The sequence below is a fragment of the Ochotona curzoniae genome, unplaced genomic scaffold (assembly GCF_017591425.1).
Source record: "Ochotona curzoniae isolate NIBS_2020 unplaced genomic scaffold, NIBS_Ocur_1.0 contig_3350, whole genome shotgun sequence".
NCBI lineage: Eukaryota > Metazoa > Chordata > Mammalia > Lagomorpha > Ochotonidae > Ochotona > Ochotona curzoniae.
Genome location: NW_024465827.1, coordinates 201000 through 261947, shown reverse-complemented (window position 1 = coordinate 261947; position 60948 = coordinate 201000). Strand labels below are relative to the sequence as shown.

Sequence of the window (60948 nt, the reverse complement as noted above, 5' to 3'; positions counted from 1 at the left end):
GGATCACTATTTCAGATGTTTCCTATTTTGGTATTATTCTTCACACTTTAGCTAAAAATATCCTTTAAAAGAGTCTAAAGTGTTTCTCTCTTTGTATAATCATTTCTCTTCTAAGCAGGCATATGATTAACCTGGAGAGATGAATATTTTCTTTTTTAAAAATGATTTATTTATTTTTATTGTAAAGTCAGATATACAGAGAGGAGGAGAGACAGAGGGAAAGATCTTTCTTCCGATGGTTCACTCCCCAAGTGGCCACAACAGCTAGACCTGAGCCGATTCAAAGCCAGGAGCCAGGAGCTTCTTCCAGGTCTCCCAGGCAGGTTCCCAAGGTTTTGGGCCTTTTTCGACTGCTTTCCCAGGCCATAAGCAGGGAGCTGAATGGGAAGTGGGGCCACTGGCATTAGAACCAGTGCCCATATGGGATCCTGGTGTGTGCAAGGCGAGGACTTTAGCTGCTAGGCTACTGCGCCGGGCCCAAAATTTTTCTTTTCAAGTGGTATTTTGGGAAGCCCCACATTTGTCCACTAAAATCCCAGTGTGTCATCTCACCTATTGGACCCTTTAAAAGCTTATTTCTCATACTCTGTGCTATGTTTCTGCCTCTGTTATATCTCTTCTGTCCTGGAAGTTGGGGAACATTTGGCAGTGCTGCTATCCATGCTGTGAGGAGTACTTTACTGGCAAGAAGAAATAGGACACCCTTAGACCAATTTCTCCAGATTGGAAATTTGTTCTGGTATTTTCTCATAAAAAAAAACCTGAGTAATTAAAAAAAAACCCTTTAATACTAGAGGGGATTTAAAAAAGATTATTGCAAGTGGAATTCAAGGATAAGCTTGTTTGGCACAAAACTTTTTAAGATTTCTGCATGTGTTTTCTCCATTGTGAATTTTACATGAAAATTTGAAAACTGGATCTGGCAGAATGGCTCATTGGCTAATCCTACCCTTGCAAGTGCTGGGATCCTATATAGGTGCCAATTTGTGTCTTGGTTGCTTCAGTTCCCATCCAGCTCCCTGCTTGTGGCCTGGGAAAGCAGTGGAGGATGGCCCAAAGTCTTGGAACCCTGCACCCGCGCGGGAGACCCAGAGGAAGCTCCTGGCTCCTGGTTTTGGATCAGCTCAGCTCTGGCTGTTGCAGTCATTTGGAAAGTGAAGCAAAGGATGGAAGATCTTTCTGTTTCTCCTCTTTGTAAATCATCCAAAAAAATCTTTAAAGATTTTGAAAATCCTTCATATTTTCTTACTTTATTGTGGAGTAATTGCTTAAGATATTTCAATAATTATCAAATTAAAAAGCCAACTAAAATATATTTAGTTTTTCATTTAAAAACAGCAGTGTAACATGTACAAAAATAAATTTTCATATTTCTTGAATATGGAATTTAATGTAGTATGTTTCTTTATGACTCTCTTAATTTTTTAAAAGGAATTTATTTTTATTGCAAAGGCAGAATTTCAGAGGAGAGACAGAGAGAAGATCTGCCAGCTGCTGCCTCATTCCTGAAATGGCTGCACCTGCTGGAGCTGAGCTGATCTGAAACCAGGAGTCAGGAATTTCTTCTGGTCTTTCAGGTGGGTCCAGGGGCCCAAGCACTTTAGCCATTCTTCACTGCTTTCCAGGTGATTAGCAGGGCACTGCATCAAAGATGGAGCAACAGCGACATAAAGTGACACCAATATGGGGTGCTGGTGCCTCGGGTGGGGCTAAGCTACTATACCGTGATGTCAAAATTATTACCCCTAATTTTTTTAAACGACTTATTTATTTTTATTCGAAAGGCAGACTTTATGGAGAGGGAAGGTGAGACAGCAGAATTGATGATAGTTTTTAAATAAGGGCTCTATGGTTTCTGAGTCTTGGTTGGTTTCTACTTGAGCTGTCACTTGGGAAAGAGACTGACTGGATGGATGATCACCAGACCAGACAGGCGATCTGAACGCTTTCCATTTCTTTACCAGTTACCATGGTGGAAGTCATCTTCCTGCATTTAAAAAAAATTTTAAACTTCAACTTCCGTTCAACTCTTTGGCAGTGTCCCGCTGCACATTCAGCCATTTCTGTGAGCTCTCCCTGTCTCTGGGTGACTTGCGGCCTCCCATCACGCTGCTGCTGCTGAGTTTGTTTCACTTCTCTGTGATCCTCATTTCCCTCGCCTTTGCTTCATTTCCTCCACCTCTGTTTCCTTACCAGAACAATAGGGCTGGGGACATGGTGTTCTGCCAATCCAAAAATCCAAAGAGAAGGATGATGCTTCTTCTTCTTTTTTAATCTGAAGAGCTTTCATGTGCAGAAATGTTTAAGCATTTCAATAAACACTCTTATTATGGAAGAAGAATACACCTGAATGTTTGCATACTTTGCAGAAGTATGAAAGCACACACACACACACACACACACACACACACATACACACACACACAGACACATACACACACACATACACACACACACACAGAGTTAAACTAGAAGTTGAATTTGCAGAGAGATAGTGAAAGATTTTATTTCCCCCATGAAGTCAACTAGATCATGTACAGGTGGATTACATACTTTGTTTTCACTTGGAAATATCTGAAAATCCCAACATGCTCATAATACTTTTATTTCATACTTGGGTTTCATTCCTGTTAAAGCTATTAGCTCCAGCCACATCCCTGGGCAAATCAGCATTGTTTAGCATTTGCTCAATGACATGACCAAGATATACAGCTCTGTGGGACAGTGTAATTTTTTTGCTCCCTTCTCATATAGGAAGGTGGGGGCAATTTTCAATTTCCAATTTTGAATTCCTATAGATTGCTTCTCAGAACGCATGCCACTTGCATTAAGAAGTCGATTAGAGCGCCTCTTCTGTGATTCTCCCAAATTCTTTTTGTCTGTATTCAGCATTACTGAACCAAACCCTCCAAGGTGGTTGCAATGAGAGGAATAAGAAAATGTTTCCTCTGAACAGTCATGAAATGGACTGAAATTGGCACATTTTGTTTACTTGTGAACTGGAGAATGAATGAGTGAAGGCTGTAGCAAGGCATATCTTGGTTCACTGTAGGCACAACTCACTGAGAGTCAGTATGACTCACTGACCCTGTTGGTTTCCTGAGGGATCTGTGGGTAACGCATTATATAATACTTGAAGTGAAGTGTTCCAGCCTGATTTGCATGGAATGTTGAAGAGAGGATCTCAGCTTTGGATTTGGCTTGCACCTGACACAGATAAACTAAGTTGCTTTAAGGGAGGTCCATGGAGACAGTCCCAAATCCATGTCACAAGGAGATATATATGGGGAGCAGAGTGGAGGGGTTCAAGAGTAGTAACAGGATTTGTGGAGTTTTATGGTCTATGCAGTACATAACTTCTCATAATTCACATGGGTTTTAGTTAGGGATAAGTAATTTTCAACATTAAGTATTTATTGAGGCATCAAATTTTTATAGATATAATAGAAGATAGGAAAATTTGGCTTCCATGCTAAATTAAGTTGTAGTCTTCTGGGAAAGAGAACCATCTACAATAAAATGATGAACCAAGGCAGCATGACATAAAGCCTTCCACCATTTGCTCTGACAGTCAATTGCACAATTTATGTTCCAGTCTATTTGCACTAATGACAACTTACATTTTATGTTTAATGAATGTGATATATGCTTATTAACTCCATAGCCTAGAAGCAATGCCGTTAAAATAAAAAATGTAGCTCTATAATTATAAGGATGCTTTCAAAGAGTTTATGAAAATGGAATTAATTTTCTTGTGGTTCAAAAAACTTTGAAATCGACACATAGTTTTTTTTTTTAATGGTGTGTTTCTCCATAAACTTCTTGAAGATTCCATGTAAGCACAGATTTCAATTATGCTTGTGTCAAAGTAAGGTTTTTTTGAGATTTATTTATTTTTATTGGAAAGTCATACATACAGGGGAGGGGAGAGACAGAGAGGAAGCTCTTCCTTCCATTGATTCACTCCTCAAGTAGCCACAATGGCTGAAGCTGAGCAGATCCGAAGCCAGGAGCCAGGAACTTTTTCCAGTTCTTCCACATGGGTGCAGGGTCCTAAGACTTTGGGCCGTCCTCGCCTGCTTTCTCAGGGCACAAGCAGGGAGCTGAGTGGGAGAAGCAGGGCCACTGGGACATGGACTGACGCCCATAAGGGATTCTGGCATGTGCAAGGTGAGGACTTTAGCCATTAGGCTACCGTGCCGGGCCCAGCTTATCTTTTTAAACTCTCTACTTAGCATTCTCCTTAATTCTCCCTGTCATTGTATGTACTCTGATTATTTTGAGGAAAAAAAAAAAAAGACCAGACTCTGGAAAGCAAATTAAGTCCTTCCTCCAGCATCCAGGCCCATTTTCATAAGGGTCGTGTTCAGCTACGACTTTGTTTTCACAGAGATCATTTTTTACCGTGAATAATCTGCCTGTTTCATCATTTACATTAGCAACTCTTCCAAACTTAGCCCTTGTGCCATCACCTTCAGAAAGCCTTTCCTGACCTTGATTCTCACCCACTGTGCCCCGTGATCCTAGTCCCTTCTGCTACAACGCTGCTATCATAATTTGTTACGTTTTATTTATAAGCCCATGAGTAGCTTGGTAAAATTAATATCTGAAGAAGACTTCTGTTAAAGTAAAAAAAAAACAACTTGGGAGTAAGAATAATGCACATGGAAGCATTGTGTTTATTCAGGCATGAGATAAGCAAGGACATCTCGAAGACTTTGCCGTCGCAGCTAAGGAGATTTCACTGACTGGGACACCAAAGAAGTGGCTGAGATGGAGATGACTATGAAATAGTGATCTTGAGAAGCAAATAAGGTGTTCGATCAACTCACAGAGAAGTGGATTGTGATTGGGAGAGACAGAAGGTTTTGTGGTTGAACATGATGACATAGAGCTGAAGAGGGGAGATGCCGCAGTATTTGGAGGCTGACATTGGTACACATGAAGGAGGTTATGACTCTTTTATACAGATGAGGGTGCTAGGATTCATTATGACAGCAGTAGCAGATCGAATGATAGGTTAGATGGCTTGGGAAGACTGAAATGACAAATTTGGATGAGGTCTCATAAGTCTTATAGAATTCCCCACCATTAAAAATGTAGGGAAGAACAGGATTTGAGGAAGTGGTAGCAACTTTTTTTTTTTTTTTTAACGTGTTGTTTGTTTTACTCGAAAGTTTGACTTACATGGAGATCTTCTATCTGCTGCTCTACTTCCCAAATGTTCGCAACAGCCAGAGCTGGCCTGGGCTGAAGCTGGGGACGAGGAGCTTCGCCCATGTCTATCATGTGAGTGCAGGGGCCCAAGATCTTGAATCCTCCATTGCTGCTTTTCGAGGCCATTAGGAGAAAGATGGATGGGAAGTAAAGTAGTCCATATGGGTAATTGGAGCTTCAGGCAGAGGATTAGCTTGCTATGCCACTACACCACTGGCAAGAGTGAAAAAAGGGAGACAGAGCAGGATCTGTGTAAGTGGGTCTTGACTTGGAAACTCATTTTTATCTTTGTTTCAGCCCTATGAATTTTATCCTTGGTATGGATGATACAGCATCTAAAGTTTCTCTCTGAATTACTGCCACGTTGAAACTTACATAATCCACATGGAAGTTCTTTCAAATCAAACTATTACTGAATTTGTTCTGCTTGGCTTCTATGACATCCCCGAGCTGCACCCCCTTTTTTTCACTGTATTCACTGCCCTCTATGCCTCTATCCTCATGGGGAACATGCTGATTCTTGTGGCCGTTGTGTGCTCGCACAGGCTCCACACACCCATGTATTTCTTTCTGGCTAATCTGTCCTTCTTGGAAATCCTCTACACCTCCACAGTGGTGCCAAAAATGCTGCAGGGGTTCCTGCAGGAGGCAGCCATCTCTGTGGCTGGTTGTTTGCTTCAGTTCTTCACCTTTGGCTCGCTAGCCACAGTCGAATGCTTCTTGCTGGCTGTCATGGCGTATGATCGCTATCTGGCAATCTGCTACCCACTCCGCTACCCACTCCTGATGGGACCCAGGTGGTGTTTGGGGCTGGTGCTCACAGCCTGGCTGTCTGGCTTCATGGTGGATGGGTTGGTTGTGGCTCTGATGGCCCAGCTGAGATTCTGCGGCTCCAAATACATTGACCACTTCTACTGTGACTTCACGCCTCTGGTGGGCCTAGCTTGCTCAGATCCCACGGTGGCCCAGATGACAACGTTTGTTCTCTCCGTGGTCTGCCTCACTGTGCCCTTTGGACTGATTCTGACATCATATGTTCAGATTGTCGTGGCTGTTCTGAGGGTTCCTACTGAGACTGGCAGGAGAAAGGCTTTTTCCACCTGCTCCTCCCACCTCGCTGTAGTGTCCACCTTTTACGGAACCTTGATTGTCTTGTATGCTGCACCCTCTGCCATCCACTCCCAGCTCCTTGCCAAGATCTTTGCCCTGCTCTACACTGTTGTCACTCCAATCTTCAATCCTGTGGTCTACACCCTGAGGAACAAAGAGGTCCATCAGGTGCTATGGAGGCTTCTCCACCTCAGGCAAACAGCAACTCTGGATTCCAGAAGGAGGGGAATGAAGATTTTATTTGGATTTTCTCTACCTCCATTGGGAAGTCTTCCAGAATTAGCTGAAGATTAACTTTACCCTGTTTCAACACTTCCTATCACACGTTTGCAATTATGCTAAAAATTAGGATGATAGCAAAGCAATTTTCAGTGTAGTATTAAAATTGGTTTAAATTTACATGTTTTAAAAATGAAATATGCCATAAATGTTTAGTATAGAAAAATAAAAACTGCTAAAATAAGCCCATTGTTTATGAATATCATTGCTGTATGACATTTCAAATTTTTTTCCTATTGGATTGGGTCATATATTTTGTTATCTGATTTTCTGTTAGGCAATATGTCATGAATAACTTACCTGTATTGACAAATATTTGCTTCTTTAGTCTTCTGGGCTTCATAATGTGGCTAACCATGATTTATTTAGTCTATTGTTCAGAAATTTTTAATTGCATTCAAGCTCTTTACTAAACATGCATTTCTTATATTTAGATTACATTCAGATTATTATGGTTTATAGTGATTTAGTTCTTTGGATACATTTTGCTTAGATGCTTAGAATGTATCTGGAAGCAGATGCTATAAAATCTTTGCTTGTAGATTCCTATAGCTGGTCACGTAAGATTTATAATCAAATTATAAGGCTCAACCTTCAAGATCTAATGACACATATCTTTAAAAAGTAAATCTGAATTCATTGCATTTATTAGTTCAACTTTTTTTTGTAGAAAATCTCATAGTTTATCCTCATCTCTCATTAGCTAGGCTCAGCATCAATATGTTGCTAATCTTGTCTTAATTACCTTTAGCTCTTCTCCTTTTTTAAAAAAATACTTATTTACTTTTATTGGAAAGGAAGTTTTGCAGAGAAAAGGAGAGACGAAGATCCTCTGTCTGATAGTTCACTCCCCAAGTGGCCACAGGCTGAAGCTGTGCTGATCCAAAATCAGGAGCCAGGAACAAGGAGCTTCTTCCAAGTCTCTCACAGGGGTGCAGGTCCCAAGGCCTTGGACCATTCTCAATTGCTTTCCCAGGCCACAGGCAGGGAGCTGAATGGGAGATGGAACAGCAGGGACTGACACTCATATGGGATCCCAGTGCTTGCAAGGCGAGAACTTTAGCCACTAAGCTACCACATTAGGCTCAGCTGTTTTTCTTAATGTATTTGCTTTGTTGGGAAGTTTCGTGGCAAATTCTCAATGCTGTAGAATTGTGCTGTGTAAATTTTGTCTGTATGTATTCTACAAGTCAGTGCTTAATAGCTTTCTCACTGGCACACATTTTACATGCCTACTGTATACCATTATGGCGCTTAACATAATTGTAAACAAATATCATCTAGCACATAGTATGTTTCAATTTCTTTATTGATTTCCAAGAGATTTCTTTAAATGGAGATCTGAGGTTTGCATAAAACATTTGGTTGTTTCGCTGATAGTTCCCTTACACCATTGTAGATCTTTCTTCCCCTTTGGTTCATGCCACAGAGAAACTGGCTTATCAGTCTGGTAAGATGTCCCATGTTCTAGATTGGGTTTATCATCAGTGGTTGTTACTTCTCCTGTTAACGTCCACATTACCCAGAGTTTGGATTCTCTTTGTGTACACATGCACACACACACACACACACACACACACACACACACACACATTTTTTCCAGTGGCATCCGATGTCTGATTAAATAACGAATATTCAGATAGAGAGAAAAATGTTTATATTCATTCACCAGATCCTGGAGAACAGGAAAGACTTTGTAAGGCCAGATGAATTGCGAACTTAAGTTATCCATTTAGTAATCATTCATTTGAAAATGATAAGTTATTATAGTAGTATTTGAAAGGAGGCGTTTAATTGTAGGTATAGGTGATACAGGAAGAAAGTCTTGGCTAGATGTGGATCAGATACAGGCACTGTAAAGAAAATTCAGTTGGATAATCTCTGGGATCTGCCTCCTAAGACAGAGCTGTGTGTAGTTCATACACTGAATTGTTCTGAATAAAATTGAATATCACCTGTATTTTCTTAAAAAAATTAGTTATTTTTATTGGAAAGTCAGATACACAAAGAGGAAGATCTTCTCTCCACTGATCACTCCCCAAGTGGCTGCAACAGCCAGAGCTGAGCTGATCCGAAGCCAAGAGCCTCTTCCCGGTCTCAACGTGGGTGCAGGATCCCAAAGTCTTGGACCATCTTTGACTGCTTTTCCAGGACACAAGAAGGGAGTTTGATGGGAAGTGGAGCCGTTGAGACATGAACTACTGCCCATATGGCATCCCAATGTGTGCAAGGCGAGTAATTTGGCCACTAGATCCACGCTGGGCCACAGTTTGTGTGTGTGTGTGTGTGTGTGAGAGAGAGAGAGAGAGAGAGAGAGAAAGTTTAATTCAAGTCATGTTTATTTATTTATTTTTGGATGATTTTTACATAGGTAATTAGGTTGCAAAGGTTCAAGGACTATAGGAAGGTGGGTGAGACTATTATTTCTACAATCTCTTTTTTTTTTCCTTTTCAGTTGAGTTTAAATCGTATAATTCTTAATGCACAATAACATTAACTGCATGGTGTAGTGCAAATAAAAACAATGTGTACATAGCGTCTGCTGTAATACATGGTACATATAGATAAAGGAGCTGAATGTATCACAGTGACTGAAGCAGTGCACATTCTATTTATAATATAATATATCCAAAATTTTCTTTGAATTATCTTTTCCCTATCTGTATCTGAAAGAACAGTTTCTTCTAGTGATGCACTTTATTTTTTTAGAACAAAATCATATGCAGGATATTTTTTTATTCTACTACAAAACAAGGAGTGTAAAAGCAATGCACCTAATGAAGCCTTCAATTTCCATTTACAGTCAGAAACTCTCAGAATGACACATGCGCAGGATAAGCACAGAATTACCCAAAGTACCCTGAAAAGTGAGGAATTAAACAGGGAGAATCTCAAAAACCCTATTCTTATTAACAAGGATGGTCTTGATGGCATTGGCGGAGATAGAACTGAAGAGGGTAATTTTCAGTGATGTTGATGACAGCACAGATGTCATGGACTGCAGTCAAGGTGCTGGCTGGGGATCTTCATTAAACCACTGACGAAAACGCCGAGAGTTACCAAATGATTGTAGTGATGGAGCTAATCAAGCTTTTGTGATATTAATGTTGGAAGGCAATTCAAACAATCCAGTGTTGTTTCCAGCAGATGACACAGCACCCTATGATAGCCGTGGGGTTATGTGACTACTAGCTTTGCTAGAGTGGTGTGAACTGAGTGATGTTTCCTCAAGTGCTTGGTTAATCCCAATCCTGAAAGTCCTCCCAGCCCAGAATCCTTTTCAGTGAACTTTTCACATCTTTATTTCTCAGGCTGTAAATGAAAGGGTTCAGAGTGGGAGTTACCAAGGTGTACATGACAGCAGCAACCAGCTCCCCAGAGGCGTGGGAAGGTGATGGGGGCTTCAGGTATGTGGCGAAGACTGTGCTGTAGAAGAGGATGACCATGGAGATGTGGGAACCACACGTGGCCAGGGCCTTCTGCTTCCCCTGTGTGGATGGAACCCTAACCACAGCATAGAAAATACGAGCATAAGAACCTACGATGCAGAGCAGGGGCACGATTCCCAACAATCCAGCCAGTGCCATCATCAGATCCTCATTGAGGTGGGCATCAGAACAGGACAGCCACAAGAGCGGGCCAAAATCACAGAAAAAATGAGGAATGTCTTGATTGGTATAGAAAGACAACTGGGATAGCAACAGAGTATGGATGAGAGATACCGAGTGGGCCACTCCCCACGACCCACCCACCAGCACCCCACATCTACAAGGAGTCATGAGGACTGGATAGCGCAGAGGATGGCAAATAGCAGCATAGCGGTCAATGGCCATGATCATCAGAAGCAGGTTGTCCATGTCAGCAAAAACAGCAAAGAAGTACAACTGGGTCAGACATTCAGAGAAAGAGATGAAGCCATTACTGGTCCACAAGTTCCCCAGCATTTTGGGGGTTGTGGTAGTAGTGAAGCAGAGATCCACAAAGGAAAGCTGGCTGAGGAAGAAGTACATGGGTGTATGGAGGTGGGTGTCAGTGGTAATAACCAGCAGAAGCAGCAAATTCCCCAGGAGGCCCAGCAAGTAGAGAGTCAGAAAGAGAAGAAAGAGGAACTGCCGTTTCTCTGGGCCACTAGACATCCCTGAGAGGACCAGGTCGGGAGTCTGGCTGCAATTCATTCCGGTGTTGTTGCGCTGCTAGGAAGTCTCTAGTGTGTGGGTCCTATCTCCTGAATGTGGTCTCCTTCCATTACCAATCTGGGAAATGGAGAAGAGAAATGAAAATAACAGTAGCAGAGACAAGGGTTAAATTCATACGGGATATTCAAAGGAGGAGGCACAAATATGAAAGCAGGGGAGGGGAGACTTTCTCTGTGAAGAACTAGGTCAATCCAACTTTGTTTTGCGTGATGCTGTTATGACTTGGTGTGAGCTGCATCTGACAACAGTTCCTCTGAAGGCAGAGGCTGCAACTTACTCCTTAGCTTAGTGGTTGGCATGTCGTAGGAGCTCAGAAGCTGTTTTATCCATCTGTTTAGTAACTGCTCTCGTTTAAGCTGCTGCTGATTGAGTAGAGCACTGCTGTCCTCCTCTTGATGAAAACAGGTGCAAAAATTCTCAATAAAATACTAGCAAATTGAGTGCTGCAACTAGTTAAAAAAAAGGAAGTAAGGGGTCCGGCAGCGTGACCTAGTGGTTAAAGTCCTGGCCTTGAACCTGCCAGGATCCCATATGGGCGCCGGTTCTAATCCTGGCAGCCCCACTTCCCATCCAGCTCCCTGCTTGTGGCCCAGGAAAGCAGTCGAGGACGGCCCAAAGCCTTGAGACCCTGCACCTGTGTGGGAGACCTGGAAGAGGTTCCTGGATCCTGGCTTTGGATTGGCATAGTACCAGCCGTTGCGCTCACTTGGGGAGGGAATCATCGGAGGGAAGATCTTCCTCTCTGTCTCTCCTCCTCTCTGTATATCTGACTTTCCAATAAATAAATAAATCTTGAAAAAAAAAAAGGAAGAAAGAAACCCACATAGATTAAGTTGACTTTTTCCAAAAAATCCAGGTACATTTCCATACATATAATCAACAAATGCGATTCATCATGTCAATGGAATGAAAGATTAAATTATAGAATTATCTCAGCAGATGTGGAGAAAATACAACATTCTTTATTTCAGCAAGTCTTAAATTGTATATTATAGAAGCAACATACTTCAATGTAATAGAAGCCATATATGACAATCATACAGCTGACGGAATATGGAATGGGGAAAAGCTCAAGTCATTTCCATTAAAAATCTGGACCAGAGGATGATGATGTCTTATTAAATGCAATTCTAGCAATGCTGCAGCTATCAGCCAAGAGAAAAATAGAAGGCATTCAAAGCAAAAAGGGGGATATCAAATTATTGCTTACAGATGGCATGGGGAACAAAAACTTTATATATACAGGGGAACAAAAACTTTACCAAGAGACTATTAAACTGAGGAAAATTCGGCCAAGTTGCAGAATAAGAAATCAATACACAAACCTTAGGAGAACTTTTACACACCAACAATAGTTTTGCTGAGAAAGAATGTATAGGAGCATTTCCATGCATAATAGCTACAAAATATTCAAATTCGGTGTGGCAAACTGAAACAGTTCTATAGTGAAAATTATGAAGAGTTTGTTTTCCTCACTCATAGGTTTCCTTAATTTTTACCTCTTGAGTGATGACCTTGGTAATATCCATTCTATCTAATGTTCTTGGACATACCAGAGTTGACTTCTTTCGCTTGCATCACTGAGCCCACGTCCGAAGGCAGAGCTGAGTTAACTCTAAGCTAAGCATTTTCAGCATTTCCCTCTCTTGAGAGTTGAGGAAATTTGTCTGGAGAAGGAATATTTCTTGGCCTTTTGAGGCCTGGTTCCCAGAGTTACTCATTAGTGGCATTATGAAGGAGTTTCTCAGTGAGAAAGTTGTCTATAGATGGCGTTGAGGAAAAAAAAAACACCAATTAAGCAGAAGTATGCTATTAAAAATGATTTGGAAATAAAATCAGAAAGGTCACAGCTTCTCTGTAGTCGTTACCATTCTTCCTTAAGCTAGAACAGCTTTAAGGAAGGACATACAGCGATACTATTTCATAGCCTTTAAGAGAATAATAGTTATGAATGTTTGAGTTACCCCAAATGCACACACACACACACACACACACGTTGTCCTTTCCTAAACAATTGCATATTGAAATATTTAGGCTACTTATGTGCCACATATCCTTATATATCTCTAATAGGCCTATCAAACTTACTTCCATCCAAATGTAAAATTTTGTTATAACCCCTTTCCTTCTCCTTGTGTCTCACTCTACACTCACCTATTAATGAATGGCTTTATGGAACATCCTTTGTTGAAGTAAGCTAAGAATCACATCAGGTGTTTGAGACTATCAAGAGGCAAAGTTTTAAATAATGTAAAAGCTTATTTTGTTTTTCTCTCATAAAAAGAGGATTAGATGTTGGTAGCATTGGGAGAGTATGGTTGATTTCTGGGGTCGTAAGAAACTCGAGTTCCTTCTGTTTTCCTAAAATATCAGTTCTATGTATTGGAGACTTCTAAATTCCAGGTTAGTGCTACAATTGTATTAGTTTTGGTAGTTATGCTGCTTCTCAGGCATACAATGTATTGTGTATGTGTGTATGCGTAAGACTCTCCCAACTCTCTGACCCATTTCAGATGTTTTTTTAAGAAATGTCACAACTTTTTCCATAGCTGATAGACTGGAACTTAGTTATGTAAACACAATCAATTTATAGGAAAGGATGTGAGTGAAATGCTTTAGTTGAATGCTTGAGTGCTTCAAATAAAATTATAAGCAATGAAAAAGGGAATAATAAGCATCAACTTGTCAATCTATTTTCAATCCTGAATTTTCGGTATGCTGTAATGGTGATGAAGCATTCCACTTGTTCTTTTCAGGGTCATTGTTTCTTCAGAAGAATTCTTACGAGATTCTTTTTTACTATGGAGTTGGTCCCTATGAGTTCATTGTGTCTATTTAAAATTTTTCATGCGTAACTTTGGTAAGCATAATATGTACAGAGATATTGTTGACTAAATAATAAAAAAAACCAACTGGTTATGTTTTCATGTAAATAGCAGTTGGTATACTAAGTGGAAAATGGTATGTATCTTAAGCTCAAATACGGAATATTTCAGTTTGCATGCATGCCTCTTAGAATAGCCTAAATCTTATCTTCTCCTTCCAATTTCACTCTTTTTGGGGCTTCCAATAATCTCAATTTTTTCTTAGATTTACTTATTTTTTATTGGAAATTCAGTTTACAAAGAGAAGGTGAGACAGCGAGAAAGATCTTCCGTCCCTTGGTTCATTTACTAAGTGACTGAAATGGCTTGAGCTGAGCTGATCCAAAGCCAGGAGCCAGGAACTTCTTTCTGGTTTCCCATGTGAGTTCAGGGTCCCAAGCCCCTGTGCTATCCTCTACTGTTTTTGCAGGCCACAAACAGGGAGCTGGATATGAATTGGAGCAGCCAGGACACGGACCAGTGCCCACATGGGATCCTGGATGGATGCAAGGCGAGGATTTAGCCACTAGGCCATTGTGTTGGGCTCCTGAAAAAAATTACAGAATGGCAAAAAGATATATATTTCCATAGTATAGAAGTGACTTTAGATGTTATTTGTTAAGTCACGAAGTGATTTAAATTAAGTCACAAAGTGAGTAAAATATTTTCAGGGAATATCTAGAAAGAAAAAAATTGCTGATATTCAGCACAGTATAAACTCTGCTTTTTTACATGGCCTCTATGTTGAAAAATTTAATATTATCTGTTATGTTATAATACTTGTGTCCTTTGGTCTAATTTTCATGTGTAAGAGTTTATAAACAAACTTGTATAAGTGATACATGGGTGATTATGCATTGCAGCAAAAATTTGAAGATAGATACATTTGTAAAAATAAGTATCTTTTCCACTGGTGCATAAAGGATTCAAGGACAGACAGCAAACAGTGATATCATTTGCCCATGAATGGTGAAAGGTGGCTGGAGGCAGGGATGTGGCGAAACAGTTGTCATAATTCTAAATATATAATTTGACATTTAGCATGTAGATTAAAACAAGATAAGGAAGGTTTATATTTTATTCCTACACCTTGGTTTGTTCAATTTGCAATGTATTTTTGTTTCTCTGAGTTTGGCTTATTTCACTAAACATATGTCCTCTAGTTTTGCCAATTCTGTTGAAATTATCAGGATTTTATTTTTCTGATAGCTGAACACACACACATATATAAAGTTTTCTTTGTGCATTCATTCATTAACAAACATTTAGGTTAATTACATATTTTGGGTATTGCGAATAGCACTACAATTTTGTACTCCATTCTTTTAAAAAATAAACATGTATATTCCTAAAGAATCTTTGCAAACAAATGCTGATGGTAGTTGCCCATGAAGGGTAAAAGAGTGACAGAGACAGAGATGTGGGGGAAAAGCTTGTCAATATTCAATAAGTTTTGGATTTTGAATCACTATGTATTAAAATAATAAAACAGGATCCAGTGCAGTGGCCTAGTGGCTAAATCTTCGCTTTGAACAACCCAGGATCCCATATGGGTGCCGGTTCTAATCTCGGCAGTCCCGCTTCACGTCTAGCTCCCTGCCTGTGGCCCGGGAAAGCAGTTGAGGATGGCCCAAAGCCTTGGGACCCTGCACCTGCGTGGGAGACCCAGAAGAGGCTCCTGGCTACTGGCTTCAGATCGGCTCAGCACCTGCCATTGTGGTCACTTGGGGAGTGAATCATTGGATGGAAGATCTTCCTCTGTCTCTCCTCCTCTCTCTGTATATCTGACTTTCCAATAAAAATAAACAAATCTTTTAAAAAAATAATAAAACAACCAGAGAAAGAGGAATTATGTGCTTTATAAAATTACATTAATTTGTATGCAAGTTATCATTTACTTTTCCAATTTGAATAAACATAGTATTTAAATTACAATTCTCAAAATATAAAAGCATAATATTTTCACTGATCACACTAACATGTAATAACCTAGAGGGGTCCTAGAGAGCTACAACTCATAGGCTATCCATTTATGTAACACTCAGGTAATTTAGCCATATTTCTAGATCCAACTGTAAAGAAGAACGCATTAGAATATTCAGTAAATGAATTTTATCAATTGATATTGCACAAAGAAATCAGTATTGCAAGTGTCCCAACTGCTGGAATTTCTTTATATTACTTGGGAATGTTTTAATAAAACTGGATTAAACAGGCTCATATACAGTTCATCCAGGTCTCTGTTTTAGCATGCTAACAGCTGGAGAAGCAGTTATAGTGTCACAGTCAGCTTCCTAATCGCCTGCTAACTTGTGCTTTAGAGAGTTTTTTTCTATGTTGCTTCAAATCAGTCTCTTTCTGATCGCCCTGCTCAAGGCACTCTTCACTTCCTTGTTTCTCAAAGTATAGATGAGTGGATTGAGTACAGGGGTGACCACGCTGTACATGATGGCAATGATCCGGTCCTGGTCCAGGGAGTTCCCCGAGGCAGGTCTAGTGTAGGTGAAGAGAACGGGCACAAAGAAAAGAATAACTACCATGAAGTGGGAAGCACATGTGGACAGAGTTTTATGAAGCATTCTCCAAGAATGAGTCTTGAAGAAGAGATAGACAATAATGTAGAAATAAGAGAGAAGGGTCAGAAAGAAGGGGCTCATGGCAATGGTTCCTGTGACAACATTGAGCAGCCACTGGTTGAGTTCAGTGTTCCCACAGGCCAGGTCCAGCAGTGGCTTAATATCACAGAAGAAGTGATGGATTTGGTTAGATCTGCAGAAGTCCAAACGAGAAGTCATAACGGAGTGCAGTAGCGCATGGAAAAAACCAATACTCCAGACTGTGGCAGCCATCTGGGCACAGAACTGCTGATTCATGATGACAGTGTAATGGAGGGGTTTGCAGATAGCCACGAAGCGGTCAAAGGCCATCACAGCCAACAACAGGGACTCAGTGCTGCCCAGGAAGTGGAAGAAATGAAGCTGGATTATGCATCCCCAGAAAGAAATGGTTCTGTAGGTAGAGAGGAAATTCTCCAGCATCTTAGGCAGTGTCACCGTAGAGTAACAGATATCCAGGCATGACAGGTTTCCCAGGAAGAAGTACATGGGTGAGTGCAGCCGTGGGTCAGAGATGACGACTGTGAGGATGGCTCCATTCCCAGCAACGTTGGCAAAGTAGATGATGAGGAAAACCACAAAGAGAAAAGGTTCTGGTTCCTGGATGTCTGTTATCCCCAGCAGGAGAAATTCACTGACCGAAGTTTGATTCAGCATCACTGAAAACAAAAGACAAAATAACATGGAACAGTATCCTTCTTGTGAATACATCTTTCCAGCTTAGGACTGATTTACCAGTACAAAAATGTTTTGAGAATATGTGCTGTTGTTTTCCATGAGACCAACTTAAAGACTTGTGTTGCATTTGGGCCTTCAGATTGTTAAAGAAGGCTGCAAGTTTGCTATGGAATGTAACTTAACGAAGTTATTATTTTTAAAGATGTATTTATTTTGGGTCCAGCGCAGTAGCCTAGCAGCTAAAGTCCTCACCTTGCGCAACCCAGGAACCCATATGGGCACCAGTTTTAATCTTGGTGGCCTTACTTCCCATCCAACTCCCTGCTTGTGGTCTGGGGAAGCAGTCGAGGACTGCTCAATGCCTTGGGACACTGCACCCATGTAGGAGACCCAGAAGAAGCTCCAGGCTTTTGGCTTTGGATTGGCTCAGTTCTGGCCTTTATAGCCACTTGGTGCGTGAATCATCAGACAGAAGATCTACTTCTCTGATTCTGCTCCACTCTGTATATATCTGACTTTGTGATAAAGTCAAAGTTACAGCAAGAGAAAGAGAGACACAGATAGAGATCTTTCAACTGCTGTCTCACTCCTCAAATGGCCACAACAGCTGGAGCTGGGCTGGCCTGATGTCAGGAGCCAGGAACTGCATGGTCTGCCACATGGGTGCAGGGGCCCATCCTTTCCTGCTTTTTCAGACACAGTAGCAGGGAGCTGGATTGGACGGGGAAAACCCGGGACTTGAGCAGGTGCTCATATTGGATACCAGTGCTGTAGGCAGAAGCATAACTAACTATGTCGTAGCACCGACCCAACAATATTACCTTTATTAGTAGTATTTTTATGAGTAGTATTTTAAATATTTCTTTCATTGTTAGTCAATAAAACAATCAAAAACCACTGGAAGGATTGTAAATGTTTGTTTGTTTTAATAAGGGTTAATATTGGACCAAATTTGCACTGTGTACTGAAAGGCCGATTTCTTTTTCCTGTATTATTTGTACAGGATCTGACATTATCTCTTTTTGAGATGCTAACCAAAGTAGACATACTTCTTGAAATAGCTGCCTCTTCATTCCTGGATGTGGCAAATTAGCTCTTGTACTTATATCAGGAAGGAAGAAGCAAGGGTGTGTGTGAAAGGAAGAAAGAGAAGGCACTGAGAGAATCAGAATTCTAAGGGTATCTGAAGACAAAGGAGAAGTGTTCCAAAAAAGAGGAAATTTTGCAAAATTAATGTCTGACACACCTCTATGGAGGGCTGCCTACAAGTCAGTTTGGCAGCCACGCATAGTCTGTATTTATAGAAAAATGTTACTACCCCAAACATGCAAAGTAGACTTGCATAAAATTTACTGAGTATAAAATTTTTTATTCACTTTTCAAGAAAATTAGATATCACACTGCTCTGTAGGATATGATTTTTTCACAGAAGTTCTGCTCTCCAGAGGTTACAGATTTGCTTTAGAGCACATCTGAGGAAGCACTCTTCTTGAATTTGGAAGGTGATATGGCAGTAAAAATTAAAGAAGTAAAGATTTCCCCTAAACGTAAGCACAGTGAAGAGGCAGACATTAAAAAAAAAATCAGCTTGAAGTCCTGGGCACTCGGCTTTAATTCCAACAGGCAGACACAGGCTAACTGATAGAAACTATCTCCCCTCCTGTTCCATCATCTTACCTGATTTTGTGGGGAAGATCGTAGGCAAGAGAACTTTTCAGGCTTTCAGTGATTGTAAATAATAAAAATATTCCAAGTGATAATTCATGTCAGAATTAGGACATAAGCTCATCTTCAAATCTCTCTCTCTCTTCCTGAATCTTTGCTTGGATTTTTAATGATTCAGGAATCTCTAGGCATATAATTCCTGAGAGAGAGAGCGTATCCCCTGGTGCAGAGAACAGTTTTCATATGAATAAACAGCATAACTCTCTGAATTAGCAAAAATACAGCAGCTGTTTTATGAAAATTTTCCATGAAGCTTCATATATATATTTTTTGCTACTCTTTTTCTGTTTTTCTTAGTGGCTTCTTTAGCTTTAGAGCAACATATACCCATCCCTCAGGTTCCCCTAAGGCTAGCAGATTATGGAATCAGTGTACGTTTGTTAAAACAGACATTTACACTGATGACTAAGTCTCATATATGATCAGGAGTGCAAAAATTCCCTTCGTTTCTTGAGCCAGGGATATAGGTTCACTTTTTATTTCTTAAGAAGCTCTCTTAGAAAATATTTTGGAGTAGAAAGTGCAAAGAAAATTGGCAATCATGAGAGGACTATAGTTTACAATGTTTTATTATATATCTCAAAAAATATGAGAAAAGAGAAGTTTGAAAGTTTTCAATGCAAAGAAATGTTAAATTCTTAAGGAGATAGAAATACTAACAACCTGATTTGATCATTGCACACAATATACATATACATGGATTGAATTGGCATGTTCTAATCCACAAAGATGTTTTAATTATTTCCTGTTAATGAAAAAATTTTTAAAACGGAAGAACAGTAAACTTCCTTCGGGACTAGGGAGAGGAGCTTTCTCTGGTCCTTACTTAGTTCCAACTTTGGATTCCCACCCTCTCCTGCAATGACCATCAGGGTTGCTCTGGAGACCCCCCACAAAAAAAGCAAACAAAAAAAATTAGAATAGACAGACAGAGAACAATAAGGAAAGCTTAGAACCAGACAGGAAATGGCCAGCATGGACTCACACATGCCTTACTAGGTAGGACACAAAGATTAGTTACTCCTCACTAAGGTATTGAAGACTTTTCTGCACAGCCCTCCTAAAACCGTTCTGCACCTCAACTATTGACATATGCCTTGTTAGCGTTATAAGCCAGTTTAGACTATCCTAAAATCTGCCAAGTTCAGCAAAATTATGCTTCAACACTATAAACTGCTAAATACTAACATGAAAATAGACACAAGACAGCTGAATAGTACCCTATAGCCATTTTAAGGTTTATAGCAGCCGGTTCTGTATATAAACTAAAATTGAAATGTCAATGAAGTAGTCTCAGGATGTGGCTAAGAACTTGCATTTTTTTTTTAACATATTGGTTGCTCAATACCATATCAAATAATTTCATAGTGTTGTAAGTTGTTGTGATGTTATGTTGTGGCTTTTAATTGATTGGGATGATATTCTGCCAGCTTTGCCTTTGGACCAGAGATGGTCTCCCCAAGAAACCATTGAATTTATCTGGACAATAAGGTGCTGGACTCTATGCTTGGTATATGTTTGCAAAGAAAGAATGTTGACTGAATTTGAACTGTAGTATTGCAACTAGGTGGAGGAATCCACCATGGGAGGGAGGGCATAGGGAGGGGTTGGGGGAATGGGGAATCCCAGAGCCTATGAAACTGTGTCACATAATGCAACGTAATTAATAAAAAAAATTGATAATGAAAATTAGGACATGAAATCAGTCACATCCTATCAAGTCACTAAGTGTGAATCTTTACTCTCTAATTATTGTGGTTTTTATGGAGAAGAAGGGGAACAAAATGATCCTACAGAAATTGCATTGCTTTTGTTCTGCAGCGGAATCTTCACTATTGATAATAATGGCACATGCTTGGCTTGATCATGATGTATGGTCTACTTGATGTGATTTTGGATTTGGCTTGCTAACATTTTGCTGAGAACTTTTCTGTCTGTTTTTGAGGGATACAGGTGTGCAATTTTTATGCTGCCTTTGTTCAGTTTTGGTTTACGTATAATGCTGGCAGAGGTTCATCCTGTTGACTATTTAGGAGCATTTTTGAAAAGTTTTCAAGTAGGTTCAGTAGTAAAGTCATAAACCCCTGGACTTTTCCTCAATGGAAAAATTTTAATTACTGCTTTATTCTTGTTGCCTGCTCTGGCTCTATTTAGGTAGTACCTTCTTGATTTGATCTTGGTAACTTGTGTGTATCCAGAAATTTGTTAATTTCTTTGAGATTTTCTATTCGTTAGCTTATAATTTTTCATAGTAGTTTCATATTATCCATTGTATTTTAGTGGTGTTAGTTGTGTTGTCTCCTTTTTTACTTTCAATTTTATTAATTTTAGAATATTATTCTAGTACACAAAGAGAAACGATATCATTTGTATCAAGACGAATACTACCAGAGGACATCATGCTGAGTAAAATAAGCTGGACACAGAAAGGCAAATACCATATGTTTTTTTTTATATGTGGAAGTTAAAATTAGAAAAAAAAGGAGAAATGGCTGTATCATCAGTTCCTCAGCCTTCCTGAGCTTCTGGTAATCACTATTATAGCTCTACTTCTTCTTATTTATGTCTACTTATCAGGAAGCTTGATTGGATGTCACTGCATATTGAATTGGTAGATCACCTTAGGTAGTATGGAAATGTTAACAATATTGATTTTCCACACATGAACATGGGATATTTTTCCATTTTGTGTTCATTCTGTAAATTAATGCCTATAGGTTTCATTGTTGAGAGTTTTGATCTTCACCATTATTTTTATTTTCCTATTTGATAGCTATTAAGAATTAGGCTGTTTTCTTCATGACTTTTTCAGTTCATTTAGACACTGAATACAGAGACACATTGCTGACTTTTCCATGTTAATAGGATATACTGTAACTTCTCTGAGATTGTTTATCAGTTTTACAAACTTTTGATTGAGACTTTAGGATTTTCTTTTTTTTTTTTTTAAGATTTTTATTTATTTATTGGAAAGTCAGATATACAGAGAGGAGGAGAGACAGAGAGGAAGATCTTCCGTCCAATGATTCATTCCCCAAGTGAGCGCAATGGCCAATGCTATGCCGATCCAAAGCCAGGATCCAGGAACTTCTTCCAGGTCTCCCACACGGGTGCAGGGTCCCAAGGCTTTGGGCTGTCCTCAATTGCTTTCCCAGGCCACAAGCAGGGAGCTGGATGGGAAGCGGGGTGGCCGGGATTAGAACCGGTGCCCATATGGGATCCTCGGTTGTTCAAGGCGAGGATTTAACAGGTAGGCCCCTGCACCAGACCAGCCTTTTCTTTTTTCTTTTTAATTCAAGTTTTATTTACTTATTTTATTTGAAAGTCACCCAAATGGCTGCTATAGCTAGAGCTGTGCTGGTGGGAAGCTCGAGCCAGGAGTTTCTGAGTTTCTGAGTCCAAGGACTTGGGCAGGTCTCCACTGTTTCTCGGCTCATTAGCAGGAAAGCTTGACCAAAATTGGAGCAACTGAGACAGGAGCTGATACATGTGTGGGATGTTGGCACCACAGGTGGAGGATTAGTTTGCTACATCACCTTGCTGGCTCCTATTAAACACTTTTTCTGTATCTGTTGAGATGCTCATATTACTTTCATCATTTGTTCTGCTGACATTATGTATTACATTTGTTCATTTAAATAGGTTTAATCATCCTTATCATCTGGGATAAATCCCACTTAATTATCATACATAAATAATATTATATGTATATTTAACATATATTATGTATAAATACATATATTCTATAAAATATACATGTATGTTTGTGTGTGTTGTGCTGTTGCCCAATTTGGTTTGCTAATGAGGAAGAGATTTTTAATGATATTAGGCCATATACCTGATTGAAGGTGTTGAGTCTTAAACTTCTATATTGTGTTCCCTGAAAATGTTCAAAGTTATTAAGACCTCATTTTGTTTCTATTGGTATTTGTATGGTCATATCAAATGAATATAAATGGAATAGAAATGCCTAAAGGATTAAAAATGCTTCAAAGAAGATTTTGATTAATTAATTTCAAAGGATTACAGGGGTCATTTGAGACTATGTCAGCTCCCCAAAGCAACATATCCTCTGTAAATCTTAGAGCAGTAACAATTAAAACTAGAACTGGGGACGCCTGGCTCTCATTAATGTTTCCAAAAGTGTAGTAACTCTAGGGATGGCAATGCTGTCATTGTTAAAGTCCATAAAAGCAGCTGTTGAGTATTTGAAATTTAGCATCTACCTGTAAGCTCTCTTTTCTACCGCAGGCAAGTTGTCGTTTTCTCTCCTCTCGTTCCTGCTCTCCTTCTTTCCTTTATTCTTTCAGTGTGCCTTTTGGACTTTGAATGTTATTCAGCTATATTCTTTGGACAGCAACAGGTGACGGTTGGAAGAAAGACACTTAGGCATGGAGCCCTTTAGAAAGGATGTGTTCAAGATGCCCGTCTGGGCACTGTTTATGTGAGACACTTAAGTGTTGTAAAATATGTGGCTTATGAAATATGTGCGTTACTTTTTAGTTTCAGAAAGAGTGTTCTCTCCTTGTAATATTTGTTTAAACTGTCCTATTGGTGCCTTGAGTTCTTTTAATTAAGGACAAATCTTTCAGCCTATAGTAATTGAAAGTTAAAAACCTTAGCATTTGATAGGAATAGTGACATGTTTTGACCTAAATAACTTAACACGTGAGTATCATATGAGGGACGTATACGAATTCCTTTAGTCTGAAGAGTAAAAATTTCAATTAAGAATTCTCTTATGTGGAAGTGGGAGTAAACTTTTCCTGTAATTTCGGATAACAAAGGCTTCTTATTATAAACAAAACAAACATTAAGTCCTCATGCATAGCCTTATTTAATCCTCAAAATTTCACTAAGATGAAAATATTGCTCTTCTAAGTTTTGAAGTTAAAATTTCATAGTTTGTCAGTGGTCACATAGTTAGCAAGGTGGAAGAGCCTCTGCTTAATCATCCACCAGTTGTAAAGATTAGAGCATCATGAAAAACAAATTTGGACTTGAATTTTTCTAAAGAGGAAATAGACTGATTTTACAAGTTTCAGACGTCTCTTCAATGCAGTGTTTATTCATAGGCTGAGTTATACATTACCAAAAGTATTATGTGAGGTTGACTAGATGATTTTTACTGACTTTTTCTAAATTGTAATCACAGGCTTTCCACTACGTAAGCTCTTGGAAAAGATGGTTCAATGTACACCATTGAGTTCTCAACACCAGACTTTATATATGCTCACTGTTTACTTAAATAGCTGTTGTCACTGTCGGAGGTACACTTCAATGTGAGAAGACAGATGGACACTAATCGTGGAGAGTATGAAAGGCAGACTCTTTCAGGATTTCTGTCTTACTTGTGAATTTCCAATTGATGCATACAGAGTTATACATTTTCCCCTTTTCTGCATTTATTTGAACATTTCTGAAAACACCCAGAGAATTACACAACAGAACAAAGCATTCATATGATGTATAAGAAGGTTTGTTATATAAATACATTCTGATTAGTTTCCAGTTGACATATTTTCTTAGCTCCTGACCTGATAGTTTAGATTTTCTTTGTCTTTCGCTCAGGTCTCTACTGAGATGGAATTCAGCCAAATATCACCCCTGATAGACTAGCTAACTTGGAAGGGATTTCCTTAATCAAAACCTATGGCTCTAGCCCATGTTTCTGTTGAACTACATTCTGTTGTTTGTTGAAATCTTTATTTGGTGGAACATTAGGCCATTGATCAGAATATAAATTGAGGGCCCGGTGCGGTGGCGCAAGTGGTTAAGGTCCTCGTCTTGCAAGTCCGGGATCCCATATGGGCACCGGTTCTAATCCTGGCCCTGCTTCCCATCCAGCTCCCTGCTTGTGCCCTGGGAAAGCAGTCGAGGACTGCCCAAAGCTTTGGGACCCTGCACCCGCGTGGGAGACCCGGAAGAGGCTCCTGGCTTCGGATCGGCATAGCATCGTCCGTTGCGCTCACTTGGGGTGTGAATCATCGGACGGAAGATCTTCCTCTCTGTCTCTCCTCTCTGTATATCCATCTTTCCAATAAAAATAAAAAATAAATCTTTTAAAAAAACAAACAAAAAAGAATATAAATTGAAAACATGATATCTTAAAAGCAAAAAAATTTATAAAAAGCTTGTGTTGGTTTCCATGAAACTAAGTAGACAAAGATTAGTATTTGTTGGTTATTTAGCTGTTTCTTAATGCTTAAGAATAAGATTTTCACTATAAATCTAAATTTTAGTAATATTTTCTACATTATTCATTCTTTCTTTAACCATTTCAGATCCTTGACTCTGTATGGGTGCTATGGAAACCAGCAAGCAATTTGGTCATTTTAGAAAAATCAATGCTATTTAATTATATGTTAAAAATCCAAATGTAATTTAATATTTGACTCTTGATTAACAATTTTTATCTTAAATTTTATGCTATTTTTCTTGAAGGCAAACAGAGTTCACCTTTTTTGGTAAGTTTTTAAGCTTAACAAACTGCAAGTAGAGAATATAGACAAAATTTCATCCCAGATTCCAAAGATACAGGTTTTAAAATTCCTCTTTAGCTTGTGTATGAATATTTATAAATTCTTATCTTAAAATCATCCTAACTACAGAACTTTGAAATCTTCATTCACCTGGAGAAGTTTAGAAAGGATAAAAATCATGGGAGAAAAACTGAAACCTCATCTGAGCCAGGGTTGTCCCAAGAGTTATTGACTTAGTGTTTTATTCCACATGACCCTGGAAGCTTCATAAGCTGTGATCATTTTAGAGTATGTAATGTCATTTAGCAGGGTCGTTAGCTGTAACATCTTCTTGCCAAAATCATTAGTGAAATATTGATTACATTTATTTTTTCTATTTATGTGTTCAGTGCCATTATAGTAAATTGGTTCACTTAAATTGTTACTTTGGCGTTATTTGTTATTAGTTCTAAATATTTTTCTGGAATCTTGTGAAATCTGATAATGTGACATGTGAATAAATTAAGAACTAGACAATTGAAGTGTCCTTCTTAAGTTCACGCAACTAGTGGGCACTAATAATGAGGCGAGGACCAAGGCCTTCCGATTCTTGCCATGAAAGGTATCTTTCACTATGTGTCGTTTTGTCACTGGTCATTTATGGCAGCTTGCTTTATGATACAGTTACTCATTCAGAATATAGTGCTAAAATATCAGTTTGGGAGATTGTTTTAAAGATTCAACTATATTTCTACCCATTGACATTTTCTAGGAAAGCAGTTTTAGCACACAATAAAAGATATTCAGGAAACATTTGCGCAATTAAATGTTAATTTATAACAGCAGAATGTTTGTTGTTAAGGTTTGAGTTTTATGAAATTTGGTGCATTCATATGATGAACTTATAATCATTAAAATAATGTCAAACAAAAATTCTGATTGCAAAGAAATATAATATGGTAAAAATAAAAATGTGCAAGTTTATCTAGTTTGAATATATATACATTGGAAATTTAATGTAAGGACATATACAAAATTAGTACTCAAGGGTTATTTTCATCCTATTTCTTTATAATGTTATTTATCTCAAATACTCTACAAAATAATTATTTTATAAACAGAAAGATATCATCATTTTACTATTCCTTTAAAGTCTTAAAATACAGGTAAATTATTTTCTGTAGTTTGCTGTGCTAAAGCTTCAATAATTCAATGATACTGTGTTTAGTTTTTATGACTCATAAGATCTGTTTATTGGAGTAATGAATTCTGAACCATTTGCAATTCTATTTCAGTTTCTATTTTTTGTTTGTTTTGTTTTGTTTTGAATGGTGGAATAATTTTTGTTGTTTTTCTTAATTATTATTTTATAATTCAGATTCATACAGTCTATATTCTTACTTCATTCTTACTTTGAATTTAAGCTATCATTGCATTAGTCAACAAAACTGAATAAGGCACTAGTGTATTCTGTATTCATAATCTTCTAAAAATTACTCAGACAGTAACATACTTCAAGCCAAAGTCTTTGATCAAAATAGTTATCATATAAACAATATATATATTTTATATATATAATATAAATTTTTTACATATTTTGTCAACATTCTGACTATCAACACAAATGTTTGGGTAAAATTGTGCTGTTTTAAAAAATATACAAACCAAAAATAAGAATGGAAATGAATATAAAAACTTGGTGGGTTTTCGTAAAAGTGGAAAACTTTAGCGATGACATTATCTTCTATCTAAAGATTTAGTTTTTAAAATCCTCCATTTTCAGCATTCTACAAGCTGAAAATCAGGTCTGCAAGGATTGTAAGAATTCTAAGGATTTAGGAATTGGAGAAAGCCACCAGCAATAGACGATTTGACTGCATTTCTGGATTCCAGCTAAAGCTGTAGTCTATCTTAGTCACATGGACGATCCTGCTTTCCAGGTTGCCATTAGTAGGAAGCTAGAGTCAGGAACTTGAACTTGGAAAGAAAACCAGGTGCTCCAGTGTGGTACATAATTGTTTTGACTGGTAGGATAAAAAGCCACCCCTGCTGCTCTTTGAATGTTTGGTTCATTCATCCTACTTATTCACCTTTATTGTTTTCCAATATTACTTTCTTTTTAAAGATTTATTTATTTTTATTGGAAAGGCAGATATATAGAGAGAAGAGACAGAGAGGAAGATCTTCTGCCCGATGGTTCATGCCCCAAGTGAGCGCAACGGCTGGTGCTGCACCAATCGGAAACCAGGAGCCTCTTTCGGGTCTCCCACGCAGGTGCAGGGTCCCAAAGCTTTGGGCCATCCTCGACTGCTTTCCTGGGCCACAAGCAGGGAGCTGGATGCGAAGCAGGGCTGCCGGGATTAGAACCGGGCAACCATATGGGATCCTGGGCGTGCAGGGCGAGGACTTTAACTGCTACGCTATTGTGCCGGGCCCTCTAGTGTTACTTTCTAAACTAACTTTCTTTCTTTCTTTCTTTCTTTCTTTCTTTCTTTCTTTCTTTCTTTCTTTCTTTCTTTCTTTCTTTCTTTCTTTCTTTCTTTCTTTCTTTCTTTCTTTCTTTCTTTCTTTCTTTCTTTCTCTCTCTCTTTCTTTCTTTCCTTCTTTCCTTCCTTCCTTCCTCCCTTCCTTCCTTCCTTCCTTCCTTCCTTTTCCCTCTCTCTCTCTTCCTTCCATCCTCCCTCCCTCCCTCCCTCCCTCTCTTTCTTCAATGGGGAAGGGTGAAAGAGTAAAGAAATAAGAATGACAGCAAGAGTGAGAGCAAGAGAGGGAGGGAGAAATGGAGGGAGAGAGACACACACACACAGAGTTCCTATTTTCTGGCTAACTCCTCAAGTGACAGCAATAGATAGGACTGGGCCAGATCAAAGCCAAAAGGTGGGAACTTGGTTCAAGTCTCTTATATGGTAGCAGAAACCTAAATACCTGCTGCCTGCCAGGGTGCACTTAGACTGAAGTCGGAATAGAGAGAGGAGCCAGAATTCAAATCCAGATACTCTGCTATGGGATGAAAGCATCCCCAACAATGGCTTAGTCACTGTACCAAATACTGGCTCCTTCTGAACTTCTCTGTAGATAATATTTGTAGCTGCATCTCATAAGTTTTGATGTATGGTATTTTAATCAAAAAGCTAGAATATTTTCTGAATTTCCATTATGATTTTTCCTGGACCTATAGAACATTTATTTGTTGCTCATATCTAGTTTATTTGCACTGTGATTAGAAATCAACTTGTGTGCCTTCAATTCTTTGCGATTACTGAAGATTGATTAACAGTTGAGTACGTATTCTTATATTTGTATAAGCTTTTCATGTGCGGTTTAGTAAACATATTCTGTATTATGTAGTTGTTGAATGTTACGTCAAATGTGTGTGTTAAGTAAAATTTGTAAGTCATTAAAATATTTTAGAACTTTAACAAAGAAAATAGGCATCTTGCTGTTTGAAAGCAAAATGATATTAAAAAAAAAACACCTTCAGGAGAGGAAAGGAGCACGAGGAGGCATCCACAAGGAGAGTCTCACGTAACTGCACGGTTCTTAACCACCTGGTTATGATCCCAACAGCCACCTCCAAGACACAGTGGGCTTTAGGCAAGGGGCTTGTCACTCCACACCTGTAGAAATAGCCCTAACACTGCATATGGACTTTTAATACTGACTTTTTCCTATAAAGGAATCACCATTTTCCTATTTTATTTTATTAATATAAAGAGTATAAATACAATCATGTATTTCATAGATATATTCCCAAAAAGCTATACTTTCCTCCCTTGTTCCCTCCATCCTTCAATCTCCATCCATCCTTTTTTTGGCCTAAATTTCTGCAGGACATAACTTCAATCCATTCTGTATTCACTGGTTAAGTTAACTCCAAAATGTAATATTCAACAAATGAAAAGCAGTAAGGCCACAGTTCCAGGGGAGCATAAATAAGGACTAAATATGAGAATTATATCACAAGCTGTCCATTTCATTCTTATAACAGCTAGTATTCTGTAAGTTATGTCCCATAAAAACATCAAAAACATGGATTTTTTTTTTAAATGTGATGTGTACTGGGAACCCTCACAATCTGTCATGGACATAAATGACCTAGTATTTATCATGATACAAGAATGATTATTTTATTTGTATCAGCTCTATTTTCTTGTCTTACAGATTATTGCTGTAAAAGCCCATGAATACTGCAGTTTATCCTGCTTTTCCTTTCGATCCCAAGAAAGAACATCATGGAAGGAGAAAACCAAACAGCTCTGTCGGAGTTCATCATCTTAGGGTTCTCCAACCTAAATGATTTGCAACTGTTGCTCTTTATGGTCTTCCTTATGATCTATCTCTGCACCCTGGGAGGAAATCTCTTCATTATCCTGGTTACATGGGTTGATACCCGACTACGTACCCCTATGTATTTTTTTCTGAGAAATCTGGCCTTCCTTGACATCTGTTACACCACCACCAATGTCCCCCAGATGCTGGTGCATCTCTTGTCAGAGAAGAAAAGCATCTCCTATGGGGGCTGTATAACCCAGCTCTTTGCTTTTATTTTCTTTGTGGGGGTGGAGTGTCTTTTGCTGGCGGCAATGGCATATGATCGTTACACTGCCATCTGTAAACCCTTACGGTACTCAGTTATCATGAACAAGGCCCTGTGTGGCAGGTTAGCGGCCTCATGCTGGGTCAGTGGGTTCCTCAACTCAGTGGTGCACACAGTGTTGACCTTCCGCCTGCCCTTCTGTGGCAACAACCAGATTAATTATTTCTTTTGTGACATTCCCCCTTTGCTGATCTTGTCTTGTGGGGACACTTCTGTCAATGAGTTGGTTTTGCTTTGCATCGGGGTCTTCATCGGTTGGGCTCCTTTCTTGGGTATCATTCTTTCCTATCTCTTCATCATTTCTGCCATCCTGAAAATCCGCTCTTCAGAAGGGAGGCAAAAGGCTTTTTCGACCTGCGCCTCCCACCTGCTCATTGTCCTTCTCTACTATGGAAGTTCCATTTTCACCTATGTACGGCCCATTTCATCCTACTCACTGACAAAAGACAGATTAATCTCAGTATTGTATAGCATTGTTACCCCCATGCTAAACCCTATAATTTATACTTTGAGGAATAAAGACATAAGAAAGGCTCTGAGAACTGTAGGGGGAAAAGTAGTGACTTTTAAATTTCCTTTCCCTTGAAATATAACATGGTTTTCTCGTGTTTGGACAGCTGATCTTAGAGCTATAAGATCATGGGTTGACATACGAGCAATAGATGGATTTCAGAAAAGGGTAAATTTGGGATTGTTTTGTAGTCTTATTGTTGAAATGTTTTTGTATGTTTGAAATTGTATCCAAATAAAACATTTAAAAAGATAGCTTGAAACTTACAAATGCAATAATTATGGTTATTGTGATGAGCATTATGACACTTCTGTCCTGTAGTGGACTCTCCACTGGCTTGCACATCATTTGTTGAAAGGTTACTTTCTTTTGTCATCTTCTTTTTATATTTATTGTCTTCCCAAGATCTTAAAAACCTTTTATTTAAGGGATCCATAAATACTTCTGCCTGTTCCCATATTTTGCCAACAGATTTTTCAATTGTGAATGCTCAAATTATGTTTATCTTCATTTGTCTTAATTTGATTTTAAAGGAATACTCTGTGTATACCGTTTTTTTCAAAGAACTGTAACAAGCCCTGCCAATTTCACATTATGCTTTGAGAAATAAGAATTTCAATGGAGATGCTAATAACCTGGGTTCTTTTAAGTCAAATTTTATTTATTTCACCAGATTCACGGACTAAAGTCAATTTATTTTCTCTTGGAAAAAACCACATCATAGTCTTTGAATTCTGTCTCTTTTATTTTCATGTCTTTAAATATGTGACAAAGACCACATTTTCTTTGAGAAATCCACTACATTTTAATAACAGAAATCTCAGTTTGTATGTACAGTGAGGCACAAAAGAATGAAAACATTTTTGTTTTGAAAGCTATAAAATATTCACATGCATCTAAAATAAAAAACACTCACATGCTATTCAAATTTAGAAAAGACAAGTTGATACACATTTATAAAAATACACAAAACTTACATTTCCAGGTTCCCCTGCCCTACAAAAAAATCAACAGTGAGGCTAAGTAAGACTAATCTAAATATAATAGGGATGAAAAATGAAAGAACAAAATGGGGAAAAGTAAGGAAATAAAAAGACAGAAGGCAAAGGATCTTCTGCCTGATCAAAATGCCTCTGGGACTGAGGTTGAGTGAACTTGGAGCTGTATTGCATGACTGCTATAGGACCTGCAATGGGGTCCAAGGTTGGTGGCCTGGTTATCAGGTGGCCCGTGTGTCTTGCGTGATTCATGCATGCATTGGACAATCTGTAGCAGATTGTGAAGAGGTCAGACACTGGGATAAGGGTCTGCCTCACGCTGAATCAACAATGGGCCTACACCGGCATTCACGGATGGTAGCAAATTTTTCTGTATTTCTTATAGGATTCATGTTGGCACAGTGCCTAGGTGCCTGGGTAGGTAGTACTGACCTCAGATTGCCACTAACAGTGGTGGCAACTGATTCAGAGGGTTGCTCTGGTTTCCATAGTGAACACAGTGTCTACAAATGTGCTGCTTTGTTACAGATGGGTACCTATTCTGGCAGGTCTTCAGGGAAGGAGGCTTGCTATCAGACAATGCTGAATGGAATTGGAGATGATTTATAACATCATTTCAAGATTTTTAGAGGGCCTGAGATTAATGACCGTGTTCTGATCCATTTTAACTCTTTTATCCTTTTATTATGTTTTTTTAAAGACTTACTTATTTTCATTGGAAAGATCTGCTGTTTCATTCCTCAGATGGCTTTTACGGTTGGAGCTGAGTCAATCTCATCTGAAGCCAGGAAGCAGGAACTTTTCTCACTTCTCCCACATGAATGCAGAGTCCCAAGAACCTGGGTCATCCTCCCCTACTTTTCTTTTTTTTTTTTTTAAAGATTTTATTATTATTATTTTTTATTGGAAAGGCGGATATACAGAGAAGAGAGAGAGAGGAAAATCTTCCGTCCGATGATTCACTCCCCAAGTGAGCGCAACGGCCGATGCTATGCCGATCCGAAGCCAGGAGCCTCTTCCGGGTCTCCCACGTGGGTACAGGGTCCCAAAGCTTTGGGCTGTCCTCGACTGCCTTCCGGGGCCACAGGCAGGGAGCTGGAAGGGAAGTGGGGCTGCCGGGATTAGAACCGGCACCCATATGGGATCCCGGGCGTGCAAGGAGAGGACCTTAACCACTTGCGCCACTGCGCCAGGCCCTCCTCCCCTACTTGTCTACTCCATAATTGGAAAATGGATGGGAAGTGGAGTAATCAGGACTAGAGCTGGAGCCTATACAGAGGATGAGCCTGTTGAGTCACTGTGCTAGCCCCAGTATACAAATATTTTTAAGGGTGTTGGGCATTTGGTACAGGAGTTAAGACACTGCCCCAGACTCCTGCATCACACATCAGAGAGTGTGGTTGCAATTTTGCTAATTCACTTCTAATCTGTCTTCCTGCTGGTGGCCTGCAAGGAGTGGGTCAAAATTCTTGTCACTCACTGCCACTCAGATTGAGTTCTAGACTGGGTGTAGCCTGGCCTCAGCTTGAGTTGGCTGCTGCGGGCTTTTGGGGTAGTGCACAGAAGATGGAAAATTTCTCTATCTCTCTGACTCTCACTCTTGCTGTCCCTCTCCCTAGCTTCCTTTCCAATACAATAAAAATAAATAAAAGTAAAGAATTTAGGCTTTCTCTTATTTCATACATCTAACTTTTTTTTAGATTTATTTATTTTTATTGCAAAGTCAGATATAGAGAGGAGGAAAGACAGGAAGATCTTCTGGCCGGTGATTTACTCTCCAAGTGATCGCAACAGTTGGAACTGAGCTGATCCGAAGCCAGGAACTAGGAGCTTCTTCCAGGTCTGTCATGCAGGTGTAGGATCCCAAGGCTTTGGGCTGTCCTTGACTGCTTTCCCAGGCCACAAGCAGGGAGCTGGATGGGAAGTGGGGCTGCTGGGATTAGAACCGGCGCCCATATGGGATCCCTGTGCATTTTAGGTGAGGACTTTCGCTGCGAGGTTACTGTGCCGGGTCCCCATAGCTAACTTTTACTTCCAACGGATGTTTTTGGCTCAAACTCTTTGTATTTCTAAGCTAGAAAGTCTGTAGGTTTTATAGACAGTGATGTCAGTTGAGGCCTTTTTACTTTTTATAAGCAGTAAAAGCTAGAAAATCACCTGGTTCATTTTCCCTTTCATTAATCTTGGCTCCATCTCTAAGTTGGCTTGCTTTGGAGCACTTTCTAGAAAGCTCCGTTTTCATTTGATTTCATAATTTGTCCATTTATAAGTAGATGAGAGGAGTAGAAGTTTACATAGTTGTATTGGCATAGTAATTTCTCATGTTTTGGTAAGGAATATTATGGTTATAAAGAGTTAAATGACTTATCAATACTTTCCTAGGTGCTATTCAATCAAATCTGATCCTGCAATCAATCTGGGTTATTCTGATTTGTCTTTGACTGTTACCCTAAGGTAACAATGATAGTGGGAAAACAAAACCTAACAATTTAATACATCATTAACTTGATTATTATGATTATTATATATTTTGGTGATGAATTGATATAGGACCCAGAAAGTTCATTTTGTGTTTACTCACTTTCAGAAATAATACTGATTGGTATGATGGCTCAGCTGGCTGATCCTCCATCACATATGAATGCAGATTTGGGTCCCAGCTATTTCCCTCTGTATCTAGCTCCCTGCTTATATCATGGGAAAACCTTGTACCCTGCACCCTCGTGGGAGATGTGGAAGAAGCTCCTGACTCCTGATTTTGGATAGGCTCGGTTCCAGCCATTGAGGCCATTTTGGGAGTGAACCAATGGAAGGAAGATTTTTCTCTATGTATCTTTCCTTCTTTCTGTAAATCAGCTTCTCCAATAAAAATAAATATTAAAACTAAATGCTTATCATGATAGTACAAATAATGACTTTCATTAAAGTTTTATGTGATTTCAATGGGCTATGAACATAAATTGTTCCTGTACAAAGTTTTAATAATAATGATTGAAACTAGAGGAAATCACGTTGAGTGAAATAGGCCAGAAACAGGAAGACAAATGTCACATGTTCTTCCTCATTTGTGGGACTTAAATTAAAATAAAATAAAGAATTTCTAGGTGTATCAGTTTTGCTGCAAATACAGTGTTTTGCTTAATTTTGTTTTAAATATTTACCACATTTATAAGAATTATATACTATGATAACTTTAATAATTTTATTTATATGAGTGAAATTGACCATTTTTTGCTTGATTATTTTTATAGACCTTGTCTATTTTCTGGTGAGACTATACTCTCTACTCTTTATTTGTTACACTCATTATTTAGCAGAACCAATAACAATTTGGCTGTAATGTAAGTTATGTTTGAGTATAGTTTTTCCAATCATTTTACTTTTCTATGTGTATGGAACTCAATTCAAAAGTTCATCAAATTTAGTTTTCAATATATGGCTCCAGGTATTCATATTTCTTATATTTATTAGATGTTAAGTTCTCTGGAATATCAGCTTATATCTTCTATTTTTTTTCTATCTTCTACTTCCCTTTCTGTTATTCTATTATGACTTACTAAATCACTATGACTTACTAGAAGGGAAATTCTTAAATCACTATGACTTACTAGAAGGGAATAAAAAGATCTTTGTGAAAAGAGACATATGGAGAGAGAAAAATCTGCTGAGAGAGAAATCCCAAGACATTAATGCCTATGATGCCACTAAGGAATTTTACAGAGGGTTTATCCCATCTTTTTCCTCCCCGTTTGGACATCATAACAAAGAGGATTTGCTGAGATTCAGACTTACACTCAGATATTAGGTGTTTGAAATGAAAGTATATATAAGAGGTTTTGAGCAGCCAGAACACTGTGCTAATTTTATTCAAGGAGACAAAAATACACCCAATTTCTGATTTGGGGATAAATCTATTAAACCAAACAATGCTTTATTCATTCTAAGGTATGTCTAGAGGAAAACACAGTACAAACTGGATTAGACTAAGTGAAAAAAATGGTATTAGAGCAGAGGGACATCTTTATTGTTAAAGCGGATTGAGACCACTGCGATGAGTGAGTGAAGATAACTGGTGATTGTCTTTGAATGTAGGATGTGAATGTTACAGTGAAACAATAGGTGCACCTGGATAACTATGAACTTCCCAATATCTTCAAACATTATTGCCCTCCTCCCACTTGGTTTCTATGTAAGTAGCCCGTGTGCGCACAGGTGTGCATCATAATTACATGTCTCAACATGTGTTACTGTTTAGTGGAGGTAATGTGTGTCTGTGTGTCTCTGGGTGTGTTACAAAGAGAAAGAAGATAAGGGGACAAGGGAAGTGAGGGCAAGAAACTAATTAGGCTTGTAATTTTATGTTGTGTATCAAAATTCAGGAATCACATGAGTGGCAGATTCCACTTGCAGCTAGGTTTTGTTTAGTGTTAAGCAGTTATATAACATGCCATAGTGTTATTTTTAGGAGAAAAGGGGTAGTGATATTATCCAGAAAATAGAGAAAATCATTTATGGGATACAGATTATTGATATAGCTTAAAGTGTTCACATACCAAATACTTGGTTATATACATTGATTTCAATGTCATTCACTTATATAAGTCCATTTAGTAAATTTCTTTTCTCTATAATACATAAAATGTGGGTCTTCGTTAATTTACTCAATTACATAATTCGATTTTTATGAAAGTTAATTGCTTAGAACAATTATTGTCATTGTAAACAGGTCCTGCCACATAGATGTGTTTATATGCTTAAAATTAATGTAGTTGATCTATAAATGTCCATCTCTATTTTCTTTGCTGCCAGGTGCTATGATAAAAGTAAGTGAAGTTCTTACTACATTTAGTTTCACAATCAGGAGAACATTGTGAATATGTTATAGATTTGAATGTTGAAAAAAAGATAAAACATGGCCAGCTGAAGGTTGTTTTTAAATATGAAAAGCGCTAAACAGGAAACCCAAATTCATTAGTTAATTCAGTAAATGTATAGATAGCACTCAGAAATGTGGCGGGTATTTTTTTAAGATGTTGAGAGTACAGTAACGAATGAGATATGGATTGTTTTTCCTTTCCAGAATTTTCACTTAAGTTGAAGATGCATACTAAAATTCAGATTAAGAGATGTATCATGGATAACAAAATAGTAAAGGATGACATGTTTGTGTGTTTGTAGTTTAGCATAAAGCTCTCAGATGGATCCACAGTTTAAGGCACAGATGTGAAGGAGATCTGAGAGCGAGCCCAGACCTTGAGATGGGATTCTGAGTAGATTTCTAGGAACAGATAGAGGTAAAAATGACTGAGTGATCAAGTCATACAGTAGAAGCAGAAGCCAAAAATAAAGAAAGGGTAAGATGATATAGGACATTGTAGATCACTCTACTGACTAAATTTTATTCTGAATAATATTGGAACATTGAAAATATTATATAATTAGATTCATGGTTAATAGATAAATCATAAATGTTATCTTTAGAATACTGTTAGATTTTCTGTCTCTTCTGTCACCATGTTTTTAAAATATATAAACAAACAAACAAATAAGTAAATCTTTTTCTTTTCATTTTTTATTATATTTTTGTCAATCTTTATATAGTTAATTAGGGTAAAAAGGTTCAAGGGCTATAGGAAAGTGGGTAAGACTACTATTTCCATATTGTTTCCTTCATGTATCTGAGGTAAAGGAGGACGTTGAGGGAGAAGCCCCACCCAGTCTCCTACCCACCCCAGGTCCCGGATGTGGGGCATGCTCTGAGATACTTGCTCAAGTGGTTTTGATAGTTCACCAGTTAGGAATCGCTGCCAATCTCTCCACTCCAAGCACTATGGGGTCATTGAAGAATCCACTGATTGATATACTCCATCATAGAGTCTCAATTTGCCCAGTATTTCACTGCCAACATGTAGCTGAGGTGGTTGATTGACTTGTTCTGTCTTCTGTCTTTTCTTGGTTAGGGTTCTGAGTCCAGCAGTTCGATAGGGGAAATCCCTAAAGTAACTTTGTCTGAGGTGTTCCCAGACCAGATTCTTGTATGTACAGGCAAGTACAGGGCCCAGCAAAGTCCACCGCCCCAGTCAGCTGGTTGTTGTAATTGCTGGGTTTAAATAAATAAATCTTACCAAAAAATGTAGGTTCAGGGAGGGCTGGTGTTGTGGTATTGCAGTAAGGATACCACTTGTGACACTTGTATCCCATATGTGTGCGGGTTGGAAATCTGGCTACTCTACTTCCTACCCAGCTTCCTGCTAATGTGCCTGGGCAAACCATGGAAGAGGATCTAAGCGCTTGGGCCCCTGAGCCCATGCGGGAGACCCAGAAGCAGCTTCTGGTTTTGGCCTTGTTTTTTCCCAACTGTTGCAGCCATCTGGGGAGTGAAGCAGCAGATCTCTCCCTGTCTGCTTCTCTCTCTCTCGTTGGAACTGACTTTCAAATAAATGTGTACACCTAACAAAAGTCTATGGTTAGATGGAGAAAGTAGAAATAAGATCATCATCGTATTCTAAATGAGTGATGATTCTAGCTTGTACAAATTAGCATATGAGATAATAAAAGCTATTAAAATACACATTTATTTGTAGTTTTTTAAACATAGGCATTCAAGATAAACATTTTACTTACCTATGTGCTTGCATGCCAAAACCTTGCTTATGTCTTATTTTCCTAACCAATTCAAAATATTCTCTGATTTGTATTTAGTATTTACTTTTCATTCATTAATCACTTAGATATGTATTCCTTACTCTGAAGCATATAATGTTTCTAGATATACTATTTTTGAATTCTACCATGGCAAAAGAACATTCTTTGATTTCAACACTTTTTATAAACAGCCTATCCTTGCTTTGTATATGTTTAATGTGCACTTAAAATATGACTTATGTTCTTGCTGATTCAGTGTTCTGTATATACTAATCAAATTTAGTAATTATGCTGCTCATATTTTTGTATTCTTACTAACTTTTCAGTTGATTTTTCCATCAGATACAGATAGAAAAGTGTTTAGACTTCTAATTGTGACTCTTCTTTATTTCTGTCAATTTCTAAAGCTATTTCTTCTGTAGTTTATATATGACATAGACCATTGATTGCTCCTCCTTCCAACTATTTCCCCTAAATTATTACAATTTGTATAGTTCTTCAATAGCAGTCACAAATTCATTATGCCATTATATTCAGTGAAATAAGACAATCTCAAAAGGACAAATATATGTTGTCATAAAAGGCAACTTTTATGCAAAATGCAAGATATATTCATCCAGTGGAACTGTGTGATGGAGACTGGCATACTGAAAAGTGAAGACACGTTGCAGTATGCATCTATACTCCTGAATAAAAGACTCCTTATTGCGGTAGCTTTTAAAAACTCTCAGTTCTGGGCCCGGCGCGGTGGCGCAAGTGGTTAAGGTCCTCGCCTTGCACGCCCGGGATCCCATATGGGCGCCGGTTCTATCCCAGCAGCCCCGCTTCCCTTCCAGCTCCCTGCCTGTGGCCCGGGAAAGCAGTCGAGGACGGCCCAAAGCTTTGGGACCCTGCGCCCGCGTGGGAGACCCAGAAGAGGCTCCTGGCTCCGGACTATTTTCTTTTATATATGACTAGGTTTCCTTTGTTTCTGTTACATTTACCTCTTCCTCTGTGCTTGCACTTCATCTTGCTCTGTGTCTTCCAGCCACTTCCCCACCATAGATATACCATTTGCTGCGAGGCATTTCTTCCGCACTGAACAGTTTTTTTAAAGAGTTTTCCAACTTTTATATCTCTCAGTCTTTTTAAAAATAATTACTTGTAGAAAGATAGAGAAACTAACTTCTGGATAACTCTCAAAATAGCTGCAATGGCTGGAGCTGGGCTGGTCTGAAACCAGGAGCCTGGCACTTCCTCCAGCTCTCCTAGGTGGGTGCAGGGGTCCAGGCACTTTGGCTATCCTCCACTGCTTTCCCAGGCATATTAGCAGGGTGCTGAATCAGAAATGGAACCGCCAGGACTCACACTGACACTCTATGGGATGCCAGCACTGTAGGTAGAGCTTTAACTTACTCCTCTGGAGCGCTGACTCTGAATCTCTCATTATTTCAGGGTTCTTAGCTGCACTCATGATGCATCTGCCATTTTGCAATGTTGTGGCTTATGATACCAATTACGTTATTTCACTCCTTCTATTTACCATAACATTTGAAGTACATAGATTTTTAATGTCTAAGTTTTGTGCTGAAGGTTTAGGTTGTTCACACACAAATATTAATGTCATAACTCTGAAGCATCGAAGAAGAGGTGAGGAATTTCCACAAGTTCTAGAATCACATGTTGGGAACAAGTCTTTCACAAGTTGGTTTTTTTATTATGATTTTTTTCCTATTAAAGATTTATTTTTATTATTTTTTATTGGAAAGGCGGATATACAGAGGAGGAGAGACAGAGAGGAAGATCTTCCACCTGATGATTCACTCCCCAAGTGAGCGCAACGGGCCATGCTATGCCGATCCGAAGCCAGGAGCCTCTTCCGGGTCTCCCACGCAGGTGCAGGTTCCCAAAGCTTTGGGCCGTCCTCGACTGCTTTCCCGGGCCACAGGCAGGGAGCTGGAAGGGAAGTGGGGCTGCCGGGATAGAACTGGCGCCCATATGGGATCCCGGGCGTGCAAGGCGAGGACCTTAACCACTGTGCCACCGCGCCGGGCCCTATTATGATTTTTAAAATTGTTTCTTGATACAGTTTAGTTGATGCTGGGGTCTCCTTTCTCCCTCCCCCAAGTTCCCTCCCTTCCTCTTTGCTCTCCCCTCCAGTCTCACATTGGGTGTCTTTTGTGAATTCTCACATGTCCATCATGCTGCTGCTGGAGTGTCTCCCAACAACGTAGGAGACTGTCAGTCATTTCATGGAGTCCATTCTTGTATCCCAGCCCTAACGAAGGTGCAGTGAGGAGCAGATCTCTGCTATTTATGGGCAGTAGCAGTAACAGTGATAAAAAGGGACGCTGATCATCTCAGGTAATTATAAACAATCAGTGTTTTAAATTTTATGAATCCAAATTCCAGTGCCACATGTGAGTTCAGGTCTTACAGTTCCTAATTCTGTTAAGCACCTTTTACCTATATGAAATCGATTAATAATATGCTAGTGTTATCGATCAAATGCCATTTTATGGATTCAGGACTTATCAGGGATATATCATCTTCTTTAATTTTGCTTTAAGTAGGTTTATCTTTAGCATTCCCATATAGTAGTCACATCATAGCTCACTCTCGGGTGTACACGAAAGATAAACTTGCTCCCATTAACTCCCAAAGTACAAGATGGACATTTAAGAAAATCATGACGATTGTTGCTGTGATTTTTGCTCCCCAAAGCGATGGAGAATGTCACAACCGTGAATGAGTTTCTTTTACTTGGCCTGACCAGTGCTGAGGAGCTGAAGCCTGTCTTCTTTGTGATTTTCTTGATCATCTACCTAATAAACTTGATCGGAAATGGAGCTATATTAGCGATTGTTATCCTGGAACCCAAATTGCACTGCCCTATGTATTTTTTCCTGGGAAATCTTTCTTGCCTGGATATTTGCTATTCTTCGGTGACACTTCCCAAGGTCCTCATGAATCTCCTCTCCACTCGCAGGGCCATTTCTTTCCTAGGTTGTATGACACAGTTACACTTCTTTCACTTTTTGGGAAGTACAGAGGCCATGTTGCTGGCTGTGATGGCCTTGGACCGGTTTGTGGCCATCTGTAACCCGCTTCGCTATGCTGTCGCCATGAACCCCCAGGTGTGTATTCTGCTGGCAGCGGTGGCCTGGGTTACCAGCTTCTTCTATGCTCTGATGCATTCTGTCATGACAGCACGCCTGAGTTTTTGCCATGCTCAGAAACTCAATCACTTCTTCTGTGATGTCAAGCCTCTCCTGGAACTGGCCTGTAGTAGCACCTTCCTTAACCAGTGGCTGCTCTCCGTGGTCACAGGCAGCATATCCATGGGCGCTTTTTTCCTTACCCTCCTCTCCTACTTCTACATCATTGGCTTCCTTCTACTCAAGAATTGGTCCTGCAGGATCCTTCGCAAGGCTCTGTCCACCTGTGCCTCTCATTTTATGGTTGTGTGTCTTTTCTACGGACCCGTGGGCTTCACATATATTCGTCCTGCCTCAGCCACCTCCATGAGTCAGGATCGGGTGGTGGCTATCATTTACAGCGCGGTCACCCCCGTCCTGAATCCACTGATATACACCTTGAGGAATAAAGAAGTGCTATTGGCTTTGAAGAAAATCTTTGGAAGTAAGTGGTTTAAAGACCGCCAGAAATACCATTAGGACTGACATGACTCATTGCTTCACTGTAACAAATAATCAATTTACTTGATTTCTAGTTTCTTCTCATAAATTTTGAGTATATTTTATATCAGGGAATAAAGTAATATGGCAAGAACAAGAAACTTGGGAATAAGCCAAAATAAGCTAAATAATCTTGTACCAGTTAAAGTTTGGTGCACTGGGGCACCCAATAATAAATTTTTAGGGGTAATTAATTGCTATACAGGAATGAATGATGTAGGAAGGATAGAAATGCATAGGGTAGGCACTTGATGTATATTGAAGGCTTTGCCTGGCCTTTGCTTTGGGTTATTGGCCAGGGGCTGCTAAACCCTAAGAGTTTTCCCAGTGATATGAGAGACATGTCTTTATTATCCATCGGCCTGGATCATAACTGAGCTTATACTTGTAAGATGAATCATGATAGGCCCCAGAATGGTTGCATTGAGCCTGGTTGTACCAGAAGGACCAACAATGAGCTTAGGTCTAGAGGTTTGGAATTATGTTGTTATTAACCTGACCTTCAGGAGGGGAGGGTGGCTGGAGACCAAGTTCAGTTACATGTCTCAATGATTCAGTCATCTGTGGCTATGGAATGAGACTAAATAACAACTCAACTCATCACTGAGGCGTAGTTGTTACCATAAATACATACCCTTATTATGCATCAACAAATGAAAAATTCAAGTGAACTTCACTGGATATCAATACTCTCCGTACTTTTGAATATCAATGCATTGGGAAAGACATCTCATCTTAAGAACAGGGAAGCTTTGGTTGGCAACCTTAGCAGAACTTGTCCCTTGATTGCACCCTTTAGTTGGCTCTGATTTGTGTACTTTACTTTAATAAAACTTTAATATTGAGTATAGTGGTTCCTGAGTTCTATGAGTCATCCCAATAAATAATCAAATATGAGACTGTGGTTGGAGCCTCTAAATTGATAGCCAGTTGATTAGAAATGAGCTGACCACTTCCAGTTTCCAAACATATACATGCCATCTGTAGTTAGGGCACAATTTTGCAGGACTATGCCCTTAACTTATGATGCTTGGGCTAGTTCCATAATGTTGTATCATTAATCTCTGTCTCATATGCTCCTACCCCCACACAAAAACAAATGCTAACATTACATAAATTGTTTTATGATCATGACCTTAAATGATTCTTTTCTTAAGATTTATTTTATTTTTATAGTAAAGGCAGATTTTTCAGATTTTTCAAAGAGAAAGCTTTTTCATCCACAGGCTCACTCCCCAAATGCCAGAACTGAGTAGATACCAAGCCAGGAACAAGAAACCAGGAGCTTCTAGGTCTCCCACATGGGTGCAGGATCCTCAGGCTTTGGTCCTCTGTGGTTTTCCCAGGGCACTAGCAGAGAATTGGGTGGGAAGCAGAGCAGCTGGGATACGATCCAGAACCCATATGGGATCCTGGCGCTTGCAAGAGGAGGATTGAGCCATTGCTTGAGGCCCTTAAGTGATTTTGATAATATGAAGGTATTAGCTTCATAAAAAGCTTTAGAAAAAAACCCATGTATGAAAAAACTATGCCCAAATTTCATAATTTCCTTTATTAATGAATCATTGATGGAGAGAAACACTAACTTTTTTTTAGAGATGCGATTTACAGTGCATCGGTCAGAACCAAATTGATTCAATCACTGCAGCAATCAGCAAGTTTGGAATGCTGTTCAAGGATCATGACCCACATGGGTCTGTGATGATGGCTAGCTGATCATTAGGAACACTATGTAAAACAACAAAGTCTGATGGTTCACTATGTTTTAGAATCGATAAGCAAAATGTTGGCATTAGCCATCTCAACATATTATGTTTTCATTCAGTTTCCAGACCTGCATCAGTTATCATAGTTCTTCAATTCAGGGATACAGAACTCTTGAGGAAGCACCTGCAATTTTACAGTGTGTATGGTAGAAGTTTTTCCTAGTTCTTACCCAAAGGGCATATATGACCTTCAAATCAAATAATTTTACACATTGGGAAAGAAAATAGTTAGATATTTTTAAAGCTCATATGGCAAGAGATAATCCAAAATGTTGTGGCCTTGCTAGATTGTGGGACAGGTGTTGCATTTGAATGTTAGTTGATGAAAAGATTATTTGCCTACATTCAATCACAATAGATTCACTATTTGCATAGGACTGCACACCACTCACGATCACAGTCTGCTTGCATAACTGAATTGGCTGCATTTAGCAGCTGTGGATAGTAATTTGATGAGTGCATTAATTTCAGCACTGATTATTAAGAAGGATCCAAAATACTTTGCATTTATTTGAGATGAATATTCACAGCCTTGCATCAGGACTATAATTTTCTAGCTCTCTGCCACTAAATTATCTGAAGGCTTCCTGATCATGGGAAAATTATGCAGGGAAAAATTTTAATTTACTATGTTATTCACATTATGAGAACTGTATCTATTGAGTAAGAAAGGGTGGATACTCTGATAAGAAATATGTGCTCCAGGGGCCTGCAGTGTGGCATAGCAAGCAAAGTCACTGACTGCAATGCCACATTCCATATGGGCACCAGTTTGTGCCCTGGCTGTTGTGCTTCCAATCTAGCAACTGTTCATGGCCTGGGAAAAGCAGAGGAAGATGGCTCAGTGTTTGAGCCTTTGCCATCCTCATGAGACCTTAATGAAGCTCTTGGCTCCTGGCTCCTGACTTTGGGTTGGCATAGCCCTGGCTGTTGCCATCAATCTGAGTAATGATCCAACAGATGAAAATTTTTATTTTGAAATAAATGAATAAATCTTTTAAAAAATATGTTTCAAAGATAGAAAAGTAAATGCCCCAAGATTCATAGATTCATAGACTTTCTGATACAGTTTTAAAGATGTCCCATGGCTTGGAGAATGTGGTGTATTCCATTTAGTGAAAAATGTGTCAGATGATTGTACTTCCTGTAACTAAGATGTACTATTGTTGGTAGGCATTTTTGGATTTTTGAGGCAGTGTAGGGCATATTTGGACCCAATCACTGGATGCTTGTAAGACAAACTGTATTGAATAAAGCCTAGAGTTTCTCACTATGCTTCTAAACCTGATCCACCATGTTTTTGCAGCACTGCTCACAATATGATATGGAAAAAAAAATGACCAGCCCAGAAAACTTCACTCAGCAAAGCTGCCGTTTATAAATGAAAGTGAAATAGACTTTCCAAAATAGCAATTGAATGTATCACCACTTGTCAAGCCTTACAAGTGATACTTGTATATACATGGATGTATTTTACTCAGAAACAGAAAAAGATAGTCATTATCATGAAAGAATGTACTGGCAAAAATCTAGCTAAAGTACAAAGGAAATCCAAAACGAACACTAGAATGAATTATGGAAAAATGAAAGGACCAAGACTTACTTATTAATAGTACCCTTGGATGTAAATAACCCAAATTCTCCCAGTTCAGAGATACACACTGGCAGGATAGATTTAAAAACAGGGCCCCACTGTCTGCTGCCTGCAGGAAACATGCAGTCCCAAACTACAAAAGCAAAGTTGGAGGCATCACAGTAGCAGTTTTCAAGACATACTATGGGGCAGTTATGATCAAAACAGCCAGGAGCCAGAAACTCCATCCAGGTCTGCAACACAATGGCAGGAATTTAAATATCTGAGTTTCTATCTGCTGCCTGCTGGACTGGGCATCAGCAGGGAGCTGGGACAGAGAGGAGGCAAGATTCTTCCAAGAACTCAAATCCCAAAACAGAAGTCACAAGTGATGATTTAACTCATTACAAGACTCACTCATATTTCTTATATCTAATAGTCTATTAATCGGGTGTTTAGGCCTTTCTCTCTAAGGAATAATAGTCTGAGAATAGCGATAACTTGGCTTCTTCATATGTTCATCACTTTGTCTCATTACTCTGGCTAAACCTTCCTTGTTCCAGATTTTAAAACAATTATAGTTTTCTCTATCCAATGTAATATTTGATATGAACTTGTCATATATAGCTTTTGTTTTGTTGGGATGTGCTTCTTCTGTATTTATTTCATTGAAGGTTTCTATTATAACGGATATGGGATTTTATCAAGTGCTTTCTCTGTATTTATTGTGATGGTTGTGTGATTTTTAGTCTTTGCTCTTTCAATGTTATGCATTATGCGTATCGATTTATGAATAGTGAATCATCTCCCTGTTTCTGGAATAAATACCTTATAATCATGACAAACAACTTTATGAATTAGTCATAACTTTGTTTAAAACATTTATTGAATTATTTTGGAAGGGCAGAAAGAGGGAGAGAGGGGAATACATTGAACTTCCTTCCACTGGCTCATTCCCCAAATACCTACAGTAGCTTGGGATGGGCCAGGTTTAGGGTAGGAATCAGAAATTAAATCTGGATCTCATGTATGGGTGACATGAACTCAGCTACCTGAGCCATCAGGATTGCTTCTCAGCATGTGCATTTGTAAGAAGCTGGAATTGGGAGCATTGCTGGGACTCAAACCCGGGCACTCCAGTATAGAGCGTAAACAACGTAAGTGGTGTTTTTACTGTTACTCCAAATACTCACCTCTAAATAACCTTTTTGAAGTCTTGCTGGGTTCATTTTGCTAATGTTATGCTGGAAGACACATAATAGTGTGGTAATATTTAACACAGTTAACATATTAATCTATTTGGTATTCAGAACAGCCACATGAGAAAGGTACTAATATCTTTTTTATAGGTAAGTAGTCAAGGCACAAAATTAACTAGCTTTCCTTAGATGACATGATTCAAACTTGCACAATCTAATTCAAAAAGCTGTTTTCTTAACTGAAATCTAACAATATTAAAGATTATCGGAATTAATTTTTTGTAACATTTTAAAAGAATGAGAAATCAAATCAATTTTTGGGGAGCATTTCCTCTTATTAGCCCATGTGACCGCAAAACGGAGAAGACTTTAACATCTTGGAGTTCGAGTTACTTCTCCCAAAGCAGGCAATAGATAGCTAGAAACTTTGGAGGCCCCTGTAGTATTTATTTTTCTCTGTGACTGCAGATTGCTCAGTGCCTGTATCTGTATTGAAAACATGTACTGCCCAAAACTTGAAACTTGTACCGGCAAATATTCAAAATGTGTTAAACAGAACAAGCTATAGCTGATTAAAGCCATCGTTCCAAAGTCGTTAATGTAATTAACCAGTGTCTCCATGAAACCGGCTCTTGTCAAAAAGTTTTGGTTCCACCAGTAGGTCACAGGGGGCTCATTAGAATGCTCCTAGGTAATTGCATTATTAAAGCGCTGCAAGTGTTTCCATACAGTCATTAAGGATGTAATTGTTGAGGTGCACAGAAACTCTTTTTCTCTGAAGAGCAAGGTGGATCAGGCATCCGGCTATGCACTTGTGTAGTCAAGGCTGTCTCCAGAGGCGCCAGTTTGTTAGGCAGTCACTGGCGACTCTTCTCTCAATGTTGCCTCATGCCTTTAGCAGCTTCCCCTGGAACAGGTCTTTTGGGGCAAACCACATAACACAGAGTATTGACATAAACTTTCTCCAAAGTTTAAGGCGTCCTCAGGAGAAAAGAGGTGACTGCTCGGAAAGTTCCAGTCGGCTATGCAGAGAGAGTCAATCCCAAGAGCAATAACAGGACGCCCCAGGAAACCTCAGCGTTTTGACTTTGTTCTAATAACCACTGACCACAAATGAATGAGCCCTGGAGCCTCATTAATACTTCACACACATACATAATAATACACATATACATAAACATGGGTATACATATACAGAGAATCAAGATTTCAGTTGATTACAATTCTTTCTCGTTCATGCATGTGTATATATAAATACAGTCATTCAATTACTTATTCACTTGTTTTAGTCAATCAGTTATTGTTCATTGTTACAATAACTGAATCTTTTAAAAACAATTACAAATTGAGTAGTTTATGTCCCACAGAACTAAAAAGAGCGTGCCTTATAACTGTGGCAACTTTATTTCCCTTGATACTTATATTGTAATATTTTAAATAACTTTGCTAAGTTTTATAATGCAACATCACTGCTCTCTTCTTTTTGGAAGAGCAAAAGTTGGCTTGTTGCGCTTATACACAGAACAAGATATTTACAGCAGTCAGATTCTATTGCATAAAACAAGACCCCCACGTGGGAGACTCAAAAGTCCTTGCACTTGACTTTGGATTGGCTCAGCTCTAGCCGTTGCAGCCATTTGGGAAGTGAACAAGTAGCTAGCAATTTTTGTCTATTGGCCTCTCATTTCTGTAAATCTGCCTTTCCAATAATAAATACATATTTTCAAAAACTGTCTTCCTTTTAATGTATGAGTATGATTCTTATTTTAATAAAAGATATTAAATTAGAAATTATGAATATGTAAAGGAAATAAAAGTATTGTCCAATTTCTAATTTAAAATGTACTCAAATATATATTTTGTGAGAATATGTCCCATGGAATAAATAACTACATGTGCAGCTCATTTTGTAATGTTTATAAACGACAATTTCCTACTGTAACATGAAATACATGCACTTACTCTTTAAGTTGGATTTCAAGTCAAAATAAATAAGCAACATATTTCTGTAAAAAAAAAACTAGCTACAAGAGGCATTTTATTCCATGATGTTCTCTGTGAATTAAGGTTATAAATCCTTGGGGGAATGTTGAGAACATCAGGGTTTTCTATAATCCACTGCTATCCATGAATTATGGTTTGCACTTGTACAGGTTAAGTACAGTTAGCTGTGGGGCATGCAAGACGGTCTCTAAATTCCTTTCCTCTAGCTTTGAAAGCTAGAGCTTACAGTATTTCTCAGGTGAAGATGACCTTTTCAATAATGTCAGAAATATCTAGTGGGGGACAATGATTCTATTTTCTTTTTCTCTGTGGAAACATCAAATAAGAGGAACTTCAAAGAGCTCATGGAAAATAGAATTAAAATATAGATTTATTTTGCTTCTAGCATTTTTGAAGTCCATGCAGAGCTTTCTTGCAACATGTATTCCAATGAATTTTTGTAGGTCCATTGTACAAATATTTTACAAAATGACTTTTGTAAGATTTGTTTTTTAAAAATAGCATCACGGTAGCACATGGAAGTCAGAATTATGATTTTAAATAATTTGACACTATTTTTCAAAGACTTATTTAAAATAAAGTGAGGTTGGCTATTTCTTTAACTTACACAAATAATTCTGAAATATTTCATATCCCACAAGTCTTCTCCATGTGAAAATAGCTATTATTGCATATTATTTCACCCAGTGCTTACTATCAATTTGAGCAATGTCATTTTTTTCTTCTCTGGGATCAGAATGTACGCATCTAGTCGGTTGGGAAGATTTTCAGTTGAGGAAATTTTATCAGTAGAAAATTAAACAATATAACATGTTATTTGCTTTTTTATCCTAGTTAATACTATTTTTCATGTACACTCCTGAGTTATTTTAGTATGTACCTTTTTGAATCATTTCCTCACTAATGAAACTCCTTAAAACCCAGTGATGGGAGCCATTTCTCTAGTAAACTTAGTTCACACTAATTTTTCCTTCCTTTGGCAGAGGAAGTTTTTGTCTCAGAAATTTTCTTTTATCAGTTTTCAGCTCAAAGCTGCTCCACTTTGTAGAAAAGGGCCAAGTCTGGCTTCTCTACATTTCTTTCTTTTTTTCCTGAACTATCATTTTTTTTCTTACCATAAAAATATTCTTCCCCTTCTTATAAGAAAACAATGTACATTTTTTTCTGGTTTTCTGACTGTTTTTCAAGCATACTTCTAATAACCGGGCAACTGTTAGGCTTCTGTGTATGTGATCCAGCTTTCACTGTGATTGAGATGTTAACATGTACATCAGGTAGAATAACCACGTCGGATCTCTTCAATTTACTTATTTGTTACTCTCTTTTAAATTAAAAAAAAAGCTTTTGGAAAAGAAAAAAAAATAAATTACTGATCATTAAACTTGTATGTTCTCCTGTTTTTACCCATTTGTATTTGTTTTCTGTATGCTGTTGAGTTTGTATTCTTTTGAGAAATGTATATTCAGATCTTTGCCCATTTAAAAATTGGCATGATTTTTCTGTTGAAGTTTCTGAGTTGATTATGATTCTGGATATTAGTCCTTTATTAGATGAAGAATCTGCAAATACTGTTATCATTATGCGGGGCTTGTTAGCTTTATAGTACTTAGCTGCACCCTAACTTCTGTCCACTAGATGTCAGGATGCCCCCAGTCCCTACTGGTTGATAACTGAATATATACAATATATACGCAATCATTGCCTAATATCCCTGTGGAGAAAATTGTCTCCGATTGAAAACACAGCTCTATCTGATATGACTTTTAGAATATCCAAGTGTTGTAATTCATGTATTTATTGTTCTGACTTCTGGTTCACAGCTACTCTCCAAAGGAACATTCACACGTATTTGATCAACATACTAAAAGTTTTGACACTTAATACTTGTTATGTGCTGTGTCCTGGAAATGAGTATAGGAGAACTAGCAGCACCTGTGATCAATATATCTTAATTCTTCACACATATTCTGTACTGCCTAATTTTAAAGAAAACACAAATTTCCTATACATACTTATTTATATCAGAGGAGGTGCAGGACAAATTATTTTTCTCGTATTTAAACCACTGAGAACAGAGCCCAAATTTTGATCTCAAAATAAGCATGCAGTTAAGGGCAAGTTTCATTAATTATGAAGTGTGTGACTTTTAGCATATAACTCAGTTTCTCAGTATTTCAGTTTCCTCCTTCACACAATGGGCGGGAAGGATTACTTATGTCTTATGGGTTGAAGACTTCTCAAAATTGATGCAAGAAGCTTAAACTCTTATGTCTTTTAAAAAATACTTTATTTTTCTTGGAAAGCCAAACTTACAGAGAGGAGATAAAGATCCTCCATCTGCTAGTTCACTCCCCAAGTGGCTGCAATGGCCAGTGCTGAGCAGATCCGAAGCTGGGAGACAGGAGCTTCATGCGGTCTCCCACAAGGGTGTCGGGTCCCAAGCCATTAGGCTCTCCTCTACTACTTTCACAGAACACAAGCAGGGAGCTGGATGGAAAGTGGGGTAGTTGGGACATGAACTGGCACCCATATGGGGTCCCAGCACGTGCAAGGCAAGGTTCAACCACTGAGCCATTACACAGGTGGCCCAGACTCTTATGTCCTTAATGTTAATGATTGCTGGATTAAAGATTGAAACTTGAGCTAATAATGGTGTCTGAGAGGTGGGTCTGGGGGACGCATCTTTGCAGCATTGTGGGGGTGGGTTAGGAAGTGACTGAGGTGTTGGTTCTCATAAGAAGCTTGGTTACGACTTGGGAAGTATTCCTCTATTCAAGTTTTGTTTTTGGTGAATTTTGAGGTGGATTATGGTATTAATTCTTCTTTAAAAATTTTTATTAGAATTCATGTTTGGTTTTGTTCACAGCTTTCACTTTCTAACACCAGCACCACTCTAGCTCCGTGAGCTTCAGTGGAAGGAGGGGAAGGATAAGTAGGGTGGGCTCTATGACATGGCTTTGATGAAGCTGACTGCCCATACAAATACTGGTGGTTAAGCACCTAGAAAGCAAATGGCTACAAAAGCTGCTCACAAGTGTGTACCCTCTAGTGTAGGGATGAGGACATTTCACGTACAGGCCTGATACTGTGATACTTCGTGAAACTAGAATTATCTCACTAATACTCCCACATCATAAACTACATAGTCATTTTATTAAATGCAGAAAAACTATTTGATAAAATTCTATACCCTTTCATGATAAAGTAAAACTTCTGTGAGAGCTGAAGATGGCCAAGCAGATTTATCACTGTTTCTCTTCTTTCTACAGAGAACTGGAATGAGAAAATGTGTTTTGAGGTGAATGCCCAAGGAAGAACATAGCAACTTAACAAAGAAGACATGAGGATCTCATTAGACACACAGATATGGTGTAACACAAGAAGAGGGAACATGTGCATTGGCAACCAGGACCCTGGCTCCATGGCTGGGGCAAAGCCCCATTGCAGAGGGAAGACCCATTAGACTCAATCTCCAGTGAACTTGACATTGGCAATCGAGCCACAGAAGGATTCACTGAAATCCTAGATTTGAGTCCCAACAAGGGGAGCTACCTGGAGTATACAGAGACATTTGATACGGAGAAGAAATTCACATTGTCTCCTCCCACCAGCTTCTGGAGCACAGGCTACAGAAGTGTGATGTTACTTTGAGATAGAGACCACTGTAAAAATCCTCACTCTCATTGAAGGCTCCAGTGCTGGGGTAGTCCCATCCATGAGGTCTCAGAGACATTTCATCACATCAGCACAGAAGGTCTGATGCCTCAATAACTCAAGTAGACTCACTGATAACAGGGATGCCATTACCGTCTTCCAATGTTCAGTACTACACGGGAGGTGGTTTGGCACAGTAGGGTGGGTTCTGCTTTCAAGACTTGGAAACTAGGATGCCTGCTCTTGGGGATATGGGGCCACTCCCTGCAGTCCATCTTTCCTCTTAGGGTGGTGCTCTCCAGCACTACGCCGGTGTCCACTTTGGCCCGAGCATCTCTCTCTCCAAGCCTTTAATGAATGTTGCGTAGCGCCAACCTGCTACCATACCCAACCCAATATATACCAACAAGGTAATGCCACCTTATCTATCCTGGCATACCCCCAGCCCTGGTTCTCATGCTCACTCTGCCAGGCATGCTCCCTGCCCTAGACCCTGTACCTGCCAGGGGTTTCTGCTGTCCAGCCTGACACGACTCACACTGAGCCGTGGCACTTGCCAGCTGGTGATTCAGTCTAACCGAGCTGGCCCACATCCATTCTGGCTCTTATGTGCATTAGCAGTGCAGCAGCCCAGTACAACCTGGACTGCCCCAGTCCCAGATCTCATGCTCACCAGTGGAAGCAGCAGCCTAGCAAGGGAGTCCCCGAAGTTCTCCTACCAAGCCTGCTCCCGGCCCCGTTTGAGATGGCCCATTCCAGCCCATTCCCAGTTCCAACTTTCACCAGCAGATGCAGCAACCTCATTCAACCTGGTGGCATTTTTTTCTTTCTTATTATTTCTATATATACATTTGGGGGCCTGGTGCGGTAGCTTAGTGGCTAAAGTTCTTGCCTTGAACACACTGGGATCCCATAGGGGTGCCGGTTCTAATCTCGGCAGCTCCACTTCCCATCCAGCTCCTTGCTTGTACCCTAGGAGGGCAGTCGAGGACAGCCCAAGACCTTGGGACCCTGCACCTGTGTGGGAGATCCAGAAGAGTTCCCGTCTCCCAGCTTCTGACCAACCCAGTCCTGGCTTTTGCAGCCATTTGGGGATGAATCAGCAGATAAAATATCCCTCTTTGTCTCCCTTTTTCTCTCTATAACTCTGCCTTTCAAATATAAATAAATAAGCAAGCAAAACAATTAAATCTTTTTAAAAGAAATTGAAGATTAGAAATAGTTCACATAAAACAGATGAATTACTAAATACATTTTTAAAAAGACTTATTTCTTTAAGATGTATTTATTTTTATTGGAAAAGTGTATTTATATAGAGAAGGAGAGACAGATATTCCATCCACTCGTTCATTCCCCAAATGACCATAGCTGCCAGAGTTGAGCCAATCTGAAGCCAGGATCTAGAAGCTTCTTCTGCATTTCCCATGTGGGTGCATGTTTTTAAGTCTCTGAACCATGCTCTGCTGCCTTCCCAGGCCACAAGCAGGGAGCTGGAGTGGAAGTGGAGCAGCCAAAATAAGAACTGGCATCCATATGGAATGCCAGTGCTTGTGAGGTGGAGAATTAGCCTGTTGAGCCATTAGGCTGGCTCCCCTAAAATTTATTTATTTGCTTGAAAGGAAGAGTTACCTGGAAGGAGAAGGAGAGGCAGAGAGAAAGAAAAATCTTCCATCTGAAAGAAAAATCTTCCATCCTTAAATGGCTGTAATGACTAAATTGGGCCAGGCCTAATCTGGGATCCAGGAGTTGTGGTTTTGTTGTTGTTGTTTTGTTTTGTTTTGTTTTTTGTCTCTAACATGGGTGCAGCATTCCAAGTACTTGAACCATTTTCTGTTGTTTTTTTTTTTTTTTTTTAGGTTTATTTATTTTATTGGAAAAGCAGATGTACAGAGAGGAGAGGAGACCAGAAGAAGATCTTCTGACCATTGATTCACTCCCTAAGTGACTGCAACTGCCGGTGCTGCACCGTTCCAAAGCCAGGAGCCAGGAACTTCTTTCCAGGTCTCCCACGTGGCTGCAGGGACCCAAGGCTTTGGGCCATCAACGACTGCTTACCCAGGTCACAAGCAGGGAGCTGGCCAGGAAGTGGAGCAGTCGGGATAAGAACCAGCGCCCATAGGGGATCCTGGTGTATTCAAAGCGAGGACCCTAACCATTACGCTATGGTACCGGGCCCTCTGATGATTGTCCATGTGCATTAGCTGGATGGGAAGTGGAGCAGTCAGGATTTGAATATGAGCCCATGGATAGCTTATCCCACTATGTCACAGAGCTGGCTCTATTAAAAGTATTTTCTAGGAATTCTATTCAACAGAGTACTTTCAGAAAATTATAATATTAAAACTATTTAAGTATACAAAGTAATGGCATACAAATTTGTAGAAATATTGTAAAAGAGGCCCGGCGCGATGGCGCAGTGGTTAGGTCCTTGCCTTGCACGCCCGGGATCCCATATGGGCACTGGTTCTGATCCCGGCAGCCCCGCTTCCCTTCCAGCTCCCTGCCTGTGGGCCGGGAAAGCAGTCGAGGACGGCCCAAAGCTTTGGGACCCTGCACCCGCGTGGGAGACCCAGAAGAGTCTCCTGGCTTCGGACCGGCATAGTATCGACCGTTGCACTCACTTGGGGAGTGAATCATCAGACGGGAGATCTTCCTCTCTGTCTCTCCTCTCTGTATATCTGCCTTTCCAATATAAATAAAATGAATATTAAAAAAAGAAATATTGTAAAAGGTATATATAAATATAAAAACTAAAAGAATTGAAAAAATAGTTGATGGTAGGTACAACTATAGATGATTTATTCAATTTTATTCCTGTTATTGTTAAATTATTTTCTGTGCAGTTATTTTTATAACATGTGCTATGATTGCTGATGACTCTGTATGTGTATATGTGGGCAATGTATGTTTATTAGAAAATAAAAGGAAGCAGTAAGCCTGTATTACAAGATTATGACTATTTGTTTCAATTTGAAGTAACATGAACATGGTTCTACAGACTAAATAAGTGAAAAAATAAGATAGAGTGTTTCTAACAGAAAAATGATTATTTGATGTATCTAACAAAACAGCTGTTGACTATTTTATGAACATTACATTTTGAAGAAAACAAATGATTAAAAGAATTCTTGGTGCTTGCTTTGGCAGCATATATACTAAAATTGGAATGATACAGAGGAGATTATAATGGCCTCTGAGCAAGGATGACACACAAATTTGTGAAGCATTCTATATTTTTTGTTTTTATTTTTATTTCTTCAAAAAAGTTTTTTGTTATTAATTTCTTCACTGACTCATAGGTCATAAAGTAAGTAGCATTGCTTGCTTCAAGAAGGTTTTTGATTTTCTTTTTCATTTCTTCAGCAATACATCAATCATTATATAACTTCAGATTATTGTATGTTTCCTATTTTTTTCCTCATTGCTGATTTTGCTTAATACTTTTCCATGTAACAGGATGTATAATAACTGTGTAATAGGGACTGTCATGTCCAGATGTGAAAATAAAATGCAGTGTGCCTCTCTACTTCAAAATCAAAGATGGACTTCAATGAAATTGTTCACTATATCTTGACTATAGGTTGATAGAATCTGCCATTGGCCATACCTGCAATGTCAAGATACATTTAAGGAGCAGAATGACAGACTTACGACTGCTTATAGGACTATACTACTGTAATAATATGGGGAACAAATGCGGGTGAGAAGACTTAGGAAGAGTAGAAGGGAAATTCTAGGCTCTATGAAACTGCATTGTAAAATTTTGAAAAATTGTGGGTGGATAAAATTGGACAGCCATCAACAATAGGAGAAAAATGCCTTTCTCCTTGTAAAGACTCCTTGCAATAGTAACTTTCGTACAGCTCCCTTTAGGGCCTCATTCCTCAGACTGTAGATAACAGGATTGAGCACTGGGGGTATTACTGTGTAAAAGACAGATACCACAAGGTCAGAAGCAGTTGGAGAATCTGAAGTTGGTTTTAGATATGCAAAGCTTCCTGTGGAAAGATAGAAAGAGACTACAAAGAGGTGGGGCAGGCAGGTAGAGAAGACCTTTGACTGGCCCTCAGCAGAGCGTATTCTTAGAACAGTGGAGAAAATGTGAATATAGGAGACTATAATAAAGACGAAGCAGATAAATGCCATCACAGCCATGCAAGCAGATGCTCCAATCACCCTAAAATAATCATGGGCGCAGGAGAGCTTTGCCAACTGAGGGACATCACAGAAGAACTGGTGAATAATTTTGGCTCGACAGAATGTAATGGAAAATGTAGCGGCTGTGTACAAAGTTCCAGAGATGCTTCCACTTAGCCATGCAGCTATCACAATCCACTTACAGCTTGTAGGACACATGATGATCTCATAACGTAGTGGCAGGCAGATTGCTGCGTAGCGGTCATAAGACATCACTGTGAGAATGGCCATTTCAATCCAGGCGAAAGATGTGAAGAAGAAAATCTGAAGCACACACTGACCATATGAAACGTAGCCATTGTGTGTCAGTGAGTTGTCAATGGACTGGGGAACTGTGACAGAAATAAAGGAAAGGTCCAGAAGGGACAGGTGCCTCAAGAAGTAATACATTGGGGATTGGAGACTCTGGTCTAGGATCGTGATGATGATAATAGTGAAGTTACCCATCAGGGCCAATAGATAGATCCCCAAGAAGAGCAGAGCATAGCAGATCTGCAGCTCCTGATCGTCAGAAAACCCCACGAGGAGGAATCCATCCATCGTGGTCACATTTGTCATAGTCACTCTGAAGATGAAATCGAGGTGATGACTGAAAGACAGAAGCATATGAGAAATGTAATCCAGAAATATTAAATTAAATATTTATTCATCATCAGCAACTAATTCTTAGCTTATAGTATCTAATGGGTGTGTTCTTAATGCTGGGGAGCAAGGGGCCAAAGAGGAAACTCTGCATTTCTTATGCTCAAGGAGCTCACAGTCGTCACAAGCAGTAAGAATATTTTCAAGAAACTGGCTTTGTCAGGAAAATAGAGTTGTATTTACTGCCTGGGAAAACATCTAACTCCATGTTTTCAACAGGAAAACCTGTTGTTGTGATGAAGAGAAAGGCAGTGATGGGCTCTGGATTAAGGGTGTTGGAAATTGGAGGAGTTGCATTTCAGCAGCACATTGCTTTGTTTTGGAGGAAAGATACTATTGGAAAGTGAGATGAAGGGCTGGTTTGTTGGGCAAGGTAACAACAAATGCTGCTATCAGAAAAGTGCTGTGCTGTTGCAGGCACACCCTCTGAAGCTGTGGAGCCAAAGGCCAAACTCAGTAACATTATTATTCTTCCAATTAACATTTTGTTGGATGGGCACTTCATTATAATGATGAGAAAACCCTTTTGCAAAGGGATTATTTACTTAGATGTCATTTTCGGATGCAGGGTTTAGACGGATGGTATTAAGAATATTCTGGTGTTTAACGGCTTTCTCTGAATCTTCATTTTAACTTCTCTTATCATGTGTTTTCAGTTGAAGACACTGAGTCATTTTGGTTGTTCAGTATAATCAAAGAAGAGAAAGACAGTGATTGAAATGAAGTAATTTTAAATCTGAAAATAAACTATCCATATCCAATGTATAATGTAAGAGAAAATCTAGGAGCTGGATTGTTGGCTTATCACATTAGTCTCTTGTGTGTAGAGCTAGCATCTCACATGGTTGCTGATTCGAGTTCTGACAGATCCACTTCCAATTTAGTACCTTGCTAATGGCCCAGGAAGGTGCAGAAGATGATTCAAGGTCTTGTAGCTTCATGTTCTTGCATGTTTTCATTCAATCTGATAGTTCTAAGATGAACTTTAAATCTGCCATATCAAACAGTCCCTTTAAACTTTATGGTAATAAGCCTGAGTGAAATATCACCATACTTCTTTGTCTCTTCGTTATCTGACCTCTGGCAGAATCTTGACTGACTTTGAGACCAATAAAGCATCTCTCTTTGTTAGAGTGGCTTCAGCTAGTGATTGAATAGCCACCCTCACATGCTTCTTTTATAGTGTCTAAGGCCACTCTGTGCCTCTCACTTCTGTGAAGAGGGAAACTGGTGAGCCCGGCAGTGTCTGCTTTGCTTAATGTCCCAGCAGCCTCACTTCCCATCCAGCTCCCGGCTTGTGGCTTGGAAAAACAGTTGAGGACATCCCAAAATCTTGGGACCCTGCACCGGTACAGGAGACCTTGAACAGGCTCCTGGTTTAGGATTGGCGCGTCTCTGGCCATTGCAGCCATTTGGGGAGTAAATCAATTTATGGAAGATCTTCCTCTCTGTCTCTCTTCCTGTCTTTATAATATGACTATCAAACAAAAAATTCAGTGAAACTGGCATCCTAACTCTCCATATCTACTTTACTTACTTGTTTGCTGAATTACATTTTTATTTACTATCTTACAGAGATTATTGAATTAAGAATGTTATTTTAAAAAGGATGTCAAAGTAACTAATCATTTAAATTTTTTTTAATTGCCACATTTGAAGGTCTCTTCACTCCTCACATGTGAATTTGAATCACCTGTTTAATACAATCAGAATATCCTGAAATTTATTAATTGACATTAAAACTCTCTTTAAATCACATGAATAACTGTTTCTCTTAGGAGGTAAATATATTAAGCTCTGATATTTTGTTTGTTTTTTTTTGTTTGTTTTTAGGAAAAAAAATCTAAGCTCAGAATACTTAGCTAGCAGAATCGAGATCTGAGCCCTGAATCATTGGCCTTTGTAATTCCTACCACTGTCTTACATCTAACACCTACCAATATTACTGAAAGACACGAAATAAGACAGCCACAATTCATGAAAGATATTGTTCTCCATTCTATTCTATACTAGTAAAAAATGTGTTATTGAGTTTTTATTTATATAAACTCACGACACATCAACTGTTCTCAATTCCCTCATTTTCCTGAAGTGGGTCATTATTGTAGCACTTTTATATGAATTCAAAATATAGACTTTTATTTATTCACTCATTTTTCTGGAAAATGAACTGCCTTACTCATTAGAACCATAAACTTGCTTTTATGATCTCAATCTGAAGAACGAATGGTGCTATCAGTTTTTCATAAAACATCTCCGTCTTTATTTGAGGCTGGAAAACTCACCACAGATATATTTCCTGCACAGGGAGTTATCAAGTGGCTTCTGGAAGTTCCTTACTTTTAGTCACACAGATGTTTAAAAGCATGCTTCCCTGGAAAACAGAATTGGTTGTTTATCTGGTTTTCTTTCAACATCTTTTATATTGGAAAGCTGAACTGAATGATGACATTAATTGATTTCATCCATCTTTCATCACCTGGGATTTGGAGCCACTGAAGTTTATACACAAAGGTGGAATGACTTGGCAAGATGTGGGTTTTTTTTGCTTTGCTTTGTTTTGTACAGATCTTGTTTTTGCCAACATTAGTGGGCATGTGAAACACCAGTACCTGTACCTCACACTCAGGAATTTTGATTCAGAGTGTCTCAGGCGACAAGCTCCCAGGTTTTGACATTGTTGGCTTGAGTGCCAACTCTTGGTGAATCCCTTTACTAAGAAAATCATGTAGTTGTGAGTGACAAACAGGAAAGTTTAAGTATTTTGAGAATATCTAAATGAATCCCTAATTCTAGGCCTCCAGAGCAAGTAGAAATCAATACTTACTTTTATTTTTTTGTTAGAAATTCAAGCCCTAGGAGCTGATGATGTGCAGCAAATTAAGTTGCGTTGCTGGCATCCCATACCAGAACACCACTGCCAGCTGTTCCACTTCTTTTTATTTTAAAATTGATTTATTTTTATTGTAAAGTCAGATATACAGAGAAGAGGAGAGACAGAGAGTAAATTCTTCCATTCGATGACTCACTCCCTAAGTGACTTCAACAGCTGGAGCTGAGCCCATCCAAAGCCAGGAGGTCTGCTGTGTCTCACACACAGGTACAGGGAACCAAGGCTTTGGGCCACTCTACTACTTTCCAAGGCCACAAGCAAGGAGCTGGATGGGAAGCAGAGCTGCTGAGATTAGAACCGGTGCCCATATGGGCTCCTGGCTGCATGTAAGGCAAGGACCTTAACCACTATGCTATCGTGCCGGACCCCAGCTGTTCCAATTTTGATCCAGATCCTTAATGATGTCCCAGGGAAAACAGCAGATGATGGAGCAGTTCATTGGACTCCAGCCTCCTAGGTAGAATACTAGAATGGGCTTGAATTCTTCTGACTTTGGTCTGGACCATCATAGCTAATGTGGCCACTTGGAGAATGAGTCCACAGACAAAACAGGTTAACAAAATGATGACAGAAATCCTTACACATCCCATAGCATTGGGAAGGCAGAGGTTCAGATGGCTGTAAAACACTTGGCCAAGGACCGTTTTCCATAGTGGACAGGCTAAATTTGGTGAGGCATGCACAGAATTAGCACTGTGTGAGAAGAGCAGAGTATGAAGCAGATCAACACTAGACTGGGAGTTTAACCATGGATGCCAGTTTTGTGCAAATATGTCAAATATGTGATGTGATATTTGTGTATGTGTGTATCTGTGTGTCCACACATTTTTTTCCCCTAAGAAGCCACTGAACATTTAGCTTCTAAATTGTTAAAGGGAACGTTTACCTGGGGAAAGTCCAGGAGAGAGTGGGTGCATGCTTCTGTAAATATAGGAGATGAAGATGAAGGGACACCCACTTTCTGCTCTTTATGTGGGTATGACACCTTTGCTACAGGCAATGATAGAAGGTCTAATATTTTGTTGTCTAGGTATATTGAAAAGTTTCTTGGAAGTCTGCTTTTATTCCATAGTAGAGATTCATTTTGTTGATTTTCTTTGATTCCTGGTCATACGGTCTCTATTATAGCTTTTGTTTGTGAGGTTACACATGTAAGTTCATTTACCTTTATTTTTTGTTTTGTGTTTTTGATGGAGTTGTCTCTAATGAGTGAACATATGATATATTTCCTTTTGGATTGGCTCATTTTACTTAGCCTAGTGGTCTTTGGTTGGGCCAATTTGGTTGCAAACAATAGATTTTCATCAAAAGCCCAGGCAATCAAGACCAAAATAATCAACTAAGAAGCTTCTGCATAGTAAAGAGAACACGCGATAAAGTAAAAAAAAGCAAGCAAGCAGAGTAGGAGAAAATATTTGCATTCTATACGACAGAGAGGAGATTAATA

The 60948-nt window shown here is 39.0% G+C and overlaps 6 protein-coding genes and 1 non-coding gene across 7 annotated transcripts; 4 read left to right on the top strand and 3 right to left on the bottom strand.

The window, feature by feature from the left end:
* Positions 1-5601: 5601 nt before the first annotated feature.
* LOC121156337 (olfactory receptor 11A1-like) lies at positions 5602-6621 on the top strand. The gene has a single exon (XM_040979962.1). The coding sequence runs from the start codon at positions 5602-5604 to the stop codon at positions 6619-6621; it is 1020 nt and encodes a 339-aa protein (XP_040835896.1).
* Positions 6622-9845: 3224 nt separating this feature from the next.
* Positions 9846-10781, bottom strand: LOC121156336 (olfactory receptor 1361-like). Its single transcript, XM_040979961.1, has one exon. It carries the CDS (start codon positions 10779-10781, stop codon positions 9846-9848), a length of 936 nt encoding a protein of 311 aa, XP_040835895.1.
* A 5227-nt stretch (positions 10782-16008) lies between these two features.
* Positions 16009-16938, bottom strand: LOC121156321 (olfactory receptor 12D2-like). The gene has a single exon (XM_040979945.1). The coding sequence runs from the start codon at positions 16936-16938 to the stop codon at positions 16009-16011; it is 930 nt and encodes a 309-aa protein (XP_040835879.1).
* Positions 16939-29377: 12439 nt separating this feature from the next.
* Positions 29378-30328, top strand: LOC121156335 (olfactory receptor 5V1-like). The gene has a single exon (XM_040979960.1). The coding sequence runs from the start codon at positions 29378-29380 to the stop codon at positions 30326-30328; it is 951 nt and encodes a 316-aa protein (XP_040835894.1).
* Positions 30329-40601: 10273 nt separating this feature from the next.
* On the top strand, positions 40602-41552 carry LOC121156320 (olfactory receptor 12D3-like). Its single transcript, XM_040979943.1, has one exon. It carries the CDS (start codon positions 40602-40604, stop codon positions 41550-41552), a length of 951 nt encoding a protein of 316 aa, XP_040835877.1.
* Positions 41553-54900: 13348 nt separating this feature from the next.
* On the top strand, positions 54901-55007 carry LOC121156343. Its single transcript, XR_005883845.1, has one exon. It is a non-coding gene; the product is annotated as a U6 spliceosomal RNA (small nuclear RNA).
* Positions 55008-55567: 560 nt separating this feature from the next.
* On the bottom strand, positions 55568-56524 carry LOC121156334 (olfactory receptor 14J1-like). The gene has a single exon (XM_040979959.1). It carries the CDS (start codon positions 56522-56524, stop codon positions 55568-55570), a length of 957 nt encoding a protein of 318 aa, XP_040835893.1.
* Positions 56525-60948: the final 4424 nt, after the last annotated feature.

Coding starts and splice junctions, on each gene's coding strand:
- LOC121156320 (XM_040979943.1), top strand. CDS start 40,602: ATGGAGAATGTCACAACCGTGAATGAGTTTCTTTTACTTGGCCTGACC.
- LOC121156337 (XM_040979962.1), top strand. CDS start 5,602: ATGGAAGTTCTTTCAAATCAAACTATTACTGAATTTGTTCTGCTTGGC.
- LOC121156321 (XM_040979945.1), bottom strand. CDS start 16,938: ATGCTGAATCAAACTTCGGTCAGTGAATTTCTCCTGCTGGGGATAACA.
- LOC121156336 (XM_040979961.1), bottom strand. CDS start 10,781: ATGAATTGCAGCCAGACTCCCGACCTGGTCCTCTCAGGGATGTCTAGT.
- LOC121156334 (XM_040979959.1), bottom strand. CDS start 56,524: ATGACAAATGTGACCACGATGGATGGATTCCTCCTCGTGGGGTTTTCT.
- LOC121156335 (XM_040979960.1), top strand. CDS start 29,378: ATGGAAGGAGAAAACCAAACAGCTCTGTCGGAGTTCATCATCTTAGGG.